At 37.6% G+C, this 72,089-nt stretch overlaps 2 protein-coding genes across 2 annotated transcripts; both read left to right on the top strand.

Annotated features, from left to right (window-relative positions):
• Window positions 1-42,324: 42,324 nt before the first annotated feature.
• Window positions 42,325-44,292, top strand: LOC145164804 (uncharacterized). Its single transcript, XM_079083480.1, has 5 exons — window positions 42,325-42,722; window positions 43,201-43,278; window positions 43,381-43,480; window positions 43,574-43,716; window positions 43,974-44,292. Exons 1-5 carry the CDS (start codon window positions 42,420-42,422, stop codon window positions 44,187-44,189), a joined length of 840 nt encoding a protein of 279 aa, XP_078939606.1. The 5' UTR covers window positions 42,325-42,419; the 3' UTR covers window positions 44,190-44,292.
• Window positions 44,293-47,222: 2,930 nt separating this feature from the next.
• Window positions 47,223-49,239, top strand: LOC145164797 (uncharacterized). Its single transcript, XM_079083478.1, has 5 exons — window positions 47,223-47,626; window positions 48,116-48,193; window positions 48,312-48,411; window positions 48,549-48,691; window positions 49,006-49,239. Exons 1-5 carry the CDS (start codon window positions 47,330-47,332, stop codon window positions 49,219-49,221), a joined length of 834 nt encoding a protein of 277 aa, XP_078939604.1. The 5' UTR covers window positions 47,223-47,329; the 3' UTR covers window positions 49,222-49,239.
• Window positions 49,240-72,089: the final 22,850 nt, after the last annotated feature.

Genomic DNA, 72,089 nt, shown 5'->3' with positions numbered 1-72,089 from the left:
AAAACTTAGGATCCATACGGGTAAGCTAGATTGCCCGACAGAGAGGAATGATGGAGGAACGAGAGGAGTTTAACGACGAGTCATAAGGAAACAATAGGGAAACTACTAGAATTTTGGTACGTTTTCCAAATAAACAATAATTAAGCATCAAATTTTCATAAAGGTTTTAGACGATTAAAGCAAAATCATAAATTAACACATCAGTCATATAAAAACTTAGGATCCATACGGGTAAGCTAGGATGGCTTAGTATAGCATTAGGGTCATACATTGTTAAGATTTTGCAGACTTAGAGTAAGTAATTCTGCTTTACTTCCTGTTTAATGGTTGATTTTGGACTTAGGGCAGAGCTGCTCAGTCGACTATCGTCTCAATCTTAACTATATATGATTTGTTTATACTAAACGAGGATAGAGGGACTTTGTAGGGATCATATTGCAATATTCCACCAGTAGTTACCAAAGTAGTCCTACTACCTATACTAGTTATAAAAGTGGTACAAATGTTCGCAACAGTAATAACAAGAATAAAACAGAAGGCGCTAAAGACACATACATAGAAGATGCCATCACTCTAAACAATCGATGTAACGCATATTACGATAAGAAGTTCCCAAGTAGCTATTAGAAATGGATTGGCTTGGTCCTCACTATACCAGCTCCATGTGCTACGGAAAGACCTTTTGCTTTAACTGTCGACAGGTTAACCAAGTCTGCCCACTTCTTACCAATCAAGGAGACCGATAAGATGGAAAGACTGACAAGGACTTATATCCAAGAAATCGTGCGCCTTCACAGAGTGCCGATATCTATTATCTCAGACAGAGATAGCCGATTCACATCACGATTCTGGCAATCACTACAGAAAGCCTTGGGAACTAGGCTAGATATCAGTACAGCCTATCACCCACAAACTGACGGACAGAGTGAGAGAACTATCCAAACCCTAGAAGACATGTTACGAGCTTGTGTAATAGACTTCAGTAAAGCATGGGACATCCACTTGCCATTAGTTGAATTCTCGTATAACAACAGTTATCACACTAGCATCAAGACTGCTCCTTTTGAAGCCCTCTACGGCCGCAAGTGCAGATCACCTCTGTGCTGGGCGGAAGTGGGTGACACGCAGTTGGCGAGAGGCCTAGTCCCTGCTAAACTCTCACTGGTCCGGAAATCATAAGGGAAACGACTGAAAAGATCGTTCAAATTCGAGAGCGACTGAAAGCCTCAAGAGATAGACAAAAGAGTTATGCCGACAAAAGACGAAAACCCTTGGAATTTCAGGTTGGTGACCGCGTTCTACTGAAGGTCTCACCCTGGAAGGGCATGATACGCTTCGGGAAGCGTGGAAAACTAAACCCAAGGTACATTGGACCTTTCAAAATTACTGCAAGGATTGGTCCAGTAGCTTATAGACTTCAGCTTCCAATCGAACTTAGCAAAGTACATCCGGTGTTTCATGTATCTAACCTGAAGAAGTGTCTGTCCAACGAAACTCTCGTGATTCCACTCGAGGAAATCAAACTGAATGAAAATCTTAACTTTGTGGAAGAACCCGTCGAGATCATGGATAGGGAAATCAAACGAACTAAGCAGATTCTCATACCAATCGTGAAGGTTCGCTGGAATGCTAAGCGAGGACCCGAATTCACTTAGGAGCGAGAAGATCAGATGCAACAAAAGTACCCGCATCTTTTCCCTAGTCCATACACTTTTACTTTGTAATTAATTTCGGGACGAAATTCCCTCTAACGGGGGGATAATGTAACAACCCGATATTTCGAATCAATGTAACGATCCAAAGTCGAGTTGGTAACCTATCTTAATATAATAGGAATAATGTCAAAAATGAAATGTTCAAAAATCTCAATGTGAATGTACTAAGTGGTAGATATCGTATCAAGGTTTTCAAAAATATAAAGAACACAAAAATCCGAGTTATAACGAAGAAGTTATGACCAATCGAAAATCCACAACAAAACCGATAAAACACGGTTAAGCGTAAAACACAAAATTTCAATAAAATACTTTTTAGCCTTAAGTTTCTAAATGAAAGTCGTAGATATCACTAAACCGTAAGCATACATAAAAAGAACGTCCAAATCTGACTTCGTATGAGGAAGTTATGATTTTTCGAAGTTTCAGACATAGCAGTAGACAGCTAAAAACTCGAAATAGAGATCGAGTGACTTTTAGGCAACGCAACCTAAACGAGAATCGAAGATATCATCAATAGTAATACAACGGTAAAAAGACAGACGAAAACGGACATCGAATGAAGAAGTTATGAATTTTTAATGGACTTTTCCAGTCCCGGCCTGTTAAAAATAAAGTATTAAAAATAAAGTCAAAATTAGCCGACGCAGTCCAAACGAAAGTTCTAGAGCATAATCTCACCTACGCGTAGATATAAATAACGTCGAAAACGGAGCTTGTACGCGAAAGTTACGGATTTTACAAGTTCGGGACACAAAATTCGAGGCTGTCAGACAGCTCACGACGTGAGCCAGAAGCTCACGACGTGAGCCTGTGATTGATGGGTTCCAGAGCTAGCACCAGACGTCGCGTCTATGGAAGAGGATAAGATCGAGCTCATGATGTGAGCAAGCCCATGCTCACGACGTGAGACCCCAAATCACAGCCTATAAATAGAACCCAAGGGGTTCTGGGTTTATTGCTCAATTCCTCTCTTTCTCGTGCTTATGCTCTGCGTTTAACCCCTCGAAGCCATCCTGGTTTTCATATCCAGGTCCCGAAGTAAGCTTTACGCTCCCGAGATTTCCCGAGATTTCGCGAGAAATCAGCTTTCTCCAGTCGAAGTTCTGCTCGATCTTTGTCTCACCTTCTTCAAGCTACCACTTCAACCAAGTGAGTTCATACCCCTATTACTACACTTTCAGAATGTGCATCGACTATCGGGAGTTGAACAAACTCACCATCAAAAATCGATATCCACTCCCTCGGATTGATGATCTATTCGACCAGCTTCAAGGAGCCAGTTATTTTTCTAAAATAGATCTAAGGTCCGGTTATCATCAGCTACTAGTTCGGGAAGAAGATATCCCCAAAACTACTTTCCGAACCTGATATGGTCATCATGAATTCGTTGTTATGCCCTTCGGTCTGACAAATGCTCATGTAGCATTTATGGACCTCATGAATCGAGTCTGCCGCCCATTCCTCGATAATTTTTGTAATCGTTTTCATTGATGACATACTCATATACTCTCGAAGTAAGGAGGAGCACGGTCAGCATCTACGTCAGATCTTGGAAACTCTTAGAGCTGAAAAGCTATATGCAAAACTCTCCAAATGCGAGTTCTGGATTCGCAGTGTAAATTTCTTGGGTCATGTAGTCAGTGAGGAAGGAATTCATGTGGATCCTTCCAAGATCGAAGTTATTGAAAGCTGGGCAATTCCGAAATCACCAACGGAGATTAGGCAATTCTTGGGCCTTGCTAGTTACTATAGAAGGTTCATTCAGAATTTCTCCATGATTGTCAAGCCCCTCACCACTCTAACCCAAAATGTGTACCCTTCAACTGGACTGACAAACAAGAAGTTGCTTTTCAAACCCTGAAGTGAGCCCTTTATAGTGCTTTGGTGTTATCTTTACCAGAGGGAACGAAAGATTTTGTAGTATATTGCGACGCTTCAAATCAGGGGTTAGGCTGTGTTCTTATGCAGCGCGGAAAAGTGATAGCTTACGCGTCCAGACAATTGAAGACGCACGAGGTAAACTACACCACCCATGATCTCGATCTGGGAGCTGTGGTCTTCACCCTGAAGATTTGGAGGCACTACCTCTATGGTACAAAGTGCACCATCTTCACGGACCACAAAAGCCTCCAGCACATTCTAAATTAAAAGGAGCTAAACATGAGACAACGAAGGTGGGTAGAACTACTCAACGACTATGAATGCGAGATCAAGTACCACTAGGAGTGTTCAAAACCGGATATCCGAAAATTCGGATATCCGAATTTCGGATATACGAAAATTCGGATAGTGAATTTTTGATATCCGTATCCGTATCCGAAATTTCGGATATCCGAATTTTCGGATACGGATACAGATATTAAATCGGATATCCGAAAATCAAAGGTTTCCAAAAAATGAAAGTTTATGCAATTTATGTTTTGTGTTTACGTGGGCACTTGGCAAAAAAATTAACGCTACAATTAACTTGGTAACGAAACTAATAAACAAAAAACTAGAGAAGCATTGTATTTCCGTATCAATTCATCCTCGTTGTGCCTTTATGTTATGTGAGTGCTTTTATAAGTGACATATATTTTCTTATTGCAAATTGCTTATACATATAGTGCTACTAGCCTACTAATTTCTAGTATATACTTTTCAAACAAACTACAATGACAATAACAAATTCAAATATATATAATAGAGAAAGACAAACTACCCGATTAACAAATTCAAATATATATAATAGAGAAAGACAAACTACCCGATTATTTGATGACAACTTCTCAAGTCGTTATTAACTTTATAAATAAAATTTAACTTAACACCACATTTCACTATGGAGATACCTATGACGAAGATGAACATATTTCATCAAAAAATCTCCATAGTTTTGGCATAAGAAAACATAAAACAAAATATTAGTGAAAATAAGTTACTAAATTTATCAGCATAACACTTTCGATCGAATGTTAACAATCAAACTCGAGACTATATATTACTACTTTCCACTTTTCCATATTAAAATAGTAAATATAATAAGAAAAAAAAAGAAAAAAGATTTGGGATATCGGATATCCGAAATATCCGAAAAGTTACAAAATTACTATCCGTATCCGAATCTGAAAACACATATATCCGAAAATTTGGATATTTTCGGATACGGATTTCGGATATTTCGGATCGGAATTTCGGATACGGATATTTTTGAACACCCCTAAGTACCACCCAGGGAAGGCTAATGTGGTGGTCGATGCCCTGATCAGGAAGGAATACACGAGTCGAAGAACGAAGACCCTAACATTGACCATCCAATCCCACTTGTCCATGCAAATCAGGGATGCTCAATTGGAGGCCCTGAAGTCAAAAAAAGTTGCGACCGAAGCGTTACGTGGGATGGACAAGAATCTCGAAATCAAAATGGATGGAGCTTATTACCTCATAAACCGAATCTGGATCCCAAAGTTTGGAGGGTTGAGAGACGTGGTCATGAACGCAGTGCACAAGACTAGATATTTAGTCCATCCCGATGCTGATAAAATGTACTTGGATCTGAAGCAACAATATTGGTGGCCAAACATGAAAGCAGAAATTGCCACTTACGTGAGCAAGTGCCTCACTTGCGCCAAGGCTAAAGTGGAATATCAGAAGCCCTCGGGATTACTGCAACAACCCGAAATCCCCGAGTGGAAATGGGAAAGAATTACGATGGATTTCATAACCAAATTACCTAAGACAGCAGACGGGTTGGATGCAATCTGGGTGATTGTCGATAGGTTAACCAAATCCGCCCATTTCATGGAGAAGCTAACGCGAATCTATATAAAGGATGTGGTGAGATTGTCTGGGGTACCAATATCTATTATCTCCGATCGAGATAGTAGATGTACCATTCGATTTTTGGCAATCGCTCCAGAAGGCATTGGGAACACAATTGGATATGAGCACTGCTTATCACCCTCAAACCGACGGCCAAAGCGAGCGAACCATTCAAACGCTTGAAGACATGCTCCTAGCCTGTGTGATTGATTTTGGCAAGGCATGGGATACCCATTTTCCCCTAATCGAGTTCTCTTACAACAACAGCTACCACACAAACATTAAGGTTGCTCCTTTTGAAGCCTTGTATAGCCAGAAATGCAGATCACCTCTTTGTTGGGCTGAGGTGGAGACACTCAGCTGGCAAGAGGACAAACACAAAACAACACTCTTACAAGCCCCGAGATCATTTGGGAATCGAAGGAGAAAATAGTTCAAATCAAAGCACGACTTCAAGCATCGCGAGGCCGACAAAAAAGCTATGCTGATAAACAGCGGAAGCCTCTGGAATTTCAAGTCGGAGATCGAGTGCTATTGAAGGTCTTTCCCTGGAAAGGGATGATCCGATTTGGGAAGCGGGGAAAACTAAATCCATGATACATCGGACCGTTCGATATCCTTGCACGGATTGGTCCGGTAGCTTATAAGCTAAAACTACCCTTAGAACTTAGCAACGTACACCCAGTATTCCACATGTCAAATCTGAAAAAGTTCCTATCAGATGAAACCCTCATTGTTCCCTTGGATGAGATCGAGGTGAACGAGAATCTCCTGTTCGTCGAAGAGCCGGTTGAAATCATGGACAGGGAAGTGAAGCATACAAAACAAAGTCGCATTCCGATTGTGAAGATTCGATGGAATGCTAAACACGGACCAGAATTCACATGGGAACGCGAACTTCAAATGATGCAAAAGTACCCTCACCTTTTCTCTAGCTCTTAAGATCAACTCTCAAAAGAGTTTCGGGACGAAATTCCCTCTAACGGGGAGATGATGTCAAAACTAGCATTTTGGGCTAGGAAACTCTATCTATGTGTAATCTACTTTTGATGTATCTTGTAACCCTAAGTATGATGTTATACATGTTATTCATGCAACAACAACAATTTGAATCGAAACTCACTCGTGAAGCTCCAAACCTAATCCAATACGCTACATACACTCAACCTTGGGTTTGTAACCCTAACTTTCCGGTCCAAACATCTTGTTGGGCCAGGATACATTTATTGGGCCTAATGGGCCAGTAAACCCACAAACTTGATTCTTTTGGGTCAAGAATCCATATTTGGGCGGTAGTTAGACCACATTCATTTGACAATAGTATTTTGAGCCATAATACTCTTCATGGACCTTATTGGGCCGAAAAGTACTCACATTGTCTTTATGGGCCTATTTGGGCCAAAAAACCACTTACTTAATTACAATGGGCCGAAAACACATATCCTTGCTCTTTTTGGACCGAAAGCTCATATGTGGGCCCACATGGATCGAAAATCCTAAATGGGCCAATGATATATCAAGCCCAACACTCTCTTCCTTTCTTCCCCTCCCATTCTCGGTTAAAAAAAAGAATCTAGATAATTTAAAAACGTTACACCTCCTTATTGCATGGAGGATATCCATGTAATTAACCTCCCATACAACTAGACATTCTCATACTTCAAGGCAAGTTCTTCTCTCTCTTCTCTCTTCCTTCTTATTCTCGGCCAAGGAGCAACATCACCACCTCCATCACTTTGCAAATTCAAAACATATTTACGTTCCTCACTCATCTCAACCCTCCAAAAACTCTCTCGTCCTTCCTTCAAGAAATCGTTTGTGCTTGTGTGTGTGTGTTCGAGAATACTTCATCAAAGTTCATTCATTCTTGGTAAGTTACTTCTATTCAAGAAGTTTAACTTCATTCTTATGATAAACTTATCACTCATAAACACTTCATTTCATGATTCTTGCTTCTTAGAACTCCCTAAGTCCGAAAACCTCATCAAAGGAGCAAGCTAGACCGAAAACACCTTCATTCCCTCTTATTTCTTCATCAAAACCTAATCCATCGCTCAAGGTAAGCTTCATACCCCCTTGTTTTCGGTTTTACTATGTTTTGGGGGAGAATACAAGTTGGTTTTGTGTTAGATCTAAGTATTTATGCATGTATGTGTGTATTTTCATATTATATGGTGTGAATATGTCATGAAAGCTTGTTAAACTTTAATAAAACTCGAAATACCTACCAAATCATGATTATGTTAGTAAACTAAGATATTTGAAGTGACTCTACAAAATGTTGAAAAGTCTTAACATGCAAAAGTTACTAGAAAAACAAAGAAATAATGTAAAAGGGCCATTTTCATCAAATAAACAAAAAGTGAGCCTTTTATGATAAATCATGATTTTGAGAGGACCAAAAGAGTCATTTTTGGATAAAAATGGGTTTTTATGACATTCACGGTTTTTGTAGGGGTCAAAAGTGTTATTTTTGACAAAATGGGCTTCTTTTGGGCCTTCACGGTTTTAATGGGTTAAAATGGTAATTTTTCATAAAAAGTGGCCTTATTTGGAAATTCACGGTTCATGGGCTTAAAATGTAAATTTTTGGCCTAAATGGACTTAAAATGTAATTTTTTTTTTATCAAAATGGGCCTTATTTACAAACTTTCTGTTTTATTAGGCTTAAAATGTCATTTGAAATGAAAATGGGCCTTTATCGTAAATTTTTGGTTTTAGTGGGCCAAATGATTAAATTTTGACAAAAGTGGGCCTTTATTGAAAAATCTTGATTACTTGGCCAAAAAAGTCATTTCTAAGAAAAATGGGCTGTTTATGTCATTTGTAGCACGAATCGGACTAAAACGATCATCTTCATAATAAATAGGCTCTTTACGATATTTTTACTCGAATTGGGTTTGACACACCTATAACATGCTTATTGGGTTTGTTATACTCATTACATGTTTATTGGGCCTGTTTTACTAAAATACATGTTTATTGGGCTTCGTATACTCATTTCATGTTTATTGGTCCTTATAGACCGATTGATTGTCTTATTGGGCCTCACGACACATTTTATGTTAATCGGGCTAATAAAAAACAATACTTGACACTTTGATAAAAACAAATGGTATTTTCATCACCAATGTTTTGTAATCAAATGCATACTCGAAACATTATTTTAAAGCGGTAAATAATGTGATACACTGTTCGCGTAAACTTAGTTAAGGTTCTTGTGAGACATGCCTTCATCTGTACGTACCTAGTGTAGAACCTTAAGTCATGTAGTTATAACCAGAGTCTCCTGGAGGGAGAGCGAAAGTTTGTGTATAGATCTATACGGGGTTGACAACCTCACACCTGAGTTGTTCGCTACAGCTAGACTAGGCTAGTCTAGGGTGACAAATGTCTTACCTTAAACAAGCGACGCCTAAAAAACGTCACGACAGGCATATCAGTCACATCAAGCATGGTTATAACGACTCACATAGATATTAACAAACATAATAAGTTTATGGAATACATATACTATACTTTTGATACATGTACGAACTATTCATTTCTACAACACTCGGTTCTTATGGTTTTAAGGCTACAACTCTTTTACAAGTAGAAGATATCGGATTTTCTGGGAAATACATTATACACAACCATTTACTTACTACAGAAAATATAGGATTTTATGGAACTCTCTCTTTATACATTTTCAAAAACATGAACACACATGCTTTAATACGAGTTTTGAAACAAAACTCTCAAACCAATTTTATGGAAAATATCGGATTTTCTGGTGTTTACAAATGATACAAAACTTTTCATACAAACATGCTTATGAACTCACCAACATTATATATGTTGACGTTTTTCAAAATAACTTGTATTCTCAGGGAATCGTTAAGCAGGTTGGTCATCAAGAACACGTGGATTTTTGTGTATTTTTGTTATCATCATACATTTGACATTTGGAATGTAATTTGTAAACCAACACACTGATGTAAACTATGATGGTTGTTATATTTCATGTGTGATGATGATGTTGTCTTTGATTCAATTATATACACTGTGATGATATTACAAGATGAAGTCACCCGCCCCCGGACGTTTCCGCCGTCTGGTTCGGGGGTATGACACATCATACGTGCAAATCGCTCGACCCTCATGTTTAATAATCATATTATGCATTATAATACATGCATATATTATTTGTTTTATTCTTTCCATTTCCTAGAGTCGTGTAGCGTATTTCACTACATGTCATGTCTGCTTGAGGACTCCAAATGCCCTCTCTATATACTTTCTAGCATATTCATTTCTTTTTGTGAGCAACTTTGTGTTTTCAGTTTAAGGTATCAGGTATGCCTTTATAAAGGTAGCATAATCTGGGTATATCTCATCACAAAGGTAGTAACCATATTTGTACGAATGCCCATTCACCGTGAAGGACATATCAGGTGCTTTTTCGGTCCATATGTCCTTGAAAATAGGGGACTAGCCAAGAACATTACGGTCATTGTTAGACCCTACCACTCCAAAGAACGAATGTCATACGCACAAATCTTGAGATGCTACAGCTTCTAGTATTATAGTCGGCTCACCTGTATCACCTCGAGTAGATTAACCGTGTCATGCAATTGGACATTTTTCTCACGTGACATGTGTACCATCAAAGCTACCGATCATTCCTGGAATTCCATGCCTCTTTTCATGTGCCAAATACAATCTCTCAATATCACATACGGTAGGTTTGCACAAATATTCTTTATGGAAAACCTCATAAACATATGCACAAAAATAATTTAATTCTCAATTGAGGTCCTCTTAGATATTTTTAGGTACTCATTTGATGCATCAAAGGTTATACCATATCCTAAATATCTAAGTGCAACCGTACATTTTTATATACTACTAAAGCTCATTCTATCTCTAGCATCTGATTTTTACTTAAAATAATAATATTTCTCCTCTAAAACATTACTAATATATAAAAATAATGTCATATTCAGACGGAAACGACGTTCGAATGCCTCATCATTATAACGACAACTGTTGGCAAAATAATCATGTACCAATAGTTTATGTGCGGCTTGACGATCTCGATTCACAACTACTCTTGTACGCGTAATATATGTATGTTTGTCTATGTGTTACACAACATTAAAGAATGTTGAGATAAATTTCTCATCATCATCTCAATCAAAATTTGTAAGAAAAATCCATCTATGTGATATTTTAGAGAATATAAAAGAGAACGAATGGTTTGAAAATGTGGTGGTAGAAGGTTGTATTTATATAGGTAAATTTTATTAATTTTTTTTAAATATCTTTTTGACCATTCAACGGTCCTTTCAATCTAATTTGGCGTGGTAATATCTCCTACCCACCACATTTCCCTACGACAACAAAAAAACACGGAATGCCGGGATGGTATTCGTCGTCGTTGTTCGGGCGACGGTGGACCTTTACTTGTTAGGTCATCCACAATACTCACCACTAACCATTATAGTCGTGAGTGTCACATCATCACCACATCCAACCACTAAAAGTATAGGATACCTACCACTAAACACTCCACTCCACATCATTTTTTTTAATTAAAAAAAAACCCATAAAATTTTATTTAACTAGTTTTTCATTCAATAAAAACAATACAATAATTTAAAAAAAAAACCACACTATTTAGAAAAATCTAGAATTAAAAAAATCAACAAACATAAAAATTCAAAACATTAAAAAAAATTAATCTTCGCTCATGTTTCGTTGGTACAAATGCTCCATGACATCATCTCGAAGATTGAAACGTTTTTCAATGTTATGAATGTCCACAACTTATGCTAAAAATCAAGTCGTTCAGGGTACAAACGTTTCAATTTGGATAACTACGTCGTCCGGATCATACGTGCATATCGCTCTACCTTCGTTTTCAATAAGCATATTATGCATTATAATACATGCATTTGCCATTTGTTTAATTTTATCCTTATCCCAAAGTCGTGCAGCGTATTTGATTACATGTCATGTCTGCTTGAGAACTCCAAATTCCCTCTCGATACTAGCTGATTCCTGTTTTTTTGTGAACAACTTTTCCTTTTCACTTCGCGGAACCGAGTATGCCTTCATGAATGTAGAATAATCATGGTATATCCCATCACAAATGTAGTAACCATATTTGTATGAAGGGTAAATTACACGGATGGTCCCTGTAGTATAGGGTAATTTGCGTGTTTGGTCCCTAACAACTATTTTTAACTTGGACCGTCCGTACTTTATATTTTTGTTCCACGCTTTGTCCCTGTCCATTCTAAAAAGACTAATTTACCCTTATTGATTTCTTTTCCCTTTTTTTAATTATTAGTTAATTAAATAAGAAAAGAATATTAATTATATATATATATATATATACATATATATATATATATATATATATATATATATATATATATATATATATATTGGTCCGATCCTTCTTCTTCGGTGAGCCACCACCACTCCCTCCTGTTCCATTCACGATCTCCTCCAAAATAAAAAATTCAGCACCTTCATAAAAACACAAAACAAAAGCCTAAATCATCAAAACTCAATATCAATGATAAACAAATCAATAACAAGAAGCAAAAGTGAGATTGAATCAATCAAATTCACAAGTTAAACGTATATTGATAAGGATCAGGTTCTAAAACAACTTCCAAACCCAAAAAAACAGATTTTGGTTTCTGAACGATTTCCAAACACAATGTTTTTATAACTAATTATTCACCTGATTTCAACTTTGTTTGGATCTCTAAGAGGAATGTGTAACATCCATAAAATTCATAAAAAAATTATACATTTAAAAACAAACCATAAATCATCTTTGTTTACAAAATAGTTTTCAAACATGATCATTATCAAAGTTTTCCCAAAATCATAAAACAAAACATGAGGAGGTGCACGATCACGTCTTCGTCTTCCCGTGATCCTCTAAGGTACCTAAAACATAATCCAAAACTGTAAGCCCAAATCTTAGTGAGTTCCCCCAAAATACCAATACATAAACAAATAGCACATATACAATAATAGCATGCAATCGGTCCACAGCTAACAGACTGGATTACGCCTAAGCCCACATCATAAGTCTGGATTTCCCTCGGCCCACAACTTAAATCTGGCTTGCTCCCTGAACCCACTGCATAAGTTTGGCTTGCCCTCTGAGCCCACAACTTATGTCTGGCTTGCTCCCCGACCTGATCAGTTCTCGGACTAAATACCACTAAGCCCTCAGTACGAGTCTAGCATGTCCTTCCCGACCCTCAACTCGTATATTGAATGCTCATGAGCCCTCAGTATGAGTCTGGCGTGCCCTCCCCGGCCCTCACCTCATATCTGGTTTGCTCCTGGGTTTGTTGGCTACAACATAGAGCAGTACAACCTCAACCCAACCCACACAATATGTCGACATATAAACAGTAATATCATATACAGATAAGTAGACGGTATCACACGTACTCCGACAAATCTACCAGACTAGCATATCAAATCTAGCATTCATATATATTCTATACTCAGCATATCAACAAATATCAGGTTATCAAACCAATGGGCCGACCTTGGTGCCTTTGACCCAAAAGTACAGTGAGGAAAACTCACCTCACAAGCTAAACAGAACAGATACAGCACAACTCCGAACATCAACTCTCTACTCAATGCCTACATCCACCAAGTGACCAACTCCATTAAAATCCCAAAATACCCTCAAAGTCAAACTTGGTCAAACTTGGTCAAACTCAAAGTCAACTGGTCAAAATCAATAAACCCATTGAGTCAACCCAGCGGAGTCAACCCAACCGAGTTAACTCAACATGGGCTGACTCATGCGAGTATGCGGGGCGTACTCCGGAGGTATGCTCAGCGTACACGAAGCTTCCCAAAGAACTGTTGGGTTTTGAGCATAACAACATCCTATGTGATCATGCAACCCTAATTGCTTTGGATCTAAGTTTTTCTCTATTTATACATACAAATAGAAATTTCAAAGAAACAACCCTAATACTAGTATACAATTCGAAATCTACATGAAAACTAGGGTTAGAATATTACCATGCTTGCAATCTAGTAATAACAAGAATTCCTTGGTTGATCTTGACTTTTGAAAGCTTAATGCCTCGAGTGTTGCAACTCTAATGGAGTCACAAACACCAATAGCAAAGGATAAGAGGAGAGAGGTGAAGAGGCTATTCAATTTTCAGCCAGGGTTTCTTCTAGAAGCATAGATCCGAAAATGCCAAGCCTAGGGTTCCTTATATAGCTGAGGCTGCTAGGGTTTTCAGGTGGAAACCCTAATTTCCTTCCTTAGTCCTTAAGCAGTCCATGGAGCTCCACATTAGAAGCCTTGGACAAAATTCTATAGGGCCTCCTATAGATTTCGTCCACTCCCTTCTAAAGGAGTCCATCATCCCAACATTGCAACTATCAATGATTTGCAGTACTAGTCCCCGTTCTTTTAATCAGCTCCTTTAATCCCAAAATTAATATCAAATTAATTTATGATTAAATACTAATTAAATAATATGATTTCTAATTAATATATTGTTCTTATAATATATTAATAAATCATTTATTAACCTCTTTCTCCAAACGTCATTCTGTCAAGTTGCTATGGTGAAGACAACCCAAAAGGACCATGCTACTATCAAATCAAGTACATATAATTTATAGTTATAGGCTTAGACACCTAATCCAACAGTCTCCCACTTGGATAAGTCTAATAACTATAATTGCAAGTATGACTTTAGAATCTGATTAGCAATCGTAGCTCTCAAAAGCCACTGTCGAACTCTGACTTAGAATGACACGTCCTTTAGATAAGGGATCATATAATCCTCTGTTCTGCAAGATATCGTAAGGACAAAGACATGGAACATAATCATTCTCAATGTCCAACAGTTTGTTTCCCGATTTCAGATTTGTTTGACAATGAACTTAATTGAACACATCAACTCAGTCCTGACCGGGCACGACACATAAGTCAACACAAAATTATCAAGGGGCCCAATATATCGCTTTTACCCCCATTGAGATAAAAGGAACAGATAAACTTTGACTTATATGCTTGTACTATTTACTTATCAAATCATACACAACAATACGTTTTATAACATCAAGTTACTGATGCGTTTACGCATTATCAATGCACAACCAACTTGTAAACAACAACTCATATATATCGGTTTAAAGATTATACAATATTATCGTCTCACAATTACTCGTGATAAATTCCATGAAGTAATTCAAATGAGCGTGGGTTCAATCCAATACTCAAATTTCTATTTCAGGAGTACTCATGAACGTTGCAGCAAACCTTTGATATGTCTAAGCACTTAGACAATCTACAAGTCAATTCATGACAGTCTTAATTGACTACTTACTTCCAAAGTATGATCGACTGTGGATAATTTGAACAATCCAATTATTCAGGAAGTAAAACATGCAAAAAAGAAACAATAGTAAACAATTGATACAAGATAGTAAACAATACTCATAAATAAATCTCCATTACTTAATCATCAAATGTCAATTACATTTATCTATTACAAGTTTCTAAAATATCTATCTAATCACTAAAACTAATATTGTCCTTCAGAACAATGCCCCTTGCATGTTGAACGTGTTTGATCCTACTTAGACCCTTTGTGAGGGGATCTGCAGGATTTTCTTCTGACGATGACCTCTTGACGACGAGGAGTCCTTCTTCTACCCGATGTCTGATGAAGTGGTATTTTTTGTCGATGTGTCTGGATCTACCATGATCCCTTGGTTCCTTTGTTAAGACAACTGCTCCTTCATTATCGCAGAAAATCTCCATGGGCTCCTTTATGGCTGGTACAACTCCAAGGTCTCCAATGAAGTTCTTCAACCATATAGCCTCCTTCGACGCGTCGCTCGCAGCTATGTACTCTGATTCGCACGGTGAATCATCCACGGTCTCCTGCTTGGAATTTTTCCAAGTCACTTCTCCTCCATTAAGAGTAAACACCCAGCCTGACTGAGAACGGAAGTTGTCTCGGTCGGTCTGAAAGTTGGCGTCACTATACCCTGTCACTCTCAAGTCATCACCGCCACCAAGTACAATGACCCAGTCCTTAGTCCTTTGCAGTTACTTAAGAATGTTCTTAACTGCTATCCAATGAGCTTTACCCGAGTTCCCTTGATATCGACTTACCATGCTCAACGCAAAATCCACATCAGGGCGAGTACATGTCATAGTGTACATCATCGAGCCAACGGCAGAAGCATATGGCACTCGACTCATTTCCGATATCTCTACATCAGTACTCGGACTCTAAGTCTTACTTAGTTTGGTATTGCTCTGGATAGGTATCTCCCATTTCTTGGGATTTTCCATGCTAAAACGTTTTAGCACTTTATCCAAGTAAGTAATCTAACTAAGTCCAACTAGTCTTCTACTCTTATTTCTCAAAATCCTTATCTCCACAATATAAGCAGCCTCTCCTAGATCCTTCATAGCGAAACACTTTCCAAGCCAGTACTTGACTTCCTGCAAGGTTGGAACGTCGTTTCCTATGAGCAGTATGTCATCGACATACAATACTAGAAAGCTAACTATACCCCCACACGCTTTGACATATACACATGACTCATCCTCACTCCTAGAGAAACCAAACTCTTTGACTTTCACATCAAAGCAAAGATTCCATCTGCGACAGGCTTGCTTCAATCCATAGATGGATTTCTCAAGATTACACACTCTATTAGGGTATTTAGCATCCACAAAACCTTCCGGTTGACATATGTAAACATCTTCAGCCAGCTTCCCATTAAGGAAAGCGGTTTTGACATCCATCTGCCAGATTTCATAATCATGAAACGTAGCGATGGCTAACATAACCCTAATAGACTTGATCTTGACCACTGGTGAGAAGGTCTCATCATAGTCAACCGTCGGGGTTTGAGTAAAGCCCTTCACAACCATCCATACATTGAACGTGTGCACCTTTCCATCCATGTCGGTCTTCTACTTGAAGATCCATTAGCACCCAACTGTCTTTCGACCTGGTACATTGACAACCAAGTTCCAAACTTGATTTTCATACATGGACTGGATCTCGCTGTCTATTGCCTCTTTCCATTTGGCAGACTCAGGGCCCGCCATGGCTTCCTTGTAGTTATTAGGTTAATACAATCTTATTAGTGTACTATCACTGATAAATGTATCACCTTCTGTAGTTATATGGAAACCATATAGTACAGGTGGAATGTTAACTCTACTGGAACGTCTAAGAGGTAACGACCCATCAACTGGTTCAACAGGAATCTCTTCCTCAGATTGAGCGCTAGTGTTAGAGGTTCCTTCACTACTTGATTCTTGAATCTCTACAATATCAATTGTCCTCCCACTGTCCTCTTGGCATATGAGTTCCCTTTCGTGGAAAACTCATCTCCTTTCTACGAAGACCACGTTATCACTATGTCTGTAGAATAGATATCCAAAAGATTTTTGTGGGTAGCCGATGAAAATACACCGCTCACTTCGAGGTTCAAGCTTGTCGTGAGTCTCTCATCTTACGAAAGCTTCACAACCCCAAACTTTGATATGTGCCAACGAGGGAACCTTCCTAGTTGGGACTAGGAAGGTTCCCTCGTGAGGTGTTTTGGCAACCTTCTTAGTTAGGACTAGATTAAGGATATGGGCGGCAGTCTGTAAGGCATACCCTAGAATGAGATTGGTAGCGAAGCTCGACTCATCATGGAACGAACCATGTCCAACAAGGTTCGATTGCACCTCTAAGCCATACCATTAAGTTGTGGTGTCCTAGGAGGTGTCAATTGTGAAACAATTCCACATTCCTTAAGATAGTCGTGGAACTCGATACTAAGATACTCACCACCCCTATCGGATCTGAGCATCTTGATCTTCCTGCCTAATTGATTTTCGACTTCATGTTTACTCTTTGAACTTTTCAAAGGTTTCTGACTTGTGCTTGATTAAGTAGATATATCCATATCTGCTATAATTGTCAGTAAAAGTCACATAGAAGCGATTTTCATCCCTTGTGGTGGATCTGAAGGGCCTACACACATCTGTGTGTATAAGATCCAACAATCCCTCCCCTCTTTCACAAGTACCAGTGAAAGGTGATTTAGTCATCTTCCCAAGCAAACAAGACCCGCACGTGTCATCTAACCTTAGGTCAAATGACTCCAACACTCCATCCTTTTGGAGTTGGGCAATACGCTTCTGTTGACATGTCCAAGACGACAATACCACAAGCATGCCTTGCCTAAATCATTAGATGAATCATTATGCAATACATTATTTCCTAAGGTATCTACAACCATCACAGTTTCATATACACCATTACAAGGAAATGCTTCAAAATAAAAATTACCATTATAATAAGCATTTATAGAACTACTTTCATTATTAAATGAATATCTAAATCCTTGTCTATACAAACCATGAAAAGAAAGAATATTCCTCATCATTTCTGACGAGTAGAAACAATCATTCAAATCTAAACCTAACCCACTACTAAGCACTAAAGAGTAAACTTTGATCTTGGTAACAGGCGACGATTTCTTATTGCCCATTATCAGGTTCATCTTCCCATGCTCCACATCCCTACTTCTTCTTAGTCCCTGCAAGTCATAATAAATGTGAAAACCACATCCTGTATCAAGGACCCAAGAACTAGCATGTGATGAGTTTTTAGACAGAATAGCATAAATATCTACAAAGGTGCGCTTTATCTTCCCATCCTTGATGTCCTGCAAGTCCTTCGGGCAGTTTCGTTTCCAATGCCCCTTTTCATGGCAGTAGAAGCACGTTGCTTCTTTTGGATCAGAGGAGGGAGGGGCAGAACTGGTTTTACCTTTGAATCCACTAGAAGAAGATCCATCATGAGACTTTCCCTCCCAGTTCTTTGAGGGAGCTTTCCTCTTTTTCCCCTTTCCATGTCCAATAGCCAGGATTGGGGTAGCAGCAGGAGTGGATTAAACACTTTTTCCTTTTAATCCACTTTCAACAGTTCTTAACAAACCTTGAAGTTTGCTCAAGGTGACTTCCTCCTTGCTCAGATGATAAGTCATCTTGAACTGGTCATAGCAGGAAGGCAAAGAGTGCAAGACTATGTCTATAGCCATCTTTTAATCAAAGTTGACATTCAACTTGAGCAAACGATCCACATACCTCTGCATCCTTTGCAGGTGGGTCGTGATGGACTATCCATCCTTCATCTTTGTTGTTATGAATGAGGTGACTATTTCATACCTCTCTTGACGTGCTCTTTGATGGTACTTTTCCATCAAGTCCTGGCACATCTCGTAAGGCCAAAAGTCCTCATAGAACCGTTGTAGCTCAGGAGTCATAATGTCCACTATAATGCACGACACTTTGGTTGCTTCCTTGCATTTGGCCTTATACTCAGCCATGTCTTTGGGAGTAGCAGTAGCTTCATCTATCTCGACGACTTCCTTGTCTAGAATATGTTCCTTATCCTCGTAACGTAAGGCCATTCTGATGTTTCTGATCCAATCATTGAAATTGGATCCATCAAAAGTGACCCTCCCACAAATGTTCAGGAGCGAGAGTGGGTTCGAGGAGTTGTTGTTGGAGGAGTTTGAGCAAGAAGCGTTGTTTGGGCCAGACATCTGAAAAAGAAGAACAAGTTTTGATTAGATAGGAATTCCTTAATATAACACCCCAAATGAAATATTAAGGCTAGGACCCAACACAATAATTCACAATTTAGAAAAGGGATTCCGTAATCCAATGGTAAATTATTATGAAGGTAGGTAAATGTCAATTTACCAATTCCACCACGAAAAACAAAATTTAAATAAATTAGGTTTTATTAAATGAAATTCCTAGATCTTTTGAGATTCATTGAACTTTTCAATGGCATGTTTAATCTCGATTATGCCCTTCAAGTTTGTGATTGGGATACTGAGGATCACAAACAAGGTGTGAATAACCATGCAAATTAGCTTGGTACTCTCGATGTCATTTACCACCTAATCAATGTGCCGGTTAACCACACTCGCTCCATTGATCAATGGTGATTTACGAGCTACCCATTTCCACTCTTTGTTAGTCCAAGTCAGTGTTCCGGTTAACCACATATGCTCCACTAACGACTTGGCAAAGTGCAATGTGCAATTTAATGGATTAGCATCAAATTCATATTTTCCTAAAGTAACTAAGATTGGGAATTTAAAAAAAATTAGTTACTTTATATTTATCATTATACTTATTAATGAGAGAATTAATGTCTTATCATACCCGTTCGGCTAACGACCCTCCGCCAATCAAGGAAGCGGTGGGTAAGAGTGGACACCCATTCAACCGCAATTTTATAGGCAGTTTCCTTATACCCCCCCCCCCCCCCCCCCCGCTTATAGATCGGCTTCGTGAATGAGGCCTACTAACGGTAAGACTGACTTTTAATTAAACTTTTATAAATTAAACTTTTAATATTATAATAGTATAAGGGTGTATTTTAAACTTTTAAAATACTAGGGTTTTAGAATTTAATATTTCAAAATTAAACTTTTAATTAAATTTTAAATTCCAAAAGTTAAAGGGCACAATTTGAAGCTTTTCAAAATTACTAGATTAAATTTCAAATAATTAAATTAATCAAATAATTTTGTCATTATCTAAAATTTGACCAAATCCATCTTATTTGATAAGGAAATCAGATTACCATTCAGAAAATTCAATTTATGGTGATAAAAACAAATTATGGTAATTATCCTAATCCAAACAAGATCTGAAAATCGAAAAATCAGCTAACAGACGAGTTAACTCGTCGAGTCAGGGCATGGACTCGTCGATTTCATCCAACTCGACAAGTTCATCATAGAACTCGTCAAGTTTGCAAATATATTGCAAATTCAGTTTTTGTTTCAGCTTTGGACAGATCACTATTGCATCAAATATAACATAAAAACATCTTAGGCTCTAATACCACTGTTGGGTTTTGAGCATAAAAACATCCTATGTGATCATGCAACATTATTTTCTTTGGATCTAGGTTTTTCTCTAGTTGTACATACAAATAGAAATTCCAAAGCAACAACCCTAATACTAGCATACAATTTGAAATCTATATGAAAACTAGGGTTAGAAGATTACCTTGCTTGCTATATAGTAATAACAAGAATTCCTTGGTTGATCTTGACTTATGAAAGCTTAGTGCCTCAAGTGTTGCACCTCTAATGGAGTCACAAACACCAATAGCAAAGGATGAGAGGAGAGAGGTCAAGAGGCTATTCAATTTTCGGCCAGGGTTTCTTTTGGAAGCATTGATCTAAAAATGCCAAGCCTAGGGTTCCTTATATAGCTGAGGCTGCTAGGGTTTTCAGGTGGAAACCCTAATTTCCTTCCTTAGGCCTTAAGCAGTCCATGGACCTCCACATTAGAAGCCTTTGACGAAATTCTATAGGCCCTCCTATAGATTTCGTCCACTCCCTTCTAAAGGAGTCCATCATCCCAACATTGCAACTATCAATGATTTGCAATACCAGTCCCCGTTCTTTTAATCAGTTCCTTTAATCCCAAAATTAATATCAAATTAATTTCTAATTAAATACTAATTAAATAATATGATTTCTAATTAATATATTATTCTTATAATATATTAATAAATCATTTATTAACCTCTTTCTCCAAAAGTCATTTTGTCAAGTTGCTATGATGAAGGCAACCCAAAAGGACCATGCTACTATCAAATCAAGTACATACCAATTATAGTTATAGGCTTAGACACCTAATCCAACAAGAACCACCATCGGGGTGGCTGACAGGTACGCGGGGCGTACCCTCGCAAACTTAAATTCTTCATTAAGGGCTTAATGGCTTCAATACTTAAGCTCATACTTCAGATCCAAGGTCCAGAGGCATACTAGGGTCATAAAGTTTCCAACTTTATGACTTTACACGTCCATAAAGTCCTTAACACAAGGTCTTTAGCTATTAAGACCTTATACAAGATGCATGGAGCCAAACTTGTAACACCTGTTCCCGGTATTATTTAACTTTATAAATTTTAGGGTTTTGTGCTGGGACTCAACGAGTTGGGGAGCTCCAACTCGTCGAGTAGAGGTTATTATGAGGACGCAGGACTTCAGATCTACTCGACGAGTCGAAAGGCCGCGACTCGACGAGTAGGCACTATAAAGGGAAACCCTAATTTTCAGGGGTTTGTACCCTATTTAAAGAACTTATGGCTCATTTGCAGCCTCTTCCATCGTTATTTCAGCCCAGAGAAACCCTAGTTTGAGCCTTGCACCTTCTTGAGTGAGAGAGAGAGAGAGAGAGCTTTTGAGAGTGATTTTGGTGTGGTTGTGAAGGATTTTGGATCTTGAAGAAGAAGGAGCAAGGAGAGAAGCAGTAGATCCGACATCTACTATGTATTGGCAACCATCTTGAGGTATAAAGTCATTATCTTGACCTTTAGTTGCTTAGATCTCTTTTCTTGGAAGCAAATGGTCACTTTTGGTGCCAAAAGGGTGTCATACTCGGATTTGGACTTATCACAAGGATATGGTTCCAGATATGGACATCTCTAGGTCCTCAATGACATAAAGTTGCTCACTTTATCCAACTTAGCCCCTTTCCATGCACTAAAACCTTGTAGGAACCTTAGTTTTGGTGTTTTAGCCTTGTGAGGTCTTGCATGCACATAAAGTTTGCAACTTTACATGGTAACTACACTAGGAGAAGTTGGATCTGAAGTTTGGGACCTTGGATCCTACTGGAAAGGACTGAACTCAAAAAGGACCGAAGGAACTCGTCGAGTCCCTTAGCCAAATCGAGGAGTCGTATAGGGTTTACCCGTTTTCGAGTGATTTTTGTGAAGGATTGGAGTTTTCGGTCTACATGCGTTTTCGGTCTTCTGTACATTGAGGAACTCGACGAGTTACACAGGTAACTCGGTGAGTTGATGAGTTACTCCGGTGACTCGGCGAGTTGATGAGTTACCAAAATGAGATCCAAGCAAACAAAGCATCAAGGTGAAGACTTTTTACCTTCTGGAGCTTCTCAAGAAGGTAATAATCCAAGATCCACAAGCTTGCTTCCACTTCTATGCTCCTTGATGCAACACCTTCTTCCTTAAGCACCTAAAACACACTTTTTAGCTCAAATACACACTTGAGGGACTAGAGTTTTGCAAGGGGAGACTCTAAGGCTTTGGAGGCTGAAAATGTGGGGATAAATGAGTTATAAGGATGCTTAAATACCCATCAAACCCTAAAACTTAGGGTTTCTCTCGGACATGAGTACGCCCAACGTACATATGTGTACACCCAGTATACTAGGGTGCACCGTAGTACGCTTAGCGTACCCACCTGTACGCTTAGCGTACTCCTCCTACCCCAAAATTACAATCTTTCCACTAGGGCTTCTTATGGCTACTTCCTTCCAATCTAAGGTCCAAAATGACATAATTTAAAACCAATGGATGAATTTGAAAATACTTGAAAACCGGAGTGTTACAACTCTCCCCCATTTGAACTAGACTTCGTCCTCGAAGTCTGTTGTCGCGAACAAGTCCGGATAATGCTCCCACATCTCAGCCTCCGGCTCCCAGATCCACCCGGAGCCCCTCCGATGTTGCCATCGTACCTTTACCAAAGGTACTTCCTTGTTACACAAAACCTTTACTTTCCTTTCCAGAATTGCTACTGGCCTATCAATATAGTTCAGGCGTTCATCAACCTGAATATCATCCAAGGAAACCACCGCATCCTCATCCAATACGCACTTTCACAGTTGCGAAACATGGAAAATGCTATGAATCTGACTGAGCTCCTCAGGAAGATCCAATCTATAAGCAACCTTGCCAACCCTAGCGATCACCCAAAATGGCCCAACATACTGGGGTCCCAACTTCCCCCTCTTCCTGAAGCGGATCACACCTTTCCAAGGTGAGACCTTCAGCAGAACCATGTTACCGACCTGAAACTCCAACTCGGATCGGCGCTAGTTGACATAGATCTTCTGCCGACTCTGAGCAGTCTGTAATCTCTGCGTGATCTGCTGAGTCATCTCTGTAGTCTGAAGGACCACTTCGGTCTGCCCCATAACCCTGTGACCAATAACTCAATCTCAGATCCCGTTTCCACATGGGAACCTCCACATGCTACAGCTTGCCATGCAGCCTCTAATGCTCAGCTTTGACCATCCTGCAGGTCATGCACCTCTCCACGTACCAAGCGATCTCCCTCTTCATACACGGCCACCAATAACTCAATCTCAGATCCCGATACATCTTGGTGGACCCCGGATGGATAGAAAAACGAGACTTATGAGCCTTCTCCAATATAATCTGTTTGACCGCACCAGACATCGAAACCCAGACCCGTCCACATCGAGTCAACAACCCACGGCCATTCAGAAAAAATATGGCAATCTCACCCCTGATCCTCTCTTTCTTCCAATTCTCTTCCCGAACACCCTCGGCCTGAGCCTCCCTAATCCATCCTAAAAGCAATGAATCCACTAATATCATCATACACGATACCCCATCTGAAGACCCATCCGACTTGCAGCTCAAAGTATCCGCCACCGCATTCGCTTTACTCGGATGGTAAATGATAATGTAGTCATAATCCTTGACTACATCTAGCCACATGCGCTGCCTCATGTTCAGGTTCGACTGATCCATAATATGCCTCAAACTCTCGTGATCTGTGTAGATAGTACAGCGGACCCCATAAAGATAATGCCTCTAAATCTTGAGGGCGAATACCACTTCCCCCAACTCCTGATCATGTGTGGGATATCGCGTCTCGTGCGATTTTAGCTGCCTTGAAGCTTAAGCTATCACCCGTCCCCTCTGCATGAGTACCGCCTCCAAACCAGTGATAGATGCATCACAGAATACCACAAAATCCTCAATTCCCTCTGGGAGGGTCAAAACCAGTGCCTCACATAAACTATGCTGAAGTGTCTCAAATGTTGACTGCTGCTCAGGGCCCCATCAGAAATCCACCCCCTTCCTCGTCAGATGAGTGAGGGGTACTGCAATATTGGAGAAATCATGAATAAATCTCTAATAATACCTTGCCAACCCCAAGAAACTCCTGATATCCGAAGGAGATTTTGGAACCTCCCACTGCATCACAGCCTCGACCTTGGCCGGAGCGACCAATATCGCATCCTGGTTAATGAGGTGTACAAGGAACTGAACCTCTCGTAACCAAAACTCGCACTTTGAGAACTTAGCATAAAGTTGTTCTCGCCTCAAAACCCCCACAAGATCGCGAAGATGCTCCTCATGCTGCTCTTTGGTCTTGGAATATACCAAGATATCATCAATGAACACAATAACCGAACGATCGAGCATCGGCCTGCATACTCGATTCATCAAATCCATAAATAATGTAGGTGCATTGGTGAGCACAAATGGCATCACCACGAACTCGTAATGTCCATAACAAATCCGGAACGCGGTCTTCTCCACATCCTCCTCTCTCACCCTGACCTGATGATACCTAGACCTCGAATCTATCTTGGAGAACCAAGATGCACCCTGCAGCTGATCAAAAAGGTCATCAATCCATGGAAGGGGATAACGGTTCTTCACCGTTAACTTGTTCAACTCCGGGTAATCAATGCACATCCGGTGTGAACCATCCTTCATCTTGACGAACAAAATCGGCGCTCCCCACGGAGAACTGCTCGGTCTGATGATCTGCTTGCCTAGTAGTTCCTGCAGCAGAGATGACAACTCCTGCATCTCAGGCGGTGCCAAGCGGTACGACACCTTGGCAATTGGTGCCGCACCTGGAACAAGGTCAATCCTGAACTCGACCTGCCTCTCAGGATGGACACCGGGTAACTCCTCCGGAAACACATCGACAAACTCCCTAACAACCGGGACCTTTGAAACTGAAACCTGATTCCCAACACGCGTATCCACCACATAAGCCAAATAACCCGCACGTCCGTGCTGAATATACTGCCGAGCTCTGGCTGCAAAACAAAACCCTGAACCCATCCTGGTGCCCTCTCCATAGATAACCAGTTCTCCCCCACTCGGGGTTCGAACTACCACACGATGGCCCTCACAATCAATCATAGCACCGAAACGGCTCAGCCAATCTAAACCCACAATCATGCAGACATCCCCCATGGGGATAGGGATCAAATCGATCGGATAAGGCACCCCGAAGATCTCTAGAATACAACCCTGATATACTGATGATGCAGAAACCCCATGTTTGTTGGCGATAGAAACTCACCACAGACACTCTAACTCCCCAACGGGCATATCAAACTCCCTACTAAACGATAGAGACACAAAAGACCGACTTGCACACGAGTAAAACAACACTAGAGTATGAAAATAGTTCACTAGGAACATACATAATATAGGTACATAGATAAGCATAACATAAAACATAATCAACAGAACAATGGATAGAAACATACCAGTCACAAGATCATGAGCTGCTCTGGCCTCCCCGACAGTGAGCTGGAAAGCGCGACCTCGAGCCCTCGGAGGCTTCACATGGCCAACCTGATCGCAATGATAACAAATCCTGGAAATGAGTGTTAGGGCCTGCTGGCGGCAATCCCTCGCCATATGGCCCTGCCGGCCACAACTGTGGCACCCAGAAGACGATCGGCAAGTACCCTCATACACCTTGCCGCACTTCCAACAAGTGGGGCCCTTCGGGCCCCCAGATCTGACAACAGTGGTCTTAGACCATTATGGCATAGGCTGCGACTGCATCGGGGCCAGCATCTGCTCCCTCGTCTGCAAATCAATCTCAATGCCACACTGCCTTGCGGCCTCTTGCATCTCCAATAAAGAACCATAGAGTTGGGTGGAAACAAACTGTCTGATCTCCGTCTTGAGCATGCTCAAGTAACAGGTCATCTGAGCCTGCTCAGATGCAGCAAACTCAGGACAAAACATAGCGCTCTCTGTAAACATCTTGGTGATCTCTGTCACCGTCTCAGTACCCAGCCTCAAATACAGGTACTCTTGGCCCAACCTTTCACGCTCCACCAGCGGCATATATCTAGAATAGAACATCTCTAAGAACTGCTCCATGACACAGCATCCCTCTGCTCAGTAGAAAATGAACTAGTAGCAAGCCTCCACCAATCCTTCGCTCCGGTCCTGAGAAGGTTCAGAGTGCACCTGACCTTCTGGTCAACCGGGCAAGAACAAGTGAAGAAACACACCTCCACATCATATAGCCACCTCATACCGATGATCAGGTCCTGCAGCCCATCGAAATTTGGGGGCTTCATATTGTCGAAGTCCCGATACTGAAAAACCTGTCCCGATTCAACCCCTGCAACCGCAACGGGTGCAGCAGCAGCAGTCTCACACAAAGCAGCATAGCGCTCATCAAAGTACTTAATCATGGCGGTCTTAATAGACCCAAACATCTCTGGCAACTAAGCTCGGAAACGAGCAACAACCTCCTCCTGGAGGATCTCCGAGATCATGTCATCCAAAGCAGCTGACCCACCTTGACTGCCAGCTCATGATCCCGAACCGGACCCAGCCTCAAATCGACGCGTAGTCACCATACTGAAAATAAACCAGGAGGATATCAGATAACACACATATCATATCAGGGGAACCAACTCCGAACAAAGCCCTAGGGGTTGTGACTTCCTTTTTACTCGTACGGGTCCTATGCTTTTAGTAGTACTGGCCCATACTACCTTCCACACCTACTTGTATTTGTCTCAGAGGATCATCACAACACCCTAAAAATACTCACTAGCATAATCATACACTAAATCCTCACTCCCTAGAGATAAACATCTGGAAACCAGCCGCTGACCCCACACAACTCATCCACGAAACTTCCACCAACCCTACAGCACTCGTGTATGCTAGTCATACATAACACTGGAACCTATAGAAAGTCGAATATATGATCCTACCCTACGCCCTTCATCAAACAAGAACAGGAAATAAGGCCAAACCAAACATTCTCAGGCTATAGAATCTTAGTTATGCATAACCGTGATGCATACACTAAGCAACTACAGTAATGATATCAATTGCATTAGAGAAAACCCTAGGTTATCATGCATCATATAACAAGGCAACTCAATCATGCAAAGTCCTGAATATCCCTAGCCTATCGCTAGCATGTTTTTCTAACATATCACAATATCAAATAACAGTATGGTATTTTGGGGTCTACTTACTGGCTCTGGCTGATCGTACACATCGCATCCTCCTTGATTATTTTGAAAACCATTTGAAAAATCATTTAAAAATCCTTTTCCTTAGTTTGATACTCGATTCACATGAGTGTTCCTCTAATTCACTCAAACCAAGGCTCTGATACCAACTTGTAACATCCATAAAATTCATGAAAAATTTAAACTTTTAAAACAAACCATAAATCATCTTTGTTTACAAAATAGTTTTCAAACATGATCATTATCAGAGATTTCCCAAAATCATAAAACAAAACATGAGGAGGTGCACGATCACACCTTCGCTCTCCCACGGTCCTCTGAGGTACCTGAAACATAATCCAAAACTGTAAGCTCAAAGCTTAGTGAGTTCTCCCAAAATACCAATACGCAAACAAATAACACATATACAATAACAGCATGCAATGGGTCCACAGCTAACATATTGGATTACCCCTGAGCCCACAACATAAGACTGGATTGCCCTCAGCCCACAACTTATGGTTGGCTTGCTCCCTGAGCCCACAACATAAGTCTGGCTTGCCCCTTGGGCCCACACTTATGTATGGCTTGCTCCCTGTCCTGATCACTCCTCGGACTCAATACCACTAAGCCCTCAGTACGAGTCTGGCATTCCCTTCCCGACCCTCAGCTTGGATCTGGAATGCTCATGAGCCCTCATGTGACAACCCAAAATTTTCCATTGCTTTGAAAGCTCAGCCAGTCAACCCAAATTAGTGTCAGACTTATTCCTGCTATCATTTAGCACAATTTAGAGTCTGTTAGAGCGTTTCGAGCCTTGTACACTTAAGGGATAAGTGTCGGGGTTTATCTGCCGAAGCTATAGTACAACGAACGGGCCTGAAACACATTGACCCGGAGTTCACGGCCACCACATGGGAGTTTACAGCCGTAAACTCCACCTTAGATGGTGAAATGTGGCCATTTGTTTCATTCCTTCATTTCCTTTGGCTGAAATCCTCTCAACTATCATCCCGATCTTCGTCCCCGATCTTCAAATCTCGTAAGTTCCTTGTCCTAACTAGTTGATATGTTACTTGGCCTAGTGATCTTACATGATTTCATCCATGAAATCATTCCATTTGTGTAGATCTTCAAGTTTCACCAAGAACACCAAGAACACACACTAGTGTTCTTGGCCAAAATCGACCATTCGAGCTCCTAGATCATAAGTACTCTTGTTCTAACTCGTTGTATACTAGGTTTATCATGTTTAGGGCTTAGAAACAACAAGAATCCATGGATGAATGAGAGTTTACGGCCAAGACATGTTCTTGGACCGTAAACTCCCTTTAAGGGTGCAATGATGCCCTTTCTTCCTTCCTTATGCCCAGAACTTAGCCTAGAACCAACCACCATTGAACTAGGGACCTTAAACATCAAAGAAACCATGTCCACATAGAGTTTATGGCTGTAAACTCATAAGGAAATGGTCCTTTGGCCGTAAACTCTATAAAGGGGTGATATTGTGCCCCTAACACCTCCTATGGCTTGTATAAATGACTAGAACCTTGCATGCTTAACCTAGAAACACCAAAACACGAAATGGGTGGGCAAACATGTGTTTACAGCCCTAAAATCATGTGTTACGACCGCAAACTCCACCAAGGGTCCATTTTGAGCCCTAGTCACTTCCTAAGCCCTAGATTCGAGTCTAGCTTACTTCCTTGAGTGATATAAGACTTTTGAACACCCAATGGCACCACTTCCATGAGTTTACGGCCGTAAACTCATGGGGGAAGTGGTCCATAAACCGTAAACACCCCTAAGGGCCACCATTTGAGGAGTAAACTCCAATGTGAGGTCGTACTCTCTTTATATGCAACCCTTAGTACTCCTAGCACTTGTAGTAAAGTGTTTTCATGTATTAGGATGTCTTTACTTGCATAATTAGTTATTAAATGACTAATTAGATACTTAAATGTATCATTACATGTTCAATAGGATCCGAGTGTGTGTTCAAGTCCTCACTTGACACATAGCATCCTATACCATCCGTCCATCTGAATCACCCACGTCAGGTGAGTTCATACCCCTAAATCAACCTTTTAAATGATTTTAAATGCTTTTATGGGGGGATACAAGTTGAACTATAGGGTTATTATATCAATCACATGTGATTAATAACCGTATAGCAAATAGATTTTTGCATGTTAAACTGTTTTATCCAGCTTAAGGTTTTCAAATCTTGTTTTTAAATCTCTTTTAAAGTATGAAAATCCCTTTTTAGATCATTAAAGCTTTTTCAAAGGTTTTACCAAAACTTCTTATATGCTTTTATATTGTAAAATGCATGCCTATATACGTATAGTTATATAAGAAATGTTTAAAGGACTTAGGAAGGCTAGCTCGCTTTAATTCATTTTCCTTGTTTGGATGTGGCTTTAGGGTATCGGTTATCCATCCGAAGGTCGTTTAAATATTAGTTATATATCATGTATACATATATGGTCATAAAAGTTCCATTAGTCAGTTCACCACCTTTGGGTAGCAAAGGCATCTAGATAACCTCTCAAGTAAACTATAATAGGTATAGTTTAGAAACCAACCATAACATTCATGAAGGAGAACTTAGTCATATCTATATTCTAAAGCATATACTTTTTAGTAAAAGGAAAGGTTTATAGAATTCAAAACACGAGATACATCCTCATGACGCGGATTCCACCGTTGTCAAGTTGGTAACCAGAGTCTCCTGGAGGGAGAGCGGGCATTGTGTATATAGATCTATACGGGACAGACACTCCCACATCCTGACTGCTAGCTACAGTCCTGGCCGACCAAGCCAAGGGGTGACAAATGTCACATTCATTCCGACGCCAGCAGGACGTCAAGTATTCGATTGTCAATCAGTATGGTTACGAGTGTCTTTACGCTTACCTTATAATTCATGGCCTTAAGGTAATAAGTATTATCACGGTATTTTCTATATAGGAAACTATCATAACCTATTTTCCTAGTTATACACTAGGCCACATTTTAAACCTTTAAACCAACCCACTTAGGATTAAAGGCTATTTTAGACTCTCTGAGGCGTATTGTTCATTTAATACTTCCTGGAGTCTGTATTTCATTGTTTTAGACTCTCTGAGGCGTATTGTTCATTCAATACTTCCTGGAGTCTGTATTTCCTTGTTTTAGACTCTCCGAGGCGTATTGTTCATTTAATACTTCCTGGAGTCTGTATTTCATTGTTTTAGAATCTCCGAGGCGTATTGTTCATTTAATACTTCCTAGAGTCTGTATTTCCTTGTTTTAGACTCTCCGAGGCGTATTGTTCATTTAATACTTCCTGGAGTCTGTATTTCCTTGTTTTAGACTCTCCGAGGCGTATTGTTCATTTAATACTTCCTGGAGTCTGTATTTCATTCTTTTAGAATCTCCGAGGCGTGTTGATCATTCAATAACACCTGGAGTCTATGTTTTATTTACTTTTAGCCAGCAGTGTTACTGCTGAGGTAAAAATATTATTTTCCCTATTACTTTTGATTGTGATCTTCTCACATATTCTTTAAAGTATAAATTATATTTTGATAATGATAGCACCTTTAAGGGAAAATGTTTCTTAAACATAAAACGATTAGGTCTTGGTAGAAGACTACTTTTATTAGAAAATATAGGATTTTCTGGGAGAAATACTAATACTCTGTAAATTCTAATCACCATCATTGTGTGAGATTATTTTGAAGTAAAACACGTATTTATACCAATGTCATTAAATACTTATGAACTCACCAGCATTAAAATGCTGATACTCGCTTTCAAAATAACTTGTATTCTCAGATCATCAATAGACAGGTACACTCCGGGAGCTTTTGCGAAGTCAGCCTAGTACCAAGATGCATCTTATGTTATTCTCTGTATTTACTTTTGATGTTGTTGCTAAATGTAACCTATGTAAAATTATTAATATTAATGCAATGGTTGTTGTACTTTGATTACTATACTACATATGTTGTGATACTTGACATGACGTCCTCCACCCCAGAACGTTTCCGCCGTTCCGGTTTTGGGGTGTGACACCTCAGTATAATTCTGACACGCCCTCCCCGGCCCTGAGCTCATATCTGGTTTGCTCATCGTTTTGTTAGCTACAACACGGATTAGTATAACCTCAACCCAACCCACACAATATGTCGACATATAACATGTAATATCATATACAAATAAACATACATTATCACAGGTAGTCCTACAAATCTACCAGACTAGCGTATCAAATCTAGCATGCATATATATTCCATACTCAGCATATCAACAAATATAGGATATCAAACCAATGGGCCGACCTTGGTGCCTTCGACCCGAAAGTACAGTCAGGAAAACTTACCTCACAAGCTGAACAAAACTGATAAGGCCCGACTCTGAATCTCATCTCTCTACTCAATCCCTATAACCACCAAGTGACCAGTTCCATCAAAATGCCAAAATACCCTCAAAGTCAAACTTGGTCAAACTCAAAGCCAACTAGTCAAAGTCAATAAACCCAGCCGAGTCAACCCAACCGAGTTAACTCAACATGGGCTGACCCATGCGAGTACGCGGGGCGTACTCCGGACGTACACTCAGTGTACACGAAGCTTCGTAGAGAACCACCATCGGGGGCGTACACCAAGCTACGCGGGGCGTACCCTCGCAGACTCAGATTCTTCATTAAGTTCTTAATGGCTTCAACACTTAAACACATACTTTAGATCCAAGCTCCAGAGGCATACTAGGGTCATAAAGTTTCCAACTTTATGACGTTACACGTCCATAAAGTCCTTAACACAAGGTCTTAATCCATTAAGATCTTCTACAAGATGCATGGAGCCAAACTAGCTAAAGGGACCTCATTTTTATGGCTTAGAACCCTTCCTAGGGTCTAGAAGGACAACTCAAAACGCATTAAATGCAAACATGCATGAAATGGGACTTTTGAGACAAGAAGAACAACATAAGGTTTCCAAAATGAGATCGAAGCAAACAAAGCATCAAGGTGAAGACTTTTTATCTTCTGGAGCTTCTCAAGAAGGTAATGATCTAAGGTCCACAAGCTTGCTTCCACTTCTATGCTCCTTGATGCAACACCTTCTTCCTTAAGCACCCAAAACACACTTTTTAGCTCAAACACACACTTGAGGGACTAGGGTTTTGCAAGGGACGACTCTAAGGCTTTGGAGGCTGAAAAGGTCGGGATAAATGAGCCATAAGGATGCTTAAATACCCCTCAAACTCTAAAACTTAGGGTTTCTCTCGAACATGAGTACGCCCAACATACATATGTGTACGCCCAGCGTACTAGGGCGTGCCCTAGTACGCTTAGCATACCCACATGTATGCTTAGCATACTCCTGCCCCAAAATTACAATCTTGCCACTAGGGCTTCTTATGGCTACTTCCTTCTAGTCCAAGGACCAAAATGACATAATTTAAAACCAAGGGATGAATTTGAAAATACCTGAAAACCGGGGTGTTACAGAATGAAAGGTTGTTGCTATATCTAATTCATAAACTTCATTAGATTTAGGTTTCTGAAGAATCCAAACCCAAAAAAATCATATATGGGTTTTTGAAATGATTTCGGATTTCTGAACACGACATCCAAAATTAGATGAAGGGCATTGGCGAGGTTAGATATGGATTTGAGATATATATATATATATATATATATATATATATATATATATATATATATATATATATATATATGAAGGGCATCGGTTTTACAAAATCAATTTAGGTCGACGATGAGGAGGGGGATGGAGGATGTGCATTTGAAGGTGAATATAGAGGTGTTTGGAGTAGATGATTGGACCTCTCGGTGACAAGAAGAAGAGATGGGATTGATGAACCATATCCCCTTCATATGTTTTCCTGACGAACCAGATCTGCCCTGTCGAGTGAGATCTCCTTCCGTCTGAGGGTGTTTTCCAGCGACCTTTGCGGTTTCCTTATGTTTTCCGGCGATATTTACTGGCGACGAGAAGAAGATATGGGTCTGATGACAATGTATATGAGTGGTGATAACCGGAGGTTATTGGTGGTGGTGGTCGGAGGTAAAAAGGGTGACGAGAACCTGAAAAAGTGATGAATAGTGGGAACTGGGAAGAGATAAAAGGGGTAGGAGTGGGCCCCATTTCCATTATCTTTATTATAAAAATAAAAAATAACAAATAGAATAATAAAATTAAAATTAGAGAGGGTATAACTATCTTTTTACAATAAGCAGGGACCAAACGCGTAATAAAAGCAAACCATAGGGACGGTTCGAGTTAAAAAAGTTGTTAGGGACCAAGCACGCATATTACCCTAAACCACAGTGACAATCCGTGTAATTTACCCTTGTATGAATGCCCGTTCACCGTGGACGACATATCAGGTGCTTTGCCAGTCCAAATATCGTTGAAAATAGGGGACTGGCCAAGAACATTAATGTCGTTGTTAGACCCCGCAACTCTAAAGAATGAATGTCATATCCATATATCTTGAGATGCAACAGCTTCTAGTATTATACTTGGCTCACCTATATAACCTCAAGTAAATTGACTGCGCCACACATTTGGACATTTTTCCCACGTGACATGCGTACAATCAAGGCTACCAATCATTCCCGAAAATCCATGACTCTCTTAATGAGCCAAATATAATCTCTGAAAATCATTTGCAGTAGGTTTACGCAAATATTCTTGGTGAAAAACTTTTGGGTTTCTAGGTTATAAAAAAAATCATTAGGCGGAAAAACACTTAAACCCTTAAGTTCACATGCAACCTAAAAAAAATCTATGTTTTCTCTATTGATATCAGTAACTTATGAACATCAAGAAAACCCTAGAAAGAGAAACTATGAAAACCGAAATTAACATAAAGATTAGGGTTACATACCTTTTGATTATTATAGCAAATAATCAAATCAAATCCTCTTGATGTTCCTTAGAAAGCAAGCACCAAAAGCTTGGATGCCTCTAATGGCTCACACCCAAATCCAAGAACTAGAAGACAATTGAGGAGAGAGGATGAGAGGAAAATTTTATTCCTAAGGATTATGGGAAGTGCATGAACGAAATTAAGGTCATAAGGGGTCATATTTATAGTTTAGGTAACTTAGGGACCAAGCAAGATTTGAATGGATTTTAATCCCAATCCAAATCATTTCCTTATATGCATCCAAGAGTCTTTTAGAAACCCCAAGAAGGCTCCCAAAATCGTCCACCCTTTGGATGGTTCTAGAATTGCTTCTTTTGTTCAACTATTGAACAATTACAATTCACCCCTTTCACCTTTAATTAATTCCAATTAATCCCAGATTAATTCCAGATTAATTCTGATTAATAAAATCAATTCTAATTGATTTCATATCAATTTATTAACCATATAAATTAACAAATCAATTATTTTTACAATTGATCCCATATTAATTTATTAATCACATAATAAATTAATAACAAACTGTCTATTTCCAATTAATATATTAATCATATAATATATTAACAAATCATTTCCTCATAATTTCCAATTAGTTTATTAATCAAATAATAATATAATAAATCATCTTCTCTCTATAAATGTCATTTTAATCAAGTTCTAGTTATGAGGGCAGCCCAAAAAGGACTTTGCTTCTAATTACAAGAATATACCAATTTAGTTACTGGCTTAATCCAACAGTCTCCAACTTGGATAAGTCTGTAACTACAATTGCAAGTATAGACCTTGAACTAAACAACAAAGAGTGCTTTCCAAAGCCACTGTCGAACTCTGATTCAAATCAAACGTTGGCCCTAAGATAAGTGATCAGTTATTCCTTCGTTCTATAAGATATTGTATGAACTGAGTCATGGATTAAATGATCAAACTCATGTTTATTTGTTCTGTTTCCTAATTTCCCGATTTGTGATCAATTTGGACTACAAAATTGAACACATCAATTTAGTCTGGACCAGGCGCCTGGTTTTTCATAGATCAACTCAAATAATCAAAGGGCTCATAGATATTGCTTTTTCTTATTCGGGAAAAAGGAACAAATTACATTGACTATATAGTCATACATTTTACATATCAAATCACACATGGAATAACCCTTCTTAACATCCAGTTGACTATGTAGTAAATGTAAAGGGTTATTCCAAATTCTTGTCCTTATCTGAGATGTAGTGGAATTTCATCTTTACATGCATTATCCTTCTGTGATGTCGAGGTTCTAAAGTCACAGATACTGAGCCTTTGATATTACAGAATGTTCCACTGGAACTTGTTACTGAGAACAATTCCATGGTTATGAAGTCTCAAATTCAAGGTACACTCCTTGAACACTTCTTTGCATTAAAGTTTCCAACTCAGATGTAGAGTTCGCAAACATCTCCCATTATGGAAACATTTCCATATTCCCATATGACCATTGATTCTGGACAAGAATCATCTTAATAAAAAATGTGTCATTATGGTCCTTTCCAAATAATGTCATACTTCTAACTATCTACAAGCAACCAATCTTTGGTAAAACCTCAGAATGTTCTTAACAGTTTGTCTAATAACTATAGTCACATGAAATTCTAGTCCTTTTCACATAATGCTAAAAGCATTTGAAAACTAGAATAATCGAATATTATAGCATATATAATCGATCCTATATCGGAAGCATATTGGACTCGACTCAATATTACAAGGGTCCGATATCTGTTCAATTCCTTGATATAATATTTCTATATATAGAATATCCAATGTCGAAACAATTCAGCATACTACTCATATATGCCTTTGACTAAGTTTTATTAAACTATACATTCTAAACCTTTATATTTGTAACAAAGTATGAGTGCCCTTTCCCTTAAGTCCATTATAGTGAAACTTTTTTTGAACTTTGCAATTTGCAACATGCAATACCAGCATAACAATTATGCTCTCACTAGCTTTGACATGTACCCATAAATCAACTGGACTTCTAGAAATCAATACCCTTTGACTTTATCATCGAAGTGCATATTCCTATTTCATGATCCTTCGTCAAGCATCTAATTAGGATTCTTAAGCTTATGCACTTAATCTGGATAGTGTATATGTTCAAACTCTTTCAAGACGTGATAAACATATCTCCTGAAAGTTTAAACAATCCCTTGTCACTCCACACAATTCGAAATATGAAGAGGGATGCCGTAATCATATTGTGAATTTGAGAATGCAATTTACACAACCAAAATCCATATAGATCATATCTTCAAAATCTATTAGCAAAAATATTTCCTCATAACCTTATTCATGAATTATAGCAAAACCTTTTGCCATTTAGATTTCAAGGTGCATACGTTCCTTTCCATGTGAATCTTTAAATTCCAACCTATAGTCATAAGACAAGGTTTTAGACAAACCAAAATCATATTTAGTTCTCCTTCATGGACCGAACTTCGTTTAATCTAAATTTCTTGCCTTATGGCAGCTCAAAAGACTAACCAGTGCTTCCATGTTGTTAGCAACTCACCCATATTGATCGGTGTACTTTCACTGACCATCGTGCTTAGCCTTTTGGAGTTAAATGAAGAATATAGAACTCATAGGTGTTACCAACTCAACTGGAAGTGCACAGAAATTAGAATGTGTCAATAAACACAACATGTTATCAACCTCAGGTCGTGTCCTCGTGATAACTAAAAGGATCATTGTCGATTGACTCTTGAAACTTTCAAGATCAATAGGACTCCCACTGACTTCTTGACATATAATTTTTCTCTGAAGAAACATTCATTGACGAGCTAAAACCAATATTCAAAAGTTCGTGCGGATTTCCGACAAGAAAACACTTCATAGAATACATCTCGGTTTATCTTTTGTTTCTTGATCAACGAAAACATGAAAACTCCGATTCTAAATGTACTAGAGTAAGGAAATCATTCTTTACTCCACATATTACGAGGTGTTATCATCCTTCTTAGTTTGGAATGAATTTCAAGAAACAGTTCATAGTTACTAGAGCATAGCTCTAAAACTAGATTTGGAATGAATCATGACTCATCTATGATCGAACCATTTTAACAATGTTCGATTCCTCTTCTTAGTCATACAATTGCACTAAGATGTTATTGGAGGATTAATTATGATACAATTCCACAATTACTAAGATGATCATAAAACATGATAGTAAGGCACTCTCCTTTCTTTTCAGATTAGAGAAATCTTTTATCTTTCTGCCTAAAAGATTTTTCCATTCGTTCTGCTACTCATGAACTTTTCAAAAGTATTAGAATTCTGTTTAATCTTATAAACAAAACCATATTTACTAAAACATCAGCAAATCATGACGAATAGAGTTATCGTCCCTTGTGGTGGATCTGAAGAGTTCATATCAATATGTACTAGATCCATTAGTCCTTCACTTGCCTCACATGAGTGTGTGAACAATGAATTAAGTCATAATTTTCCAATGAACAAGATTCTCATATATTATACAATTCGACTTGTACAACACCAAGTATCTATCCAGTTGGTGATGAGATTTCTCTTCACTTGGTCAATTATGACAATACCACAAGTGATATCATAAGAATCAAATCCACAATTAATATTGCTATTATTAGAAACGTAACCAACACTTTCATTAATGCCATTGCAAGGAAATAAGATAAGGCAACTGAGTAAACCAAAACTTCACTTTTATTGAAATAAATGAAAATTTGAAACTTGGCCTTACAATGCATGAAATGAAAACTATATTTCTAAACATCTTTGAAAAGAGTAATAGCAATCTATTAAATTATCCTAACTCCCTAGTAGTAGCTCCAAATTCTGACCATCGAACCATGTGACCAACGTCCATTTCCCAGAATCAGATTTAGCTCACTACGCTTAAGCTTCCTTTTTTCTTTTAGATCCTGTAATACCATCACAATGTGATCATCACATTATGTATTAAGAGTCTAAGAATAAGAACTTATGGAGTTATATAATGGATGTACCTAAAGTAGATTCACACAACTTGACTTTACTATCTTTAAGATCTTTCAGGTAGTTTGGGCAGCTTCGCTTCCAATGTCCCTTAATTTGGCATTAGAAACAAATGGACTCATTGGGGTCAACATGTGGAATGATCTCAGAACGAGTCTTTCTCTTTACCATACGATCAAACGGTTTGACCTTGGTTGATCCCTTTCGATTGGGAAGAGAAATATCTTATTGATCACAAATGTTACCATTGTCAATGTCCATGGAAACCTTATGATTAGACCTCATAAGCATTTCTACTTTAGTTGTGTTCTTAAGCATTTTTGCTTCAGCAACCATCAACATATGGGTCAGATCAATTATGGTTACATCAAGATTCCTCATATAAAAGTTCTTAACGAACTGACCATATGACTCAGGAAGAGAAAGAAGAACCAGGTCATTAGCTTGCTTCTTTGGGAATATGACACCCATTCTCTCCAATTTGTCAATGTGCGATTTCATTTTTATAACATGCGCACACACAGAATTTCCATGTTTTTGTTTACATGCCAAAAGGGCTTGAGTTGTTTCATATCTTTTAACTCGTGGCATTGGGAGAGTCACAGGAGGAGGAGGTAGACGATTTGAAGAAGGACGATGTCCAATTCCACCATTAGCCAAAGAAGGGAAGACATTTTCACCTTGATCAGAATGTGGAAGACCATCTCCAGATGATTGAGGAAAAACATTTCCCAAAGAACGAGGAAGACCATCATTGTCTTGATTTGACATCTAATATTAGGAGAAGGGAGAATTCAAGTTAGTTGATTTTAATACTTAATTATTAACCCAAAATTTAAATTAAGGCTACAATCCATATTTTCGATTCATTGAATCTTATCAATGACATGTTTAATCTCGGATTATGCTCTCACCTTTTGTGACTGGGATGTCGAGGATCACAAACGAAATGTGAATAACCATGGAAACCCGCTTGACAACCTTGAGGTCATTTATCATCTCAAATTGATGTGCCGATAAACCACACATGCTCCATCAATAATGATAATTTTCTATTTGTCCATCACTCAACTTTATAGTCCCAAATTAGGGTGTCGGTTAACAACACACGCTCCACTAACGACATATAAAGAGTGATGTGCGTTTTCATGGATTAGCATACAATTGACATTTTTCCTAAAGTATCTAGAATGGGATTTTAAAGTGAGTTCTAGTACTTTATAGTATCATACTTTTAATGATGTTATTTCCTATCAAATCCGTTCGACTAACGACCATCCACCATACAAGGGAGCGGTGGGTGAGAGTGGACACCCAATGACGGTCATTTTATAGGCCGTTCCATATACCCCCCCCCCCCCCCTTAGAGTATGGCTTGGTGAATGAGCCCTACTAATGATTTGACTGGCTTGTCTTATACATATAATATATTAAACTTTTAATCATATATAGTATAAGGTGTATTTTAAAACTTTTCAAAATACTAGGATTTAAAATTAATTTTCGAATAAAACTTTTAATAATTAATTAATTTTAAACAATTAATGATTTACCAATTATATTTTAATTTAAATCATTAAGGATTTAAATAATTATCTTCAGTTAAACAATTAATAAAATAATTCAAATTTAGTCCTAATCCAATAACCCTTCTAATTTTCGAAAATAAAGAGATTAGGGTTACTAGATTTTAATTATCCAAATTTTAAGGCATTTAAAACTATAATTAAAGAAACTAGAAACCCTAAGGGAAACCCTAGCAATTTCAAAAATAGGGGTCGAGGCTAGGGTCTCAAGAACCCTAAGTCTTTTGCGAAAATTTAAGGCCATTAGGGTTTAATTTCCATAAACCCTAATTTGATCAACTCACTATTATGCACAATCAATTAGAAAATCAATTAGAAAACTAATGCTCTGATACCACTGTTGAGTTTTCTAGTTTATAAAAAAAAAATCATATGGCAGAAAAACAATTAAACCCTTAAGCTCACATGCAACCTAGAAAGGATCTATGTTTTCTTTATTGATAGCAATAACCTATGAACATGAAGAAAACCCTAAAGAGAGACTATTAAAAAGGAAATTAACATAAAGATTAGGGTTACATATCTTTTGATTATTATAACAAATAATCAAATCATCTTGAAGCTCCTTAGAAAGCAAGCACCAAAAGCTTGGATGCCTCTAATGACTCACACTCAAACCCTAGAACTAAAAGACCATTGATGAGAGAGGATGAGAGAAAAAATTTGTTCCTATGGCTTATGGGAAGTGCATGAACGGAATTAAGGCCATGAGGGGTCATATTTATAGTTTAGGTAACATAAGGACCAAACAAGATTTGAATGAATTTTAATCTCAGTTCAAATCATTTCTTTATATGCATCCAAGAGGCTCCTGGAAACCCCAAGGAGGCTCCCAAAACCATTCACCCCGTGGATAGTTCCAGAATTGCTTCTTTTGTTCAACTATTGAATAATTATAATTCATCCCTTGCACCTTTAGTTAATTCTAATTAATCCCAAATTAATTCCAGATTAATTCTGATTAATAACTAATCAATTCTAATTGATTTCATATCAATTTATTAACCATATAAATTAACAAATCAATTATTTTAACAATTGATCTCATATTAATTTATTAATCACATAATAAATTAACAAACCAACTGTCTATTTCCAATTAATATATTAATCATATAATATATTAACAAATCATTTCCTTATAATTTCAACTATTTTATTAATCATATAATAATGTAATAAATCATTCTCTCTCTATAAATGTTATTCTAATCAAGCTCTAGTTATAAGGGCAATTCAAAAAGGACTTTGTTTCTAATTATAAGAATATATTAATTTAGTTACTGACGTAGACATATTAATCCAACAAAAACTTCATACATACATGTGCAAAACCAATCTGCACAATCAAGTGCAGTCCTCTCGGATACTTTCAAATACTCATCGAATGTATCAAAGATTATACCGTATCCCAAATATCTAAGTGCAACTGCACATTTTTGTATACTACTAAAACTCATTATTCCTCTAACATCGTTTTTTTTTAAATAATCATAACGAACCTCTAAATCACTACTAATACGTAAAAATACAACCTTATTTAGATGGAAACGACGCTTGAACGAGTCATCATTATAAAGACATTTAGCGGCAAAGTAATCACGTACCAATAAGTCATGTGCGGCTTGACAATCTCGATTGACAACCGCTCTTGAATGTGAAACATAAGAGCTTTTTTTCATTGTGTATGTGTTGCACAACATTAAAGAACGTCGAGATGAATTCTCTGTCGTCATCCGAATCGAAATTCTTAAATAAATCCATAAATATGTGTTTTAAGAGAGTGTAAAAGAGATGAACAATTTGGGTGTAAAGGTTTATGTAAATTGTTATGTTTATATATTAAAAAAATTAAAATTAAAATTTTGATACTTAAACGGCTACAAAACGAAAAATGAAGCTCATTGGTCATCCTCGCTCGTTCTAGCTAACACGAACCACCACGACCACAAGCCACAACGAAACACCCTGGTGTGGTGTGCATGGTTGTCGTTCTTGGCCAGCTAGACCAGGGATGCCTTGGTCGTCGGTATTCCGGAAGGCATTATAAGCTGCTATCTTGCCAAATTAACCACGCAAATGAAAGATACTGTTCGTTTCAACCCACTACCCGCCAAAAAAAAAAAAAAACCGAGGTCCCACACAGCAAAAGATACATGGCCATTAGCCGCGCTCCTTACCCTCGCTAGTTTGTAGTCTCTACTCATTTCTTGACTGAACATGTCGCCGTTGGTATCGATCTCCGGTGGCGGACGACTTCCGATTTTACTTACCACACCCACAATAGCCACGACTTCTTTCCGACGCTTTTCAACTTCATTTGCTTCTCTGGCATCACCACAATCTCCATCACCTCCCCCGCAACCCAAGTCACAGGCAAACATCTCTTCCTCTAAAACACCTTTTGCCGTCGATTCGTCTTCCAAAGCTTCTGATAACAACTTGAATTACGCGCTCGCAAACCCTAACGGAAGTAATCCTGCTTTGCAGTCTGTGAGGTCAACAGAGTCTAACATTGAAAAGGTATCTCTTTTATGCTGACTTAACTTTTTTATATCAGGGTGTCAGTGAGATTTGGAGAAATATGATGATTTGTGTATGTATTCGTTGGTTAACGGTGATATGTGTGTTCGTTTGTATTATGTATGTGCTCCAGAAGCCCTATTTTATGACGAACTTCGAAATTGTATTGGTAGGGATCTCATAGACATGCGATTGAGACTCTGTAATCCTGTTATTATTTCGATTTTCCAATTATTTTATTCATACCGATGAAAATCGTGGAAGAAAGTAAAAAAGAAGATTGAGATATTCCTTAATGGAGGACGCTTCAGATCAAATGGAAATTTGTGTCGTGATTTCACTTCTCGTTTCTTTGTACAATTGTAATGTAGGGATATTTTTGTCAAACTGAGTGAAATAGTTGAGACATTTCTAAATATGTTATGTTGAAGATGATAACTACTTACATTCTTTTGTTTCCCTATCTGTTATTTGGCAGGTGATATTTGACTTCAGGTTTTTGGCACTTTTGGCTGTTGCAGGCTCTTTAGCTGGATCCTTATTATGCTTCCTAAATGTAATCATCCTTAAACTCACTTGTGTATATATTTATATTTTTTTTTCTTGATATGATAGAGTAAATAGGTGATGCTTTGCTGACATCATTAATTTTTCCTAGGGTTGTGTTTATATTGTTGATGCATATAAAGTCTACTGGACAAGCTGTTCGAAAGGAGTTCATACAGGAAAGATGGTGTTGCGTTTAGTTGAAGCGATAGGTTAGTTTCTCACATTTTTACTTTACTATTTTTTTTCTATTAGTAAATTTATTTAATAATATATTATTCTTTTTTTTTTAAATCTGGATGCAGATGTTTATCTAGCTGGCACAGTGATGCTAATATTTGCAATGGGTTTGTATGGATTATTCATTAGTAATGCACCTGGTAATGTAGCACCAGCAGATGATCGTGCTCTCAAGGGCTCCACCTTGTTTGGGATGTTTGCTTTGAGGGTAAGCCTTAAAATATCAACATACTTTCATTTATTTGTTTATTATATCATCCAATAGTAAAATGCTATAGTAAACAAATAGATAAAAATATGTTGTTGTTTACGCATTTAGCCACATATAGATATATAGATAGATAGATATAGATATTGATATCAGTCACAGTCACAGTCCTACCTGTTATGTTATGTTATGTTATGTTATGTTATGTTATGTTATGTTATGTCATGCATGTTTAATGGAATTTGATTGACTTTTAGGAGCGACCAAAATGGATGAAGATAAGTTCGCTTGATGAATTAAAGACAAAAGTGGGACATGTCATTGTAATGATTCTTCTAGTAAAAATGTTTGAGAGGAGCAAAATGGTGACCATAGCAACTGGTTTAGATCTTTTAAGCTACTCGGTTTGTATATTCCTATCATCGGCTTCTTTGTATATTCTTCACAATCTTCACAAAGATGAACCTATATAATTAAATTAGTACAAATGGAATGACAAATATGTTGATAGAACGATTCACGTGTATTGTGACTTGGAGTTATAGTTTAGCTAAAAGGAAATTATATTATGCATTACTTGTAAAATTTTTATCTTCGATGAAGTCTTGCTTCTTGTATATTTGGGTCTAATCAGTAATCAGCTACACTTGGTTAATGATGTTTTTTATTTTTTGAGAAAATGACAAATCACATTTGGGAAACTGAAAAGAAAAATAAATGAGGACAAATTTATAAAAAGTTGTGTTATGTTGCTCTTCTTGTATATTTGGGTCTAATCAGCAAAACATCATTTTGTTAAAATCTGAAACAAAGTGCTAAAAATTAATCTACTACCTATTATACATACTCATTTTAACGGACACAAATTACAAAGCTACCATATTTTGTTTAATTTACTGTTTATTTTGTCAATTTTATGGTTTGATTATATATTTTATTTTCATTGAAGGCCGATTGTTTTGAAAAAAAAAAAAAAAAAAACACTTTAGTCTTGACTACAATAAGGGGTCGTTTGATAGTTACTAACTGAATTAGAACTGACTAGGTTAGAAGCTGACTGGGTTGGAAGTTCTGATTGAGTTAACTTCCTACTGAAATTTGTTGTTTGATTTATCATCTAACTGACTGTCCAAAATGACTATATTACCCTCAAACAACATATCTTTTAAAACAACTCAAACAACATTTTTTATAAAAACATTCCACCCTCCTTATTTCTCCAAGGTTAAACATATCTTTTAAAACATAACAAAGCATACCAACAAACATACACACAAACCATTCATCTGTTTTTATGTGGAAGTATCAAATATATATATTTTTTTTAAGAAATTCATAGCATATAAAACTCATCATTCTCTGTTCTTGCATTCTGTTTTTACACATATATACACACATTTTTCGCATAAACATAAATATATAGCCTAATTCAATGAAATTCTTCTTCATATAAAACTATCCAATTTAAAAGTCTATTTGAATTATTTGTGGTTGGAACTTGGCTAATTGTACACTTGTTTTGTGAGAAATATCAAACCTAGTTTTACAATTTGGTGTAAATTATGTTCTATTGTAATGTCTTCTTTTTCTGTGTCTTATCTTTTGTTAAAAAATTGGGTATATTGACTACATTGTTATACATGGAATCATTTTGAAGATCAAATAACAACATTTGAACAAATAAAGCAAAATATAAACTTCCAAACTACACAACAACTACAAAATATTTTTAATACTCTTATCTTTGTCCCACCTTTTTCTAGTAGGATAAAAAAAATTGTAAATTTGTCTAATCAACATTAGTTTCAATCCAATGCATTTGAGGTCATGCATGCTTAAACATTTTCATGCTAAGCCAGTACAAGTATACAACAAACACAAGCACAGGAAGTTTCAAAGGCACCAAGAAGCAATAATACCTGTTGAAAATAAGAAACAAGTTTACAATGTTAGACTCCATCATAATCATGTAAATGGGAGTATAACATTAGAGAAAATTATCAAAACTTTTTCATTTACAAAATACTACTACTACTACTACTACTACTACTACTACTAATAATAATAATAATAATAATAATAATAATAATAATAATAATCAAATGTCATACCTGTCATTTTGTATTGCAACGATAATAGCATTATTGGAACGAGGGAGTAGTTTTGATATAACTGCAGTATAAAGGAAACCACCAAAGAAAGTGGACTCAGAATCGTTTTGCAGAATTGTTTTGCAGAGATAGAGAGGAGTTGAGATAAGAAACTAACAGGGAAGGGGGCGACGCAGGAAAAAAAAGGACAACAACAACAATAACAGTAGAAAATCGAGAAAAAAAAGCAAATAACATCACATTAAGCACAAATCGAGCAAAGCAAGTGCACATCAACAACAAAAGGAACAAAAGAAGGACAACGAAGTAGGAAATCACAGAAAAAAATCGAAATTTTCAGCAAGAATCGAACAACAAAAAATGAGAAAAAGGCAAGGAAAACTAACCTGGTCAGCAAGCGTCTCTAGTTGAGTGGTCGGAGGAAGAAAGCAGTCGGCGAGCAGCAGATCGGGGTTGGGAGGAACGACGTTGCTGCCTTTTTTTTTGTGGAGGTTGTCACAAAGCGTAGGGTGAAATCGGAAATAGCAAGGCAACGAACGTTTTTGTCCCAATCCATCAATTGAAAGTGAAGGACCGAATCAGTCCTTTTTCTTGGACCGAGTCCACAGCATGGACCGAGTCCTTGATTTTAAAACGAAATCAAACATGTTGATTGATCTTTTTTGGACCGGGTCCTTTATTACCAGTTTAGTAGGTTACCAATACATTTTAACGAATTTCCTTTTCTAACTGAACCACAATAACAATTTTTTTTATTAATGCGATAGTCTTTTTGTTAGACTTTGTTTTTGAAATTAGAAAAAATTGTTAAAAGTGGTACACAATTGAATTGTCCGGATTCCGGAAATAGAATATACAAAATTTTCATTAAAATAACCTGCTAAATTGCTAATATAAGTTCATGTTCGTAATATTTTTGGATTATTGTTAAAAAAATTATTATTTTGTTATAGCTTCTGGAGAAGTTTCAATTTTTGTTTTTTGATATAAAAAAAAGTCTTGGTTATTAAATATTTTGCTCAAATTAACAGAATAGTCTTTATTAGATGAACTTTTTTTGTTAAAATTGGATAAACTGTTTTATTAAAAAAATAAAAATTAAAGTTTCTCCATAAGCTATAAGCTATGACAACATAATAAATCTTTCTTAACACTAATATTTTTTTTTCTAAAATAGATAAGAAATTAAAAATAATAAAATACAATGATTAAACTAAAAAAAGGAAAAATATTATGTTTTTATGTAGTTCGCCTTTTAATAAATAACTTCATAAAATGCGAAAAGTATTATAAAAATATACTGTAACATACAATTATCGGAAAATACGATTCTATTTCCGGAATCCGGACAATTCCATTGTGCACCACGCGAGAGAATACGACCGTTCCTTTCAAACTGCTACCCGCCACAAAAACCCAAGCCCCACCCTCCAGAAGATACATAGCCGCCATTACCCTTCCCTCGCTCACCTCAATCTCTACACACACTTCTCTCCCGGAAAATGTCGCCACTGGTATCCATTTCCGGTGGAGGACCATTTCCGATACTTCTTTCCACCAAATCCACTTCCCATTTCCGACGTTTTTCCACTTCATTTGCTTCTCTGGTCCCACCACACTCTCCACCACCTCCGCCACAACCAAAGTCAAAGTCAATCCCGTCTTCCTCCAAAAAGCCTACTGTCGTCGATCCGTCTTCCAAAGTGTCAGATAACAGCTTCAATTACACGATTGCAAACCCTAACGGAAGTAATCCAGCTTTGCAGTCCGTGAGATCTACCGAGTCTAACATTGAAAGGGTACGTTTTTCGTTCTACGACCTAATTTTGTTCATATTATATTAGGTTTTCAGTGAGATTTGGGGAAATATGATTATTTGATTAGGTATATGTGGTTGATGTTGCTATGTGTGTCCGTTTGTATTCTGTATGTGCTCCAACGTTGAAATTTTATCATAAGGATCTCATAAAGATCCGATAGAGATTCTGTAAGCTGTTAGCAGTTCGTTTTTTTGGTTCTTTAATCCATTACAGCTTATTTCTCCCACTCAATCAGCATCGATCAACAATTTTAATGAGCTTGTCCTGTTTTCCAAATGTTAGAACAATTCTCTTGACTACAGTTTGCTGTTTGCTTAATGCTCATCTCCAGAACAGAAGTCATTTAAAATGAAGCAGCTTAACCTGCTACTTATTGTTATTTTGATGGAATTATCTATAATGAATGACCATGGATTCTCTTGCAGTCTTCTAATACATCCATTTGTTTCCATGTCTGCTACTGAACAGATGATATTTGACTTCCGGTTTTTGGCACTTCTGGCTGTTGCAGGTTCATTAGCTGGCTCCTTGCTATGCTTTCTTGATGTAATAATTCTCTATACACTCATTTATTTTAGTAAATTTATCTGTAATTCTGTTTTCTGTGTTTCTATTGTTATGTTTGGATGAATCAAAGTGATCCTGACTTTTTGGATATTTCTAGGGTTGTGTTTATGTTGCTGATGCATATAAAATCTACTGGACAAGCTGCTTGAAAGGATCTCTTTCAGGAAAAATGGTGATGCGTTTGGTTGAAGCAATAGGTGAGTTTACTAGCTTCTACATTTTGTCCCCATAGAATTTCGAAAAGCAAAAAACAGTAACTATTTAAGTTTAATCTGTATTATTTTCAAGTAAAGGTATTTAAAAAATTGCTTATATTTTTAAAATCTGAATGCAGATGTTTATCTTGCTGGGACAGTTATGCTGATATTTGCAGTGGGTTTGTACGGATTATTCATCAGTAATGCACCAGATAGTATAGCACCAGAAGATGATCGTGCTATAAAGGGTTCTTCCCTATTTGGGATGTTTGCTTTGAGAGTAAATTCTTTTTTAGCACTTTTTACTTTACATTATAGCATGCTTTTTTACAGTGTTTGACCTGCATTGGACTTGGAATGGGACCATAACTGATGTCAATGAGACAAAAATTGCAATATTTTTTTTCATCAAAAACTGGGACACCATGTGATAGAACAGACTGTACTGTGTTTGACACTGATTCCAATGCCAATGGGACAAAAAGATGTACCAAAAGGTTGTCATGTCGGATGTAACAAACACAACCTAAATAGTTTATTTGTGTAAAAGATGTGGGGATGGATAATTAATTAATTAATTTGATTGGATTGAAGGAGCGACCTAAATGGATGAAGATAAGTTCGCTTGATGAATTGAAGACAAAAGTTGGTCATGTAATTGTTATGATTCTTCTAGTAAAGATGTTTGAGAAGAGCAAAATGGTGACAATTTCGACTGGTTTGGACTTGTTAAGCTACTCCGTTTGTATATTCCTGTCATCTGCTTCTTTGTATATTCTTCACAATCTTCATAAAGATGAACATAAATAACAAACTTTATTATAATCACTCAAATGTCTTATCACTTAAAGTTATAATTTTGATAATGAGAACGGGGAGAGAATTTACGTTTTCCATGCATAATTAGATGGGACAAAATATTGCAATTTTGTATCCTATAAACATTGAAAAGTTGAAATTAGTTTTTAAATAGAAATTAGTTATTACATTATCTGTGTTTATTTATTAAACTATTTTATTACGTTTTAGTTTATTAAAGTATTTATGTTTAAAAATACTGAATTTGTACATTCAGAAATTTGATAATTTGAATCAAACTATTTAATATATTTCGTTTTTTTTAATGACATACCCAAAACGGAAAGACATGTAGGATAGAACTTGGGGCAACTTTATTTATAACGCTTAAATCTAAGGTGATAAAAGCGTTAGGTCAATTTAATGTCTAAACTATTTAAATACTCGATAAAAGTTAAATTTATGTGTTTTTATATTAACTTATCATATACATTGAGAAGTATTTATTAAAGAAATTATTACTTATATAGTTATGTTTATATTTTAATGAATATTTATTAATCATAGAGGATTAAGACATTTGTAAGTAGTTGTCATGTGCATACTAAATTTGAAAACGTAGCGACGATCTTACACCGATGTGGATCGTTAGGATTAGGGTTAGGATTTGCAGAAATTATATTTTGAAATTTAAACCGATCAATCCATTCAAATCGACTGAAGTACATCAGATTTAGAGTTACAATTTGATTGAATAGGTTCCATAATTTCAATATCCAAATAGGATATGTTGGTTAATGGACGACATTTTAAACTGATCCAGTCCAGTTATCATTCAATTCAATATCTTTATTTTTTATCTTTATTTTTATCTTTACTTTACCTAATAAAAGAGTATTTTATCTTTACTTCTTTATCTTTATCTAATAAAAAAGTTGTTGGGTGGACACGTGTCATTCTGTTGTTCACTCTAATTATTTTTCCGCTACAAATATAATCATTTATTGTTAAACTAGGTGTAAGACTCATGTATTACATGAGTTAATTAAAAAAAATTAAATATAAAAGTCTAAATATTTAAAAACTTCAGATTTATAAGAAAATAAGAAAAATAAGAAAAATAATGAATTATTAAAATTGATTTTTTATCTTTTAAATTTAAATAAATAGACAAAATAAACTAAAGAGCTTTAATTTGGTTATTTTTAGATAAGAAGATAAATTCATTAATGAAATTGATATTCATTTATTACTACATTTATTATAATTATTACATAAAAGTATTATGTAGAATTTATTAAAATAGAAAAAACTCATAAAATGACATGTGGAAAATAAACTAATTCAAACTAACCACAAAATGACATTTGGCAAATTGAATTAGAGTTAGAGTATGACATGTGGCAAAAAAAACATTCATTTATTATAGTAGATTCAATTTTCATCATGATATCAATTATGAATCATATCCAAAAATAAAAATATGTGTTATGTAAATCAATCTCATTATAAATTGAGATTACCAAATATTTATCCCATAAAATATTTGTTATCTAAATCAATCTCATTATAAATCGAGATTACCAAATATTTATCCCATAAAATCAGGGAAATCTTACTTGAAAACGAATTTTGGTCTTCAGTATATATACCTATTTTGTATTCTTAATGTGTATTTTATAAACACCTCCAATACGCCAAACACAACACACCATCCATATAGAATCGTTTTGATTTTTTTGGTTTGCACAACTTCCAACAACCACTAAAAGCAATGTCTATATAATTCAATTGAATCGGTTATACACAAAATATTGGATTTAAATTAATGTGCTTAATTAGCAATGGGTAGAAATACAATTGAGTAATTGTTTAGTTGCTACCCATACACCAATTCAAGCTCCTTTGAGAACGTATGATTTTTAGAAATTATGCATGAATATCATGAAATCAATTGTGTACGAATGGTAATAAAATCAATACTTATATCAAAACCTAAATTCTAAGTATTACGTGCTAATATAACAATAATCCAAAGGAATTCTAGGCAACCATTGTGAATCTAAACCTCTTTTCCTATTTACACAAAGAAGACTTGAATGTAGTTCCTGCAAGATTCATGGCCAACACAATATCCTGAGAATAATTTTCACGTTTCATCTTAATCTCTAAGGAGAGAGTACATGGACCCGATTGACATATTTCTGTAACACCCAGAATCCAGAAGGTCAATTAAGGAAGATAAAACTTCATTTATAAGTCCAACTCATCGAGTTCAAGGGGAAGAACTCGACGTGTTGGAAAATTTTCACGCGTGTTTTTGGAAGACCAAGTCGACGAGTTGGGGAGGTCCAACTTGACGAGTTGGACAGGGTTTGGGAAACCCTAATTCCGGGATTTTGTACCATATTTACACAACTTAAACCTTCGAAGATAGCCTTATTTCCAGCTTCCGCTGTCCTAAACCCTAACCTCGAAACCCTAAGGCACTTTTGAGTGATTGTGAGCCATTTTTGAGGGTGTTTTGTGTGTTTGAAACCACTTGGAAGGAAAGAAAGCTTGGGGATACAAGAATGAGCTACTAGATCCAGGAACTCTTCATCAATGGCTGGATCTTTGAGGTATAAAGTCGCCACCTTGACTTGTAGTTAACTAGATCTCCATTCTTGAAGTTTTAGCTTGAGTTTTGGGACTTTGGTTGAGTTGTCCAAAGAGAAGAGGTTTCCAGGGGTTAATGGAGTAGATCTGACCCCTACATGACCTCTTGAGGCTTAAAGTTGCAAACTTTATTGGCCTCTAGGTCCCATTCATTGAATATGTCCATTATGAAGCCATAAACGAGCCCTAGGAGGTGTTTCTAGCATGCATGAGCGTAAAGTCAGAAACTTTATGTGATTAAACCACCTTAGCACCTTACGTCTGAAGTTTGGAACCTTTGGATTCAAGAAAAAGGGCTTAATGCATTAAGTGGGTTGACAGACTGAAGAACTCGACGAGTTCACAGGGGAACTCGACGAGTTGGGTTGGGGTTACCCCGATTTTGTTGGAACATAGAGGAACTCGACGAGTTGTAGGAAAACTCGACGAGTTGGATCACAACATAGTGATTCTAGCTTTGGGATGGACTCGACGAGTTGAAGGGTAACACGACGAGTTTAGTTAACTCAGAGCGTTGACTTTGACTTTGACCAGGTGTTGACTAGGTTTGACCATTCGGTATTTTAGGCCTTTTTCGATATTGGGCCTTCTCGAGTTAGGTCCATGATAGATTTGGCCTTATTGGGCTATAAGTAGGCCCTAATTGGGCTTTGAGAATTGTGGGATATTGGACCATCGGAATGCCAAAGTGTTTGGACTAGAATGAATGCTTGGACCTTTCAAATTATAGTTTGGGCCAAGGTATTGGTCAGGGACAGGTAGGGGTAAAATGGTCCTTTTACCCTGGGTATGAAGCTATAGTTATGGATTAGAACCAATTGCGGATTGGGTGTCAGTTGATTGGTATTGATAGCTCGAGAAGCCGGCGGGGCAGCAGCTAAGGATTTCATTCAGGAAGCTTCTGCATTCGAGGTGAGTCTCCTCACCATACCAATGGGTCTAAGGCACCAATGTCGGCCCATTATATGATATGTGGATTGTTAGTTGATTATGTGTTATGTTGGTATGACATTTGTATGGAAGACCCCAGGGGTTCCCGTGGCAGTAGATTAAGACCATGTGGGGGTTCCCATGGTAATTAGTTATACGTAGTATGCCAGTTGTCTTCGTGACTCTTTCATATAGTGGTTATTTACGAATATGCTGTCAATATGTTATGTATTTATGTGAAGACCATGTGAGGGTTCCCATGGCAGTCAGTTAAGACCATGTAGGGGTTCTCATGGCCTATTATGTGATATGTGGTATAGTAGTTGATTATGTGATATATGATATGCTAGCACTCTCTGTGATACTTGCATGAAAGACCCCGGGAGGTTCCCAAGACAGTTGGATATCAGACCATGTGGGGGTTCCCATCGCATTCCAGACCAAGACCATGCGGGGGTTCCCATGGCACCCGGTGTAAGACCTTGGAGGGTTTCCACGACATCCTTATATGTTAGTATGTATAGTTTATATGGTAGCTAGTTAAGACCATGTGGGGGTTGCCATGGCAGTTTGCTAAGACCATGTGGGGGGTTCCTATTGCAGTTAGTTAAGACCATGTGGGGGTTCCCATGGAAGTGGGTGAAGACCATGAGGGGGTTCCTATGCCACCCGGAGTAAGACCTTGGAGGGTTTCCACGACATCCTTAGATGTTTATATGCGTGGATTATGTGATTGATATGGTTTATGTGGTTATGTGGATTATGCGGATTAGGTGGGGTATACTCTGGGGCACTCACTAAGCTTCGTACTTATGTTTTTGTTTATGGTTTCAGGTATCATTGGTTTGGAAAGGAAGGGCCCGGCTTGATCGCAGCACACACACCCGTGTTTTCTGCAATAAGTGATTTTAGGATGAACTCTGATAAACCTTTTAATTATCTATGGTTTTTTTGGAATGTGTGAGTTAAAGGATATCTATGTTTTGTCTATAATACAAAAGAAATTTTTACCCTCAATTTTTGGGGCGTTACAAGTTGGTATCAGAGACTTGGTTTGAGGGATCCGGACATACTTTCGGGTGTGTTTGAACTCAAACCGAGGATCTGTAAAGTTTTCAAAAGAAAAATGTTTTCAAGGAAAGAGTTTTCTAAGACAAGAAAGGGTGTGGTGCATGCAATCGGCCGAGCTCAAGTAAGTTTTCCCAGAATACCCATATATGTCATATGTTATGACTTGATTTATGAATCTGTGAATTGCATGCTAGTTTGGGCTAGGAGAGATGCTTTTGTATGTATGTTGTATGAGCTAGTAGACTTGCATGCTAGTGCTGATTAGTCGGCGATAGATAGGCCTGATATGTGATGCTTGTAGCCTTGGAGATACTGGATGCTATGCTGGAATGGGAATGACTATTGGTATTAGTAACTGCTAAGTGTATGCTTTAAAAATTGTATACGGTTAGGATCTTATAGACTTAGAATAATTGATTTGGCCTTATTTCCTTTTCTGTGTATAATTTGCATGCATAAGGAAGCCGGTAGTGAGGGTGGATGTAGATAGCATGAGTTGTGATATGTGAGCTGAATGTTCTATGATAGTTTCATGGGTTGGAGATTACCCTAGGGAAAGCCTAGGATGAGATTAGTGACATGAGTTACCCGATTGCGAATTGTATGTGTGGATAGACTGGCTTGATTAGTGTATGCTGGTTAGATTTACCATTACCTGAATGCTGCTTGCTTTGTGCTTTGTGGGATTCCTAGTAATATGGATCAACTACTAAGTGAATATGTTAAGTCACATGTAGTACAAGTTAAATAATCCAAGAGTGATGGATTTGACCCTATTGCGCAGCTCTCGTCTGAGTCCAACCGTTCTAGGGTTGAGTCTTTTACTCGAAAGATTATCTAATCTCTGTTGTATCTGACTATATTCACGACGTAGTTGGTCGGCATTGGTGAGAATATTTTAGCAGCTGAGGGAAGGGTGAGGATGGGAACCTAGGAAAGCCTAGGATATGCTCCAGTGAGTTTAGTGGGGCGGTTCGGTGAGGTTAGGAACCTAGGGGGAGCCTAAGAGGTGCTTCGGTGGGTATTGTGTTGTTTAGAAAACATTTAGTACATAAGTAGAGTAAGTGAATTAGAGGATTCGAGAGGATTGCTGAGGAAAGTATGGATAGATGTGGAAGGTAGTATTGGGCCCGTACTACTAAAAGCACATGATCCATACTCGAATCGATGAGAGTCTCGGAGAATCTAAGAAGCTTATGGAAGGAGAATTCTTGATTATGCTTCGATTATGGGAATAGTTGCCTTGCAGGTCGAGGATGAGCACGCATAAGGAAGGACCAGGGTTCGGTCTCGGCTTCGGTGGTGAGCCAGTTAGTGGAAGGACTGCCAGGGTTTTGGAGTTCGCATTGGATCGGGGAGATGGAAAGTGTTTTTTGCACTAGTCCCTACCCCATAGGAGCTAAGGTTGGTTCGCCTTGGATCTCTTGTATCGGGCGGCAAGGAGTTGTTGGGAATTGGTTGTGCGATCTATGGCGCTTTCGGAATTGGAGACTATGTCTTGAGAGGAGTTTATGGCCCGGTTAGGGCAGAGGTTGCTCCAGCTATTGCGGTTCAGCCGTTGACGTCTGAGCCGGTGAGTGTGTTAGGGTGCTAGACCCTGAATGATATGAATCCCAGAGCCAGAGGGCGGGATATCGATTTGCAGTACCTCGGGAAGAGAAGTTCAGGTCAGGTGCGTTTAGTGGAGGGTCTTGGGAAGAGACCCAAGACTTCTGAACGCCGTTTGAGAGGCCAGTAGGGTCGGAGTCAGTACGGCACGTGTGGGAAATTGTACGATGGAGTTATTGCTCCCGAAGTATGGATTGCTACAAGCGTAGCAGGATTGATCGTGTCAGCAGGTGACATTGCTTTAGGTGTGTCTGATCTGATGGATTGGCGGTAAGATTTTGGACAATTGTAATGAGGCGAGAGTGTTGTAAGTCTGCGGGGTAGCCCGTAGCATTTACCGGTCCCTAGGCAGCGGTAAGATGGTGGTAAATTTGTATTTGCCTTCGGAGGTGTCTCGGGAAGTGATTGCGAACATCAAATTGGTTAAGATTACAAGAGTATTCTTCAGGATTCCCAGAGCTGAGTGATCATTGTGTTTGGCTAGCAATGGGGCGCTTATATTGTTCGGCGCAGGATTTGGGCGGGTCGTGCTTATTGAAGGAAATGGATCGGAGATCCATAAGGGTAATATGTGAAAGAGCATCGTCGAGCCCAAGTAGGGGAGAAACAAGTGTCTGCTTAGGCCTAGGTTATGTTGGTGGGAGTCCAGGAAACTCCCAATCGTCGGACGGCTTCACCTCGATTATGTATAGTAGGCAGTGGGAACCCATAGGCGTGACCCGAACTCCTTATGGGATATATGATTCGGCTCGAGAGGTGCGACGTTGTGATAGTTTGAGTACGTTAAGGCTATGGGTGGTAAGCATGGTTAGATGGAAGTAGCGTTAGGCTGCGATAGGATCGTAACATTCATCTGTTCGAAGTAGACTATTTATGTGATGGTCGCAAGCATGGAAGGGGAAACAGTTCATGCCTTGGGCACGCCTACCAGGATTGTCAGGGGATTATGCTCTGTTTGAGGATCGAGGATCTTCAGAGTCCGCGGGCGAGGCCCGTGTGATTATGGAAATTCAGAATTAGACCTGGTAGAGACCGTTAGGTCAAGGTTTTGAATCTTGAGTACAGGATCATGAGTGCTCAGTGTGTGGCACAGAGGGGTTATTAGGCTGGGTAGCCTTGTGGATTGGACTCTTGGGAACCTGGTGATTGGACCAGGTGCGAGACTGGTAGTCTCAAGGATTGATGTAAGGGTATTTATTTATCGGACAAGTAAGGGATGTTGGGAAGTTGTGGTGCATTATGAAAATGCAAATTCGTGGATCTCGGGGTAGGAGCGGAGTATCAGTTTGGTTTTGGATAAGATCCCGAATCGGAGTTCGCGTATGTTCGGTGTAGGATTTCGTTTCAGTGAGATGAGATTTGGGGCATCTATATGCCAAGGACATCGAATGCAGGATTCCAGGTTAATGAATGGGTTGGGTTCGATGGTAGCTTAATCCATTGTGATGTGTCTCGGGCTGGGTTTATCCGTAATAGGGCCACGACATGTTAAAATCAGGAAAAGATGGGTAGTTGGTGATCGTATATGATATGAGGCTGCGGCGAGTCATGTAACATTCATGCCTTTAGTAGAAGTTTTGGTAGCAAGGTGTTTTTGATTAAGTATTGCCGATCGGAATTCTTTTTGGAAGGCACGCAAGGCTGTTATGTGTGTGTGTTTTGGCTCAACAATCGGGTAGGTGTCCGGTGTTCCAGACAGTTGGCAGACAAGTTAGGACCAAGGAGGTCCCAGTTGTTCTTAAGGAAAGCAGCTATGTGGCAGCAAGATAAGTTCGAGTGGTTTTAGTGATTTGGGGTCCGTGTGTGGGGTTGCTAGTCATTCGGGGCATATGCTAAGTTGTTTATAGTTGGACTAAATAATCTCAGAGTGGCTGATTAGACCCTGTTGCACAGCTCTCGTCTGAGTCTAACCGTTGCAGAGATGGATCCTTTGCTCGAAGGATTATCTGGACTATCTGTTAAGGCGGGCATTTAGTATTTGGACACGGTAACTGAATTCATTCGGTTGGTAACACCGAGATAATCAGGACTGGAAATGGTCGTCCGATTAGTTATCCAATTCGAGAAGCAGGGATGAAGGCCCGATATAGTGATTTTGTCAAGATTTGGTCGGATGGGCAAGGTGACGCAACATGTAGGATTATGATGGAATTTCAGACTGATTCATAGTGCTTATTATGTCTCGGGCACGTAAGTGCTTAGAGAAAGATTCCGTGTGGTACCTGTTGGATTAGGTGTCTAAACCATAACTATAATTGGTATGTACTTAAATTGATAGCAGCACAGTCCTTTTGGGTTGCCCTCAAACCTAGCAACTAGACAAGGAAATTATGAAAGGAGAGATATTGATTTATTATAAGATTAATAAATTAATCTAAATGATCTATTAATATGTTAATAGGTTAATATATTAATTAGAAATCATAATGTTTAATTAATAGTTAGCCAGAAATTAATTAGAATTGATTTTGGGGTTAATTGTATTAATTATAAAGTGCAGGGACTAGTTTGCAATTATCAAATAGTTGAGTGGAAGGTTCCAGAACCTCCTTGGAAGGGGGTGGACGAAATCTATAGAGGAAACCCTAATGATTTCGTCCAAGGGGCTTGGATAAGGCATTTGGATAAGCTTAGGCCCTAAGCAAAGGAACATTAGGGTTTTCCTTAAACCCTAGATACCTCAGCTATATAAGGAGCCTCCTAGCTCCCAAAATTGGCAGTCCTTCTCTTGAAGAAACCCTAGGCCGAAATTGCATACCCCAACCTCTCTCCCACAAGTTTCCTTCTTGCTAGCTCTTAGGTGTGATTCCATTAGAGGCATTACAATTGTGGTGCTAGGCTTCCAAGAAGATCAAGATCAAAGGATTACCAATTGTTTGCTATAACAATTGAAAGGTATGTAACTCTAAAACCCTATTTGGTTAATTTCGAAAATAGCCTCTCTCCTTAGGATTCTTGTTTTGAAATTCAAAGTTATATGTTCAATAGTTAAAACATAGATCCAAAGTAGGTTGCATGTGAACTTAGGAATTGTTTTTCTAGTTTATTTATTTTACCTAAAACCCATCAGTGGTATCAGAGACATTAGTTTTGTTTTTAAATTGAATAGCTATAATAGTTGAATTGCAAATTATGGTTTATCGCTATTAAACCATAAATGGCCATGGTTTCGTTTTTAGGGTTTTTGGTTCAAAGGGTTTTTCAAAAAACCCTAGCCTCCATGAACTCTAATTGAAATTAGGGTTAGGTTTTTGAAAAACCTAGCCTCCTCCCTTGAATTTCGAAATTTGCTTATAATATTAGGGTTTTATTTTGTTTTGGATAATTATTGCCTAATTGGATAATTGAGAAAAATAAGGAAATTATCCTATACCCTAATTTTCGAAATCTAGAGGGATATGGATTATGATTAAATTAATTGTTTAATTTGATTAGATAATCCTTACAAGATTTAATAAATTAATTAAAAGTTAATTAATAGATAATTATTAAATCTAGTTTTTTGGTTTATTTTAAATTTAAAAAATTAATGGTTTAATTTTCGAAAATTTTATATAAACCCTAAGGTTTTAAAAAGTTTAAAAGACACCTTATATATATATATATATATATATATATATATATATATATATATATATATATATATATATATATATATATTATAAGTAAAAGTTAAATATTATATATGTATAAGAATTGGTCAGTCAAATCGCTAGTATGCCTCATTCATGAAGCTAGTCTATAAGGGGGTATAAGGAAACTGCCTATAAAATGGTAGTTGAATGGGTGTCCACTCTCACCCACCGCTTCCTTGATTAGTGGAGGGTCGTTAGTAGAACGGATTTGATAGGACTACTAAATTTCATTAAAAGTATAATGTTATTAATGAAGTACTAGAACATTATTTTACAAAAATCCCAACTATAGTTACTTTAGGAAAAATGTGAAAAGTATGCTAACCCATGAAATTGCACATTATGCTTTATTGGTCGTTAGTGGAGCGTGTGTGGTTAACCAGCACACTAATAGACACTAATAAAGAGTAGTAATGGGTATCTCATAATTATCATTTTGATGGAGCGTGTGTGGTTTACCAGAACATCAATAGAAAATGATAAAGACAATGAGGTTACCAAGCACATTTGCATGGTTATTCATATCTTGTTTGTGATCCTCGGTATCCCAGTCACAAATAGAAGAGCATAATCCGAGATTAAAACATGCCATTGAATAGTTTCAATCTATCTCAAAAGAATTAGGAATTTTACTTCATTTCGTCCTATGGTGGAAATGGTGAATCGTCATTCACCTACCTTTATGAAATTTACACTTGGATCTCGGCATCCCATTTCTAAGTTGTGAATCATCATAGTTGGATCCTAACCTTAATATTGTATCTTTGGGTTATTATATTGAGGTATCTTGAAATCTAACTAAAACTATCTTTCTTTTCAGATGTCTATTCCTGGAAACACTTCTGCTTCATCATTGTCACAACTAGGAATTCTAAGGTTTTTGTAAACATTAACAAGAGTAACATTTGTGGCTAAAACTTGAAAGTATGCATGATGTTTATTCAATGACAACAGAATTTCATCAAACACTCTATACAAACACTTCAAATGGTCAATAAAAGATTGGAAACCCTAAAAATCTCGGTTTAAGTCCATTATGGACTAGGATTTCCTTATTCGGCCTAATAGACCAATAAGCTTCCAATTTGACTATTTTGGGCTTAGGACCCTTAAATGGGCCCTAATTGGACCCACTTTCATGAAACTTAACATTTTGGGCCATAATGGACCCCAAATGAATTGGTTTACCTTAATGGGCCTTGTTGGGCCATAACAAATCCAATTAATCCTAATGGGCCACAAATCCATTCTTTTATGCAAGATTGGGCCGTAAACCCTCCTAAGGGCCCAATGGGCTGAAAACCATCAATTTGAGCTTCATATTATCGGACTCAAGCACTAAAGGCCCAAACCACTTCTCTCATTTCTCCCTCTCGGCCCAACTATATATATATATATATATATATATATATATATATATATATATATATATATATATATATATATATATAAGAAAGAGATTTAGAGAGTTGACTTTATGTTGCCACCTCTTTATTACACAACATATAACCATGCACTTCTCATGCATCCATACACCCATCACTTCAACTCTCCCCCCCTCTCTTTTTCTTCTTCGGCCAAGAGCAAGAGGAAAACACACACACACACACCTTCAAACTTCCTTCAAACTCTCTCAAGTATTCTCTTCCTTCTCCCTCCAAAATCTCAAAGTTTTGCTTGTGTATTCAAGAGGATTTTCACAAGAACATCATCATTTCTTGGTAAGTTATACATATCTAAGAATTATATAACTCTTTTTCTCATGTTAGATTCCTTCTCCTAAACATTTGTGGTAATCATACTCCTAGAATCATCTCAAGTTCGAGATCCACATCAAGGTGTTGCTAGGACCAAAAATCTTCTTCACATTTTCTTCAAAACCGAAACAACTAAGCAAGGTGAGTTCATACTGTAACAAATCGTTATTTCAAACCTATGTAATAGTATAGGTCAATGTGTAGTTCTTTTTATAATAATAAAGAGAAATTTTAGCATAATGTGCATATTTACATAATTGACCCTCAAAAATAAATTATTTAGCAATCTCGATTGGGATGAACCAAGTGATAGAGATTTTAACAAGGTTTCCAAAAACATAAAGAGCACTAAAATCCGAGTTATAACGAAGAAGTTATGACCAATCGAAAATCCGCGACAAAACCGGCAAAACACTATTCAGTGTAAAAACTGAATTTTCGATAAAAGGCTTTTTAGCTTTAACAATCTAAATGAAAGTTGTAGTTTATGTTAAACCGAGAACTTTCATAAAAAGAACGGAAAAATCTGACTTCGTATGAGGAAGTTATGATTTTTCTAAGTTTCAATATAGCAGTGTACAGCTAAAAACTCGAAATAAAGATCGAGCGATTTTTAGCCGACACAACCTAAACGAGAATTGAAGGTCTCGTCGGTAGTAGTACAACGGTAAAAAGACAGACAAAAACGGACGTCGTATGAAGAAGTTATGAATTTTTAACGGATTCCCGTCCCGGTCTGTTTAAAATAATAATATTAAAAATAAAGTCAAAATTAGCCGACGAAGTCTAAACGAAAGTCGTAGAGTATGATTTTACCTACGCGTGCATATAAAGAACGCCAAAAACAGAGCTCGTATGCAAAAGTTATGATTTTCGCAAGTTTGGCACAAAAATAAAGAAAAAAATGGGAAAAACCGGTCAATTTCGCATGCCACGTCACCCTCGCACGTGGCAGATGCTGAGTGGACCGAACCCATGTGTGGCACCTCCTGATTGGACTGCAGCGGAGGTCCACTTAGAAGCGAACAGCTTCGCATGAAGACACCCCGGAGACACCCCTCGCACACACCGCGGACACCCTCCTTCGCACGTGGCCTCTTCCCATTGGACCGAGGTTTGGTCCAATCCGAGCCAGCCAGCAGCGAGCCTCCGGTCCGAAGAAGTCCCCTCCCTTCGCCATCTGTCCGATGCGTGGCAGCCTCGCATAGGCTTGGGTCCGAACCTTCGGACTATATATAGCATGCGAGGGCTTCCGAAATTTTACACTTTTTCACCCCAATTTTCATTCTCTTTCACATTTTCCACTCTCATAAGCTCATATACAACCCCTAAAGCCCCGGTATCAAGTCTCGAACCCTAAGCAAGCCTCGAAGCCCCGAGATTCCCGAGAAGTAACCTCTCTCCTGTCAAAACTCTGCCCAATTTGAGTCGGTTTCCCGACAAATAAACTCCTTTTCGTGAAACGAAACTCTGTCCGGTTCACCATCTATCAAGCGAGTACATACCCCCGTATTTTCATAATTTCTACTGTTTTAAGGGGGGGAATAAAAGCATAACACAAGAACTTTGTGTTATAAAATCATGATAAAATAACATTAAATTATCTAAAAATACTCAAAACATGAAACTCTTTTATAATCTTATATTTTTCCCCAAAATTCATATATATATATATATATATATATATATATATATATATATATATATATATATATATATATATATATATATATATATATATATATATATATATATATATATATATAAATAAGATTTAAAAGGCTTAGGACTGATAACTCATTCTGGGTCCTTTTCCTTGTTTGGATGTGGGCTTATAGTTCCGGTTATTTGTCCGAGTGTCGTTTAAATTTTACTTGTATATGAAATTGTGTATGTATATAAATATAAAAGTTATTTCATCAATTCAAACACCTTTGTAACACGTTGAGCAAGGGGTTACATGCTAAATACAGTTATATACATATTCAAAAAGTACATATAAATTATAATAGGTATAATTTATACATAGAACAATAATTCATACTACAAGAATACACGGTCTTACAAGAAACTAGGGTTTTGATACAGAACAAATCAAGGTTTACACTTATCAAATACATGTTTGAAATACTAAATCAAGAACATACTGTCAATCATTTATTTCAGAATGATTGGGGTTTCTTAACTAATATACATGTAACGTTTATATGCTTTTTATGAGACATTCAGGTTGTTTAATTCATTTTAGACAACCAAGGTAAAGCCCTGACATTATAACCAGAATCTCCAGCCTCGGGGATCGAAACAAGTTGTGTGTAGATCTATATCGGGATTGACAACCCCGCACTCAGGCTGCTAGCTACAGTCAGGCATACACGCCGATGAGTGGCAATTGTTATCAACAGTTTAAACGCCCACAAAGCGTTTGTTTCAGGCCATCCGTCATAGTATGGTTATAAGAACTCATTTAAAAGATATTAACAATACGTTAGTGTATAAACAAGTAAACGAAAGTACACCTTCAAAGTACCAGTTTTCAGAATACAAACTACAATGGTTCAATACAGTTTTCAATAACAGCTGGTGGAGCCAGGCACACTCTCAGTTACAAGTTTTCATAAAATGAATACAAATACAAAACGTTGATACAAAGAGAACGGTTTTATGAGAATAAAACTACTTTTCATATACAACAGAAAATATAGGATTTTCTGGAACAGTTCACATATACAAGATACAGATATACTCTTTTAAACATAAACACTTATGCACTCACTCAACTTTATGTTGATACTCTCTTTTCAAATTACTCAGGGAAATAATACACAGGTACTCCCCGAGCTTTTGAGAAGATGGAGCTTTGTTGAGTCATATCTTCTTTTGTATAACTATATTTTGGTTCAATATACAATGATTGAACACAAGTAAATACTTATACTTTTTAAATACAATGGTTGTTTGTACTTTGATTACTATGATGCATGTGTTGTGATACTACAATTCAAGTCCTCCACCCCCAGACATTTCCGCCGTCTGGTTTGGGGGTGTGACACATACCCCCTTGCTTTTGGTTTTTACTTGTTTTTGGGGGAGAATACAAGTATTATGTGATGATCTATGTGTGCTTGCATGTTATGTGTGATTTCTTTAGTTTTTGGTTGTGATAATATGTAATACTTGTGATATTTCGAGATCTATAGCAAAAAGGGTGAAAGAATCATAAACAAAAACAAAATAAACAACATACATCATATATCTAAGGGTCCTTAAGTTTAAAAAGTGAAAAACAAAGCCAAAGAACTTTACAAGTGTCATTTTTGCAAAAATAACAAAGATTGGGTGTAAATTGATAATTATCGGTTTTATGAGGGCTATAAGGTATTTATTTATATAAAAACTGATTTTTATGAAAATAATACTTCTCAAAGGGTCAAAAACATAAATTTTAGCTTATTGGGCTTTAAATTGGGCCTCACGAGTTTTTGGGCCCAAGGTTTCGAAAAAATGAAGTTTTGAGGGGCTGAAATGTAAAACTTAACAAACTATGAGTCTAAAACGTAAATAAAATATTTCAGGGGTTGAAAATGATTTTTATTACCAAATTGGACTAAAAATGCAAAGTTTTTGATTTTGGTGTCAAAATTATACAACTTACGGAAATTGGGCCAAAAATGTAAACTTTTTACAAATAAAGGCTGGAAATGACAAATGCAATAGTTTTGGACTGAAATTACTATTCAAATAAAGTTTGGGTGGAAAATGTCAAGAAAAATGGTTTAAGGACCAAAAATGTCAATTTTCATAAAAAGGGACTAAAAGTGTCATTTTTAAAGAAAAAGTGGCCAAAATGGTCAATCTAAATGTTTTTGGGCCAAATAAACAATTATGAATGTTTGGATTAAAAATATCAAGCTTATAACGCATGATTTTAAATATATATATATATATATATATATATATATATATATATATATATATATATATAAAGCTTCGTTATAATTCAAACGTTAAGATGTTTTTTTTTAAAACATTGTGAATAAACATTTAGCATACAACAAATACCAACAATACGAACTTAAACTCGATAAAACATAAGCGATTCAATGGTTGAGCCCAAATACCTTCTATTCGTGCTATTGGGCCTTTGTGGCCCAATATCATGATTATTGGGCCCAATATATATAATTACACATGTTTATTGGGCCTCAGGTGACCCAATTACATGCCTAATGGACCCTCAATGGCGTTTACATGCTATTGGGCCGTAGTGGCCAATTTGCATTGCTAGTAAGGTCCAAATCAATCATATCCGTGATGGGCTAACGTGTCCGTCGCATACTCGACAGCCTATAATAACATACGTGATTAGTGGGCCCCCGTAGTCCTCTTCTCTTCGTCTATTAGGCTTACCTTTTATTCAAGTAAACATAAATCAGGTTGTTAAACAAGGTTATTCAATTTCATTTGGATTTAGTGAGTAATAACGGGCGACACCAATAAGTGTCGGTCGTAGTCTATGGTTATAATCAAAGTCTCCTGGAGGGAGAGCGAGAGTTTGTGTATAGATCTATACGGGGGTGACTCCCCCACACCTAAGCTGTACGCTACAGTTAGACTCGGCCAGTCTAGGGTGACAAAATCTTAATTCAATACTGGCTTTCACTAGAATGCTAAGACAGACGAAATAGTCATTATTATGCATGGTTATAACGACTCACATAGAGATCCAATACCATCTAAGTAATCATGAGAAATCATATTCATTAATTGTGACGATACAATAATACAAAACGATCATACTATTTATATCGGAAAACATCGGGTTTTCCGGGGGAACAACATTATTCACTTTTACTTTCGATAACTATGATACAAGAATTCATTATGAGAAACATACTACTTTTACACGTTTTGAAATCATTCACGCATATACTTATGGATCATCACATCTATTTCGTAAACAATTGTTGTTTCAGAAAATATCGGATTTTCTGGGTTTTACAAACTACACAAAACATTTTCATATCAAACCTGCTTATGAACTCACTAACATTATATGTGTTGATCGTTTTCAAAAAAACTTGTATTCTCAGGTAACAGATAAGCTGAAGAAAATTACCAAGTGTGTTAGGATGTTATGTTTTGTGACTCTCAAACAATTTATGCTATGGATATGTAATATTTAGACAATGTACTTGATGTGAACAAGGTCAGTTGTAATGTATTAATGCATGGTGATGTTTATGTTATGTTCATGTATATTCATTGTGATGATATTTCAATTTAAGTCACGCGAGCCCTCAGACGTTTCCGCCGTCTGGTTCGGGGGTGTGACAGGTTGGTATCAGAGCTCTGTTTATAGTGAACTGGCATATCTAACCACATATTGATATGCAACTATAAACCCAAAAAGGGACTAAATAACTGTCACACCCCCGAACCGTCGGAACGGACGGCGGAAACGTCCGGGGGCGGGTGACGTCATGCGTAGTATCACAACAATCGTATCATAGCAATCAAAGTAAACACAACTATTACATTATAATATGAATATTTACATCTGTTTGAAAACATAGTTTGTTCATATCAGTACATAACAAAAGTAAAAGACGTGACTCCAAAATGCTCTGTCTTCTCCAAAAGTTGGCAAGAGTACCTGTCTATTGTTGCCCTGAGAATACAAACAGTTTTAAAATATCAGCATAAAGCTGGTGAGTTCATAAGTATTCAGTTTTGGTGAATGAAATGTTTCTTTGATCTTTTGAAAAGTGTTTCCCAAGAAAATCCTATATTTTTTTATGAAAGATGTTTGATTATCCATTAGTTATTTGTTAAACAGCCTGTTTATGTAAGGTTGAGTTATCCCAGGAAAATCCTATATTTTCCTTAAAAGTTGACAGTTGGTTATCTGTTCTTGTCTGAGGTGTACAAGCATCTACCATACTTGTATCGTTAGATGTAGTTTCCTTGAAAAACCATGTTTGCTCTCTATGAGGTGTCTTAGCCTTAATTCATTAAAAAAACTAATGTTGGGTCAAAATTATGGTTTATACTTTGCTTTTCTGAGCAATTGTATTTTTTATGTAATATTTTATGAGTTTACGGTCAGGTTTACGGCCAGGGAGGTGTTTACGGTCGTAAACCCTGTTTACGGCCCGGCCGTAAACCCATTTACGGCCCATGTTTCTCATGTATATATATAGGGGTGAGGGGTGTGAGGAACATATTGATGAACAGAAGAGAATAGAGGAGCTTATGTGTGTGTATTTGAAGGTGTTCTAAAGAGAGAAAAGAGAGTGTGTGTTAGTGTATGTGAATCTTGTATCCGGATCTTCATTCATATCAATACATACAAGATTCATCATCTTCTTCTTCTTCTTCTCTTCTATTTGATCTGACATCATCCGTTTGATTGGGATTCCGCACCATCAAACAGATCTGATTGATACACAAGCAGATTGGGGACTTACAATTGGTATCAGAGCTTGGATTATATCGGTCAATTTTGTCAGATCTGGAGCTTATTTGATCTTATTTTCGAAAGATTCTTGCGTTTTTGGATAGATCTTTGAAAATTAGGGGGGGTTTATTCTTCGCGTTTTTCATAAAAACGGGTTTTTGATCGAGTTTTGGAGCTAAAAAAGGGCAAAAATCGCTGTTTTTGGTCGTAACCAGCGAGGGGGTGGCGGCATTCACGGCCAGCAGCTAGGGTTTCCAAAGTTTACGGTCCCGGAGTTTGCGGTCCGAGATTACGGCCAGAAACGGTTTACGGTCCGAGGCCTCGGAGTTTACGGCTCGCACGTGTACGACTCGGGTTTACGGTCAGCAGCAGTTTCCGGTTCGCACCAGGTCCTCGCATCGCGTCGTCGGTCTTCGCACCTCGCATCGCTTCGCACCTCGCCTCGTTCAGGAGCCTCGGTCTCGCGCCTCGCACCTTGTCCTCGCAAGCAGCAGCCTCGCCTTCGCATCTAAAAAATAGGAAGCAGATTTGGAGGTGTCGGGGTTCGAACTCGGGACCTCTGATTCATTTCTTCACGCGTCTTACCAGCTGATCTAGCATGCTAGATGGAAGAACACTTCGAAATTTAATTCATAAACACTCCCTTTCGCATCTAATTTCGAAAATTTGACACTTTTAACCCCAAAATCAATTTCCTTTTATTTTAAATTCAATTTTCAACCCAAAACTTTAATTTTTAATTTTTGACTTTTAATTTTGACTTTTTACCTAAAATTTTGACTTTGACTTTTAAAATTTGACCTTTGACTTTAAACTTTGACTTTCTCATTTAACTTTTAAATTTTCAAATTTAGCTTTTCGGTTTGACTTTTAAGTTTGACTTTTGGGTTTGACTCTTTAAATTTGACTTTTGAGGTTGACTTTTGAGTTTTTCGTCAAAGGGCATATTTAAAAAAAATGAGTTCTTCAAACGTTCCAGTCAATGAAGTTTCATGTAATCCATCTTGTAAAACTACGATTAAGTTTCTTCAGGAACAAATTGATTTATTAAAAAGAGAAGTTGAGGACCTGAGATATGAAGGATATCAACTCAGGAAAGGACAGAAACCCCTAAAGGCCCAGTTAGAAACAAAAATAAAGGACTTTAAGAGAATTCAGCAAGAATATAGTGAAAAATGTGAAAATTATGATTATATCAAAAGACTGAATGATGAGTTAACTACTGAGCTTGATACATTAAAGAGACAATTTGATACTGCAAATTTTGATTTTAGAAAATTTGATGGATCAAGCGAGGTAGTTGCCAACATGATTGATCATTGCATGCAGTTCAAACGAAACCAGCAGAAGGGTTTAGGATACGATAGTGTACCTCCTCCTTATAATCATACATATCAGTATCAACCCTTGTCTAAAAAGGAGATTGCCAACGAACCATTCATGGTTTATGGCAAGCCATCTGGTTTTGTTTCAGGAGGATTTATTAATGTTGAAAATACTAACGTTTCTACTTCCCCTGCAGATCAATCCTTAGATCAGTCAAAGCACGAAGTTGAAGGATCTGTTTCTGATAATAAAACTGAGTCTGAACCTGATGTTTTTGTTTCTGATGTTAAAAATGACAATGTCTCTTGTGATACTTCCAAATCTGCTCCTGTTGAATTAAATTTTTTTTGACATATTTGATGATTTGTTTGAAAATACTGATGTTCCTGTTTCTAGCACATCTACTTCATGTGCAGGTAAAGTAGCAGAGGATGAGAACAATGAGAAAACCATTGAACAAACCAACATCTCCTTGAACTCTGAATCTGTTGCTTCGAACTCAGCTGCTTCTGCTCAACCTGCTGTTGAGAAATACAGGCCACCAATTCCAGTGAAACAGAGTGCCTGTTGTAATTGTGCTTGTGGGAACAATAAGAGACAAGGCAAGGATACGCCACCAGGGGCAGGAAGAAACAACTTCACAGTGAAGAAAAAGACATGTTTTCACTGTGGAACACCTGGACACATTGCTTGAAACTGTCCAAATCGCGCGTATGTTCCCTACTATGCGCAAGGGTGGCAGAACGCGCCAAGAGGGAGATTTTCCAAAAGAAACCCCTCAAGGTCACGTTTAGACAATGGTGACTGGAACGCGCAGAAGGCCAAGAATCAAACCCACAAGGCCAAGAATCCGAATTCCAAGGGCAAGAAGGGAATGTCGGCCAAGAAGCCCAATCCAAGAGATGCTCCAGTGAAACAAAGACCGGTTAGGTCAAAGTCATCTCAACGACCGACATCAAGATCAAAAGCAAGTATTGAGCCACCCATCAGATCAAAAAAGAAATGGGTTAAACCCAACTACAAATGGGTTCCAAAGGCTCACTCTCCCAAATCTTCTAACGATTCTAATATTTCTTCATCTTCTGTTTGTGATAAACAAGATATGTCATGGGAGAGAGTACCTTACAATGATGACAAAGGTCGACCCAGTTTCAAAATGGACTGGGTTCCAAAGACCAACTGATCCCGCTCTGTGCTGGAGCAGCTATGGAGGCATATCATCAGACTTCGGTTTGTTGGTAGTGGCTGTTCCAGGCACATGATAGGAGGCATCTCTCAACTGTACAACACTCAGAACATTATTTGAGAGTATGTGTCCTTTGCGGGAAAGGAAGAAAGGAAGAGATCACAAACGGGGTTAGTGCTTAATGACATGAAGAATTTTTGGATCTGTTCTGAGATTACGCGTGCTGTTCTCAGACCTTCTAGATGCAAATTCAATCGGTGACTTACAGTTTGAGTTTTCTTCTCTATACTCCTGAGTTTTTCTTAAGCTGATTCGCTTTAAAGACTAATTTTTGTTTTAGGATAGTTTAAATTTGCGCATTTACTTTCGTTTCTCTCCTATGCACAAATTTAGGGGGAGAAATAAAAACAAAATAAAAATTTTAAAAATTTTAAAAATCCAAAAGCATTTAAAAAAAATCAAAAAATTAAAAAAAAAATATTGTTGCTGACAGTTTTGCTTGTAGATGTTGTGACGGGAAGTGATATAATCATGTGATAACAGGTAATCTGAATCTGTGTAAGGGACTGAATCTGAATTGTCTAGGCTCTGTGTTCGATGCGCTAGTAGGCACGAAAGATTAAAATGGACTTGACTAGGCATTAATAAACTTAAGGAATCTAGAGACTTGAAAAAAAAATCTTGACCTAGATAGATCCATTTAGCCTGACAATACGACACTCAGATAGGTTGAGCAGGGAGATATACATGATAATCCACCGGTCACACTAAAATAATATGTATCTAGAACCGTGGTTTAACTCTTCCTCGATGTACGAACTTTTTCCTTAATTCCGGTATTGATGGGGCGACTGGGGAATTCCGATAAAGTAGGTCTGTAGGAAATTATTTTCTTGCTTTCTTTCTGTTAGTCATATGTTGCCTCCTCTGCGTGATTGAAATACATCCGACCTGGACTGTAACATATGCAATTCTATTTCTGTGCATCTTCTATCTATGCAATTCTTCCTGTCTGTTAGCCATATGATGTCTCCTTTGCGTGATTAACCATCCGACCTGGTACACAGTATATGCATCATTCTTCTTCTCAATCCCTCTAAAAACTTCAGTTAGTCATATGTTTCACCCTCTGCGTGATAGGAAGAGATCCGACCTAGGTGTATAGCATATGCACTCTAAATCTGACTTCTCTCATAATAATTGTCTGCTCACCTAAAGTAAGGAGTACTTTGGAAGTTCCTGATTATTGGGGTATGTCAGGAAGCAAGAAACATGTTCTAGTACATTTAAAATTGAACAATCACTAGGTTGTCTGTAGATCTCGATGCTAAATTTAGGTGGACAACAATATCTTTGGTCGTCGTCAGCTGAATGGTCCTTAAGGAATATTATCTAGGAACTTAGGATCACATTGTATTGTCACTTATAGTATGTCCTAATTTGGTCACAATCTCTCGTGTTTAAGTCGACCACAATACCGACGATTGACCAGATCTATTCATGAAGGGACAGGTACTGATAAACGGATAAAGGTTGTCTAAAAACTTTGATCCCAAATAACTCTTAAAGTTAGATATCATTTTATTTTTGTTAAATTTGTTCATAGTTTCTTCTAATTTAAATATTAGGGGAGAATTAAAAATTTTAAAAACCAAACAAAAAAATCAGAAAATTAAAAAATACAAAAATAGTGTAATTTCTGTTTTATTTCTTTTTCAGAAAATATGAAAAATCCAAAAAATAATGTGTGCTAAAATTTTCTTTTAGTTTTGTTTTGTCTTGAATAGTGAATTCAGGTGAAGATGAAACTCATGGAAGTTTGTGTCGAAGATTTCTGAGCCAAGGCTTCATCCGTGATCATCGAAGAATTCTCATTCGAAGGAGCAAGAAATGAAGATTATTCTTTCGACATTCAATCTTTCAACCCCAGAAGAAAGGTGAAGTTGAAATTGAAGATTATGTGACGGATTGCATTGAAGCCTCCTCAATCAGTCTGCTGCTATCTTGAACCTGCTGAAGTGATCCAAAAGATTTGTTCTCTCTGATGTTCTCTCTGAAGATTCTCAAGCTGAAAGCGCTATCTTTCAAGAATCAGTACAAGATGCCTCCTCACCCAATGTGCGTTCAATGTCAAATTCTGCAGAAAAGCCCAACTGCTCAAGATGAAGTCATTCATTGAAGATTCATCAAGTTCATCTTGAAGTTGTGAAGAATTTGAAGATTAATGCTGAAGCCAAGCTCTCGATGAA

The sequence above is a fragment of the Lactuca virosa genome, chromosome 1 (assembly GCF_052849685.1).
Source record: "Lactuca virosa cultivar CGN04683 chromosome 1, Lactuca_virosa_CGN04683_v6, whole genome shotgun sequence".
Taxonomy (NCBI): domain Eukaryota; kingdom Viridiplantae; phylum Streptophyta; class Magnoliopsida; order Asterales; family Asteraceae; genus Lactuca; species Lactuca virosa.
Note: the sequence above shows the minus strand (reverse complement) of the source record. Positions and strands in the feature narration are given on the sequence as shown.

Coding starts and splice junctions, on each gene's coding strand:
- LOC145164804 (XM_079083480.1), top strand. CDS start 42,420: ATGTCGCCGTTGGTATCGATCTCCGGTGGCGGACGACTTCCGATTTTA. Junction 42,723..43,200: donor CAGAGTCTAACATTGAAAAG/GTATCTCTTTTA, acceptor GTTATTTGGCAG/GTGATATTTGACTTCAGGTT. Junction 43,279..43,380: donor CCTTATTATGCTTCCTAAAT/GTAATCATCCTT, acceptor AATTTTTCCTAG/GGTTGTGTTTATATTGTTGA.
- LOC145164797 (XM_079083478.1), top strand. CDS start 47,330: ATGTCGCCACTGGTATCCATTTCCGGTGGAGGACCATTTCCGATACTT. Junction 47,627..48,115: donor CCGAGTCTAACATTGAAAGG/GTACGTTTTTCG, acceptor GCTACTGAACAG/ATGATATTTGACTTCCGGTT. Junction 48,692..49,005: donor TTGGGATGTTTGCTTTGAGA/GTAAATTCTTTT, acceptor ATTGGATTGAAG/GAGCGACCTAAATGGATGAA.